Source organism: Rattus rattus, chromosome 2 (genome assembly GCF_011064425.1).
Source record: "Rattus rattus isolate New Zealand chromosome 2, Rrattus_CSIRO_v1, whole genome shotgun sequence".
Lineage (NCBI taxonomy): Eukaryota > Metazoa > Chordata > Mammalia > Rodentia > Muridae > Rattus > Rattus rattus.
In genome coordinates, this window is record NC_046155.1 from 1,683,196 (window position 1) to 1,752,176 (window position 68,981).

The window sequence follows — 68,981 nt, forward strand, 5'->3', positions numbered from 1 at the left end:
GTTTGTTCCCCTCCCTCCAAAAGGGACACCTGCCACCTTTTTGACTTGAGCCATCTTTTTTTTCTGTCCCTGGATTGTGTATGTATTTATTTGTTTTGGTTTTTTAAGACAGGGTTTCTCCGAGTAGCCCCTGAGTAGCTGTCCTGGAACTCTCTCTCTCTCTGTAGACCAGGCTGGCTTCAAATCCACAGAGACCAGTCTGCCTCTGCCTCAGAGTACTGGGATTAACTAAAGGCCTGTGCCACCACTGCCCTGCTCCAACCTTCTTTGAGCTGTTGCCCATTTCTCTTGTCCCCTCCAACCCTCCCTCATTTAACCTTCTTTGCTTGTACAACTCCGAGGCACCCCCAATAGAATGAAATCTAAACTGGCGGGGCTTAGTGGTAAATTCTGTAATCACAGCTGTTGAGAGGTGGAGGCGGGAGTATGGGAGCTGAAGGCCAGTCTCGGCTACACAGAGAGTTCAAAGCCAGCCTAGGCTACAGTGAGGCGTCATTTCAGGGAGGGAAAAGAGCTGGAGAGATGGCTTGGCAGTTGAGAAGAGCGCTTGCTGCTCTTCTAGCGGTGCAGGGTTCAGTCCGCAGCAGCAGCCCTGTCAGGCAGCTCTTGATTGCCTCTAACTCTAGCTCGTGGGGGTCTGAAACCCTCTTCTGCCCTCTTGTGGTTACTTGCATGCATGTGCACACATAAATAAATAAAATCTGAACCCCTGAATCCGCCCAACCCTACACTCTCCCCCCCACTGCCCCTCCCCCCGATTAAGCAACACCTGCTACACCTCAGTTCCCTACCTGCCAAGGCTTTTTTCAGGCACCACCCTACCCCTAGGCACGTGCATCTCCCCACCCCTGCCATAGTCCCTGTGTTTGGTCAGAGCTTTTACTGACACCTGCTTTAGATCAGGCTTCAGACAGGAAAAGTGTGTGGACCAACTCTTCTCCATTAACTGTGAAGGCAGAGGCGTCACCATTTTATGCCCAGCTGAGCACAAAGCCCAGGTGGGAAAGTCAGCTGCAGTCAGCTCTTAACTTTTGGAGTGTCGAGGTGCCTAGAATCTCAGGGAAGGTAGGCACCATCGCTTCATCTCTTGTCCATCTTATGTAGCCTGCATCGGCCATGCTGTGCCCTCCATACCTGTGCTGAGCCTTGGGACCGCCCCGATCCCTCTGCATCCTTGGCGCTCCAAGCTCTTGTTGTGCGCCCAGGGGAATCTGTAGGTCTCGGGTGGGCCTGCCCTGATGTTCAGGGCCTCTGCTGCCCTCTCCCGGGTCAGGTGATCCCCACAAGGGCGCTGATCCCAGGTGGGTAGACCAAGAACTTGAGAAAGAAGGTCAGAATGCTACACAAAATTGTCCCTCTTTTTCTTTTGCATGGTTGGGGAAATCAAGGCACGGATTTACCTAAGGCCATGCAGGGAATGCGCAAAGACCGCTAGGGCGGAGTGCTAGCTCTGCAGGCCTGCGCCCTAAGGTGAGGGGGTGGGGAGCTGGCTCAGTCCTACAGCCGGGATGCCGCAGGGACCGGCCGGGGTGGGGCTACCGTTTGTCTAGCGTCCGGCAGAAGTCCGTTCTCATCCAGCCAGGAGCGGCTTCAGCAAGCAGTTGGGGCAGCTAGAGGTAAACCCTGCTTCGCGCCGAGCGCCGGCTGGGCTGGAGGACAGCTGCGCCCCAGGAGGCACGCGGGGGCTCTGGAGGCGGGTCGAGGGCTGTGGTGGCGGCGTCATCGAGCCCGGATCGTCCCCAGTACCTTCCCGGAGGGCGACGTAGGGTGGGGCCCGCGGCTCTGCAACTCGATCTGCGGCCCTAGTTAAAAATACCCCTTGCCCTACCCTCTCTCTGGCCGGCGGTGCCCTTCTATCCCAGTCTAACCCTCCTCACCCGGACCGGCGACTGGCTCCCCAGGGAGACAACTCTGCCTTTTACCAATTTGTCCTCTCGCAGAGCTGGCTTAGAGCCTGCGGAGGAAGGGAGGAACTGAAAGACACTCTAAGTAAGAGATAGTAAAAAATGTTGCGGGGGAGATAAGGGAAAGCCTAGAGGGAGCCGGGTAAGAGCCTCAGGAGTAGGTGGAGGACTGGGGAGGGAGGGACCAGGGCCGAGGGGCGGTGGAGGAGGGCGGGGAGGAGGGCAGGGAGGAGCGCTCTTCCTGGTTGGGCCCTGCCCTGAGCTGCCACCAAGGAAGCCAGCCCCAGGGACCGCAGCAATCTTCCAAACTCCCCTTCCCCAGGTAAGAAGTTGGGTGTCCAAAACTGTCTGACTCAGGCCACTGCTTCTGCGGCTAGGGGGCTGTGGCTGATCGGCCCCTGTTTCAGGTCTTCTGCGTGCTTACATGAAGGGTAGGGGTTAGGAAGCAGCTCAGCCCAGGCGCACAGCTCAACCTGTCCGCCTGAAGCCGGGCCACTGTCCAGTGCTCTGATGTTCAGCTTGCGGGAGGACATCAATGCTGGGAGTTTTCAGTTCCTAAGCCGAGGAAAGGGGCAAATGAACTAGATACTTGGCAACTTTGTGAAGGGGGTTACAGGCAGGCAAACAGCGTCAGAGATCTTAAATGAAGCACCTTTGCTCTCCCGTGCTGTGGCTGGCCTCCACCCAACTGCCTGGATGAGTGACACCAAACTGTCAACTCTGGATAGTAGGGATAGGAGAAGGAGAGGTGGTGGCCAGGTATCTAAAGACTGGGCACCCTTTTCCAGATTCTGGGAGCCTAACAAGGTGGCTCAGAGTCCCAGGCTCTGTAAAGGGGGCAGTGAACTATGTCTGGGGAGAAATGAGTCCAGGAGGACTGCTAGCAGGCAGGCATTGTGTTTTATCCCGGGAAGGCCTGTATTTCTACCAGGCCCATGTGTCCCCCAGGATGGCAGAGGAGTTAATCACACCTGTGTACTGCACCGGGGTGTCAGCCCAAGTGCAGAAGCAACGGGACAAGGAGTTGGGCTTGGGCCGCCATGAAAATGCCATCAAGTACCTGGGCCAGGATTATGAAAATCTTCGGGCAAGATGCCTGCAGAACCGGGTCCTCTTCCAAGACGATGCCTTCCCTCCAGTTTCTCATAGCTTGGGCTTCAAGGAACTGGGTCCCAATTCCTCTAAAACCTATGGCATCAAATGGAAGCGTCCTACGGTAAGAGGGCCGCTCTGGCTGGAACTTGGCTCTGATGATGGGTGGGCAATGGGAGAAGGAGAGGTGGGGCCCCCATTATTAGTGGTGTCTGGGTGCCAGTTTCTAGAAGGGACTGGCCCAGGAACAGGATTGTGGGTCTTGTAGGAACTGCTGTCAAACCCCCAGTTCATCGTGGATGGAGCCACTCGAACGGACATCTGCCAGGGAGCACTGGGTAGGCCCCCAGGGGTGGGGTTCTGGGTGTTTTCCTCATTGTAGTCCCCGTTCCCGTTCCATTGGGCACTGCCCCAACTCCGCCCTCCTGCAGGTCCAGACAGGCTTTGGCTATCAGCATAGGTGCTGGTTCGCCCAGATTCCTGGGTCTTTTCTGTAAGCGGAGGGGAGATGAAGGGTCCCCCACTCAGGGAATCCCAGGTGGTCCCCAGTATTCCGCATACACAGAACCTCCCTCCCTTGGGCAGATCTGAAGAGCAAGCCTAACAAGTGTCTTTCCTATCCCAGGGGACTGTTGGCTCCTGGCTGCCATTGCCTCGCTCACTCTCAACGAGACTATCCTGCACCGCGTGGTTCCCTACGGCCAGAGCTTCCAGGAGGGCTATGCTGGCATTTTTCATTTCCAGGTGACGGTCCCTGCGCCCTCCCTGGGACAGAGGCATAGCTGGCATTAGGGAGATGAGAAAGGATGGCCCACAGCACTGTGGAGCTGAGATGGCCAGGGCCACACCCGTGTGGGTGGCCCTCCCTCTGGAAGGTATTTGGCCTCTCCGTGCCACCTCTGGTCAGCCATGTGTGAAGGGCAGGTATTTCAGCTTGCAGCTTTCCTAGGTAAGGCTGTGCTAGCAGAGGAAATGCAGAAGGAGTGCTTTGGCTTTTCTTCACCCCAGCCTCAGTTTCCCTAGCTTCCTGTGTCCGTTTTCCCTTTTCCCAGTGTTCCAGCTTTGGCAAGCCTGACAGAGCGAAGGAGAAAAGACAGACCCCACATTTAAGCCCCACTTTCGTGATGTTTCCAACATGACTCACCTTTCAAGTTACATTAGTGAATTCTCTGGGAGCTGGTACTGAGAGAGGCACACCCCAAAGTCTTGGTTGAGGCCTTCCTACCATGATGATCGCAGTCATGCCCGAAGGGGTCTCTGGGTTCCTTCCTTCCATCTAATTAGGCCCCACTAGCTCACTCTGCCCTGGCCGGGAAGAAATGGTGGCTATTACTCTACGCTGAGCACCCCACACCTAGCCAGCTCTGGTCAGCAAGGATATAGACTCTATCCTTTTCCCTCCCCTCTTCCCTCAAATCTCCAATCTACTCCTCTTCCAGCTTTAACTGTCCCATTCAGTACCTCTCTCCAAATCCTTCAGCGGGCCTCTTCTTACCTCATTACTCTGGGCTTCCCCCTGCAACAAATTTTTGGTGCTCTCAGAAGCTTCTGTCCCCAGATCACCTCCTGATGCCTCGGCCTGCATCCTGGGGTAAATCCAGTGCCTTGGGGAACCAGCCTGCCCATGTGTGGTTGGGGTCTGGGCACAGCATTTTCTTTCCACATCTCGACTTCAATACTCAGGCTTAACCTAGGGAGGCAGGGGCTGGAGACATGGCTCAGTAGCTAAGAGCACTGACTACTCTTCCAGAGGTCCTGCCAACCACACGGTACCTTGCAACCATCTGTAGTGGGATCTGATGCCCTCTTCTGTGGTGCAGACTTAACAGAAAGACAGAAAACTTTTGCACATTAAATAAAAAAAAAAAATAGGAAGGCAAGTAAGAGGGGGCAGGATCTAGGGTTGCTTTGAGGAAGAACACTGGCTGGAGGCCATCTTGCCCTCCCCCTCTCCCATATCTGAAGGCAAGCCTCATTCTGTACTTGTTCATCTAAAATTTTAATTCCATTTATTTATTTATAATTGTGTGTGTGTGTGTGTGTGTATGTATTAACAGTGTGTCTGGTAAAGGACAGAGGACAGCTTGCAGGGCCAGCTTTCTCATTCCATCCTGTGGATCCTAGAATTGAGCTCCAGCTCTCAGGCCTAAAGGCTGACACCTATACCTCCAGAACCATTTACAGAGTCCTGATCTGGTTTTGTGGGATTGCTTTGCTTTTGAGACATAGTCTTACTGCTATGTCGCACTGCTTGTCCTGGAACTTACTGTGTAGATCAGGTTACCCTTGAGCTCAGAGAGATCACCTCCTGAGTGCTGAGACACCTTTGGGTGTCTATGGTTGTGGGGCTGGAGAGGGCTGATTGACTGTATACTGTAGCAGACCCAAGGCATGCCTCTATGAATGTGTGTGTGTGATACATGTATGTGTTACACATGTACCCAGCTTACAGATCTAGACTCATGCATGCATTTAGTAAGCCTAACTAAAGCTAGAGCTGAGGCCTGGGGGACCCCAGAGCAGGTGCTCACTTTGTCCCTCCTTCCCCACAGCTGTGGCAGTTTGGGGAGTGGGTAGATGTGGTCGTGGATGATTTGCTACCCACCAAGGATGGAAAGCTGGTGTTCGTGCACTCTGCCCAGGGCAATGAGTTCTGGAGCGCTCTCCTGGAGAAAGCCTATGCAAAGTGAGTAGCATCCCGGGGGGCGTCAGCTTCCGGGGTGGAGGGGTTGCTCCTCCCTCTTACCTGGTCCTGCTTGATGCTACTAACTGACCTGGAGCTGCCCACAGAGTGAATGGCAGCTATGAGGCCCTTTCGGGAGGCTGCACCTCAGAGGCCTTCGAGGACTTTACCGGTGGGGTCACTGAGTGGTACGATCTGCAGAAGGCACCCAGCGACCTCTACCAGATCATTCTGAAGGCCCTGGAACGAGGCTCCTTGCTGGGCTGCTCCATTAATGTGAGTGATATCCAACTTCCTCTGGCAAACCCTAATCTCATCCTCAGCGCAGGTTCCGTCCAAGACACACCCCTTCCTCACCTCATTTCTGGCTGCAAATGAGCCCCACCCCTCACCTCCTCCTATGGGCTACCTCCATGCGCACTCCCTGTTCCCCGCTTCTTCCTTCAAACCTCTGCCTTCCTCCGTGCCCCAACTTGTTCCCCAGCTTCCTCCTGCTCCCTTCCCTTCTCATTCTTTTTTGTTTGTTTGTTTGTTTGGTTGGTTGGTTGTTTTATTTAACGTGCATTGGTATTTTTCCTGTATGTATGTCTGTGTGACATCCAGGTGCCAAGTCCCTGGAACTGGAGTTACAGACAGTTGTGAGCTGCCATGGGGGTGCTGGGAATTGAACCTGGGTCCTCCGGGAGAGCAGCCAGTGCTCTTAACACTGAACCATTTCTGCAGGCAGCACATATACTAAAACTGAAACAATATAGAGTAGATTAGCAAGGCCCTTCATTCTTACCACCTTCCCATGTTCGGAGGCTATCACAGCCCAGTGCTTCAGCCTCCTGAGGCAATCTCTTTCCAATTCTCCGACTTCACCCACGCCTGGCTCCTCCTCCTGTTCTCTCCTTGCTCACCGTTATCTGCCCCACGATTGCCACAGCCACTTCTAGACTTCCCTAGTCCTGGCCTGGATCATTCCACACCAGCATCATGGCCACACGCTGCTATGGAGCCCGACACAAAATCTTAGAATTTTACTTAACGCATTGAGATTTTTAAAATCTGTGAATTAAGTGAGCCATCCCCAAGGGTGAACTTTGTGAATGCCGTGTAACCGTGTCTTAGGGTTGGAGCGAGGGATGGCTCAGTGGCTAACAGTATGTACTGCTCTTGAAGGAGACCCAAGTTGGGTACCTGATGACTTGCCTGTGCCTCCCACTCCAGGAGGAGCTGACGCCTCTGGCCGCTAAGGGCATCTCACACGCACATACCAACCCAGAGTCACATACAGAGAAAGTTACAGTTAATTAGGAAAGAAACTTTTAAAATAACTTACTTATTTCTATTTTACGAGCATCGATTGGCATTTCACCTGCACACACGTCTGTGTGTGGGTGTCAGACCCCTTGGAACTGGGTTATAGATGGTTGTGAGCCACCATGTGGGTGCTGGGAATTGAACCCAGGTCCTCTGGAAGAGCAGCCAATGTTCTTAACTTAGCCACCTCTCCAGCCCCTAAACTAAGCTTTTTTTTTTAAAGGGCTATATGACTCTGTAAGGGCTATATGATTCCATCCCCTCGCTGCATCCCTCGGGGGTGCTCCTGATTATCAGAGTGTGTACGTGTGCACATTCACTACCTCGCCAGCCCTAGCCAGCGCTAGCATGGTGAGAGCATCGGTGAGGTATCTAGGCTCGACCCTGCTCCCCAGGAAGAACAGCATTTGTGTGTAACAGTGAGTGAACAGGCGAGGAGTCTCTAACAGTTTCTCCCATCAGCTTTTGTGGGGGTTGTGTGCAAGGGGGTAAGGGGTCCTGCCTGCGCCTCCCGAATCCTCCAAGCAGGAGTGGTACTCGATCTCCTGACCACAGCGCATGCTTCCTTCTGCAGATCTCCGATATCCGTGATTTGGAGGCTATTACTTTTAAGAACCTGGTGAGGGGCCATGCATACTCTGTGACGGATGCCAAGCAGGTATTTCCCTGGATGGGACCTGCCCCTGCAGCGCGGTTCTGACTTCCATGCGTCCCTGGCATCTGACCTGGGCTGTGGGAAGTGGTTTCTCTTTCTGACCTCCTGAGATAACCATCCTGGGGTATGCACTGATGCTTATGCCCAGTGACTCCGGTTCATTTGTTTAGCTGCCTCGCTGGGCTGGGAACTCCTAGAGGGCTGGCTTTAGGGTGTGGGGACTATGCTGTCCTGATGTTTGCTGAGTAGTAAGTGGGGTGAGGCTGTAAAGACAGAGGTCCCAGAAGGGACATCCAAGGGCATGACACTGATGCACAGTCTGGGGAACAGGTCACTTACCAGGGCCAGCGGGTGAACCTAATCCGGATGCGGAACCCCTGGGGTGAAGTGGAGTGGAAAGGACCCTGGAGTGACAAGTAAGCCACAGGGCCACAGGACAGCGGGCACTAGTTCGGGAGGTTTGAGGGAGCCTGGAGATATCCTTGATATTTCTGCCTGGGTCCCAGCAGGCTGGATGTGGACTCAGAGTTGGGTAAAGGGGTCACATCTTAGGAGTTTTCCCTGACAGAGCCCACCCAGGCTGTGGGCACTGGGACAGCCTGTGGATACACCCAGGGCCTCTGACTTAACCTTGATAAAACATAACCCTGGCTGGATGTGGGGTGGTTTCTACTTGTAATTCCAGTGTTCAGGAAGCTGAGGCAGGAGGATCGGTACAAATTTGGGGTCAGCCTGGGCTGCACAGTGAGTTCCAGCTCAATATAGGCTATGTACGTAGTCTTAAAGGGGGTCGGAATATGGTGGCATATACCTTTAATCTCAGCAGAGAAAGGCGGATCTCTGTGAGATTGAGATCACCCTGATCTATATACCCAGTTCCAGGTCAGCCAGGGCTATTATATAGCAGGGCCCTGTCTTAAAAAATGGAAAAAAAAAAAAAAAAAAAAAAAAAGAAAGAAAAAGAAAAACAAAAGGTGTGGTGGTGCCTGGAAAAAAAATGGTTCAGCAGTTAAGAGCTTGAACTGGTCTACAAGAATGACCTGAGTTTGGGTCCCAGTGCCCACGTTAGGAAGCTCATAACCCCATGTAACTACAGATATAGAGGATCTAGCACCCTCATGGCCTCCACACAAGCAAGCGCGCGCACACACACACACACACACACACACACACACACACACACACACAATTTAAAAAGTAAAAATTGGCCAGGCCTTTAATCCAAGCATGCAGGATGCATAGACAGGTGCATCTCTGTGAGTTCAAATCCAGCCAGGGCTACATAGTGACACTCTGCCCCCAAAAGAAGAGGGACTCTTAAATAGGAATCTATAAGGACCTCAAGAGGGTGGCACTAGAGAAATCCTGCTGATCTGGGCTCTAGAAACACACCAGGTTGGGCAGGACTCTGGGACAGAAGTTAGATAAGTCAGTGGTGTCTAAGCCTGGCAGCGCCTGCTTTTCACAGCTCCTATGAGTGGAACAAAGTGGACCCCTATGAACGTGAGCAGCTGAGGGTCAAGATGGAGGACGGGGAGTTCTGGTAAGCAACGCTTTTTCTCCACTTGCTCCCCTAAAACCCAGTTCATGATAGAGGACTGTGGTTCACCTCTGCCCTTGGGCCCTCAGGATGTCCTTCCGGGACTTCATACGTGAGTTCACCAAGCTGGAAATCTGCAACCTCACACCTGACGCCCTTAAGAGCAGAACCCTCCGGAACTGGAATACCACATTTTACGAGGGCACCTGGCGCCGGGGAAGCACTGCTGGAGGCTGCAGGAACTACCCAGGTGAGTGTTTGGGAGACAGAGTAGGGGTGTGAGCAGGGCCACCTGGCTGAGCCTGTTCTGTCCCTTGGGAAACAGACAGTTGTGATTGGATGTTCCTTAGATTATCTTTAAGGATGGCAATAAAGGGTCATGCTAGACTGTCTGGGGCCTGGGTAAGAAAACCTCATTGTTATCCAAACATCTACTGGTGACTCTTCATTTCCAGCACCTTCTTACCCACTGACCGCCTGTCCTCTTACCATCCCTTCTTATCCACTGACCGCCTGTTCTCTTATCATCCTTTCTCACGGTGGAATGGCCTCTCTATGTCCCCCACCCCTTTCTCACGGTCATGACTGTTGTGGGATGGCCTCTCTGTGTCCCCCACCCCAGCTCCCTGACATCAACCTTTTTCTCTACTCCTGCTCTACCCTGCCCCCACCAAAGAGCATTCTGGGCCTTGCAGTCACTACTCACTTCCCTGGGAATGGCCCCTGCCCGGGCCTCAGTCTCACGGAATTAACTGACCCTGCTGACTCCCGTTCTAATTACTCTCTCATTTTGCCCTCACTTTCTCCCTCTGTCTCTCCCTTTGTTTCTCCCTCTGTTTCTCTTGTTATCCCTTTTTTGGTTTGTTTTGATTTTTAAAAATTTTTTGGGGGCTGGGGATTTAGCTCAGTGATAGAGCGCTTACCTAGGAAGCGCAAGGCCCTGGGTTCAGTCCCCAGCTCCGAAAAAAAGAACCAAAAAAAAAAAAAAAATATTTTTTTTTTGAGTCAGGGTCTCCTGTAACCCAAGCTAATCTTGAACTTGATATGTAGAAAGGATGACTTTGATCTTCTGATCCTCCTGCCTCCACGTCCAGAATGTTGGTATTACAGGTGGACATTACAGCACCTGGTTTATGTGGTACTAGGGGTGGAACCCAGGGCTTTGCAGATGGTAGACAGGCTCTCTACCAGTTGAGCTACAGCCCCAGTCCCATTACCGAATCACCAATCATCATTTTTAACATTGGTAAAAGTCTTACATTTATATATTTACAGTGTGTGCGTGTGGAGGTCAGAGGGCAATTTTTAAGGCTAGTTCTCACCTTCCACCACGTAGGTCCTGGAGATCTAACTGAGGTCGTGAGACTTGCTGGCAAGTGCCTTTATCCACTGAGCCATCCTGCCGGCCCTCTCTGTTTTTATCTTGACCTTGCAAACATCTGCTTCCCTGGTTTCTCCCTCCGCCACCCAGCACAACCACAATCCCCACTGAACTCAGAACTGACTCAGAGCCACTAAATGTAGCTGGAGAGAAATCACACCACGGAGGCCGCTTTCCCTGTAAATTCACAGCCACAAACCTCTAATAAGCAGTTTGCGAGCCCCGCCATTATTCTAGGAACCCTCCTCTCTCCTCCACCTCTCTGTCTACTGTGGCTGCCATCTAGATACCTTGTACTTCATTGAAAAGAAGCTGGGCCTCCAGTCACAGCTCACGCCTGTCACTGAGGTGCTTGGGAGGTAGAGGGAGCATTGGGAGCTGGAAGCCAACTTCGGCTGGATAGCAAGTCTGAAGCCAGCCGGGCTGCTTCAGGTCCTGTCAGAGAAGAGGAAGAGAGAGGAGTGAAGCAGGGAAGAGAAGAGGGGAGAGAGGCATTGTTACGTAGGTCCCCACCTCTGCCTCCCCTGTCTGTCTCCGATGCACGTATGTCTGTACCTGTGTATGATGCACCTGTGTCTGCACCGGTTCCTCACCTGGGACAGTGGCAGAAGTGTCCATGCTTCTGGAGAGGCCTATCATTCCCAGATCCTGTGCTCTCTTCCCTGAAAGCATTTTGCTTCTTCAACTCTCCTCTCATCCTGTGTCTTTATGGAAAAATCCCATCTTAAAATATGTGGCCCTCTCTTGACCTCCCCTACCTCCCTTCTCTGCTCGGGGATTGATTACCAAGCTGCCCTTTCCTTCCTGGTGGCATTGGCTGGGCAGATTAACGGCCCTGCTGGGCTCCTGCCTGCATTCTCACCATTGTTTTTCCGGAAGCGTTCTTCTTCCCACTTCAACTTTTCTCCAAACCAGTTAGAACCAGTTTCCTGTACCACAACAGAGAGGCCTATGCTTCCCTCTGTGGCCTAGTCATGTGTGTGTGCAGTTCCTGTGTCTTTTGGGTATTTCCGGCCCTAGTCTAAGCTTCTATCAATTGCTCATTGATATAATTGTCATGGATATATTTATTTATTTGTTTGTGGTTTTCTTTTTTTTAAAAAGATTTATTTATTTATTATATGTAAGTACACTGTAGCTGTCTTCAGACACACCAGAAGAGGGCATCAGATGCTTGTGAGCCACCATGTGGTACTGGGAATTGAACTCAGGGCCTCTGGAAGAGCAGTCAACGCTCTTAACTGCTGAGCCATCTCTCCAGCCCCTTGTTTGTGGTTTTCAAGACAAGGTTTCCCTGTATAGTCTTGGCTGTCCTGGAACTCACTCTGTAGACCAGGCTGACCTTGAACTCACATATCCACCTGCTGCCTCTTGAGTGCTGGGATTAAAGGCTTATGCCACCACTGCCTGGCATTGTTATGGATTTGTAAGGAGTCATGTTATTAGACAAGGTGGATCCTTCTTCATGAGTGTCTTTGCAATTTTTTAAGATTTACTTCCACATTTGTTTGATTTTATATATATAGGTATTTAGCCTCCATATATGTCTGTACAGGACATGCACTCCTGAAGGTCAGGAAGGTAAAAGAGGGAATCAGATGCCCTAGAACAGGACTTTCAGACATTTGTGAGCCACCAAATAGGTGCTGGGAACCTAATCTCAGTTCTCTGTGAGAGCAGTGTGCACACAGTCTTCCTAGCCCCATGTAGCGCCGTCCCCAGAGGAGGGAAGGAGTCATGTAGCTCATTCTTCTAGGACTCAAATTTAACTAGAACTCAGTTTGCAGCCAAGGATGATGACCTTTTACTTCTATTGCCTGCTTGTTTTCTTCCTTCCTTCCTTCCTTTCTTTCTTTCTTTCTTTCTTTCTTTCTTTCTTTCTTTCTTTATTAGTTTTTCTGTTTTGATTCTTTTTTTTTTTTTTCTCGGAGCTGGGGACCGAACCCAGGGCCTTGCGCTTCCTAGGCAAGCGCTCTACCACTGAGCTAAATCCCCAACCCCTCTTTATTAGTTTTTCAAGACAGGGTTTTTCTGTGCAGCTCTGGCTATCCTGGAGCTCACTCTGTAGACCCGGCTGGCCTTGAACTCAGAGATCCACCTGCCTCTGCCTCCCAAGTGCTGGGATTAAAGGCATACACCACACTGTCTGGCTTTTTTGTTTTGTTTTGTTTATTTGTATTTTGAGACTGGGTTTCTCCATGTAGCTGTGCCTGCCCTGTAACTTACTCTGTAGACTAGGCTGACCTTGATTTTTTTTTGGTTCTTTTTTTTTTTTTTTTTTCAGAGCTGGGGACCCGAACCAGGGCCTTGCGCTTCCTAGGCAAGCGCTCTACCACTGAGCTAAATCCCAACCCCTCTTTATTAGTTTTTCAAGACAGGGTTTTTCTGTGCAGCTCTGGCTATCCTGGAGCTCACTCTGTAGACCCGGCTGGCCTTGAACTCAGAGATCCACCTGCCTCTGCCTCCCAAGTGCTGGGATTAAAGGCATACACCACACTGTCTGGCTTTTTTGTTTTGTTTTGTTTATTTGTATTTTGAGACTGGGTTTCTCCATGTAGCTGTGCCTGCCCTGTAACTTACTCTGTAGACTAGGCTGACCTTGATTTTTTTGGTTCTTTTTTTTTTTTTTTTTTTCAGAGCTGGGGACCGAACCCAGGGCCTTTCGCTTCCTAGGCAAGCGCTCTCCCCCTGAGCTAAATCCCCCACCCCTAGGCTGACCTTGAATTTAGAGATTTTCCTGCCTCTGCCTACTGAGTGCTGGGATTAAAAGCGTATGGCACTAATGCCCAGGCAACCTGTGGGTTTGCAGTGTGGGTTCTGGGAGTTGAACTCATGTCCTATGCTTTCAGGGCAAGCACTGTGCCAACTGAGCTGTCTTCCCAGCCCTTTACTCTGGCCTTTAATGTCTTTTTAAAGAATATAATGTTTAAAGGGTCACTATATCTTTTAGGATTTAGTGTTTGGCACACCATCCTTCTACTGTAAGCACAGACTGATTTACCAAAGTGCTTGTACCAGAAGTGGCTCAAGAGTTTAGATGATTTTGGATTTTGACATATTTGTATAGGTATATAGTAAGATATATATATATATATATATATATAGAGAGAGAGAGAGAGAGAGAGAGAAATATATATATATATATATAAAGATATCTTTTTTATTTTTATTTTATGTGCATGAGTGTTTTCCTGTATCTATTTCTGTGCACCAAATGCGTACTGCCCAGAAGAGGGCATTTGTTTTCCTGGGATTGGGATGTAAGGTGCTGGGAATTGAACCCAGATCTTCTGAAAGAACAGTCATCATTCTTAACCACTGAGCCAGTTCTCCAAGTCCAAAATATCTTTTAAAAATAACATTTATTTAATCAGTATATGTGTGCATATGGTGGGGTGTATATGCCATGGGCATACATGTAATAGGTCAGAGGACAATCTGCAGGAGTCCCTTCCTTCTATGTGAGTTCTGGGATCAAACTCAAGATGTGGGATTTGGTGGCAAACTCCTTTACCCACAGGGTTCAGCCCAGTGTTTCCTTTTTTTTTTTTTTTTTTTTTTGGAGCTGGGGCCTTAACCCAGGGCCTTGGGCTTGCTGGGCAAGGGCTGTACCACTGAGCTAAATCCCCAACCCCACCAGTGTTTCCTTTAAAATCTCATTTCTCCCCCTGTGTGGTGTTTACTCCTTTTTTTTTTTTTTTTTTTTTTTTTTTTCCCGGAGCTAGGGACCGAACCCAGGGCCTTGTGCTTGCTAGGCAAGCGCTCTACCACTGAGCTAAATCCCCAGCCCCGTGCTTACTCCTTTTATCCCAGCCCTTGGGAGGCGGAGACAGGTGGCCTCTGAGTTCCAAGTCAGCCTGAGCTACAGAGTAAGTTCGGCAACAGAAAGGATTCCCAGAGAAATCCTGTCAGGAAATCAAAACAAAACAAAACAAAAGGAACAAACACAGTTTCTTACCTCTTGGATGATACTTATGGTACAATAATGCACAGTTGCCCCTCCCCCCCTTTTTAAAGATTTATTTATTATATTTAAGCACACTGTATCGGTCTTTAGACACACCAGAAGAGGGCATCAGATCCCATTACAGATGGTTGTGAGCCTCTATGTGGTTGCTGAAATTGAACTCAGGACCTCTCTAAGAGAAGTCAGTGCTCTTAACCACTAAGCCATCTCTCCAGCCCAACACAGTTCCCCTTTTAAATGAATACATTGTATCCAAACTCATCTCTTCCTAGAATCTTTGTAGTTTGCTAATTGGCAATCAAATGATAATTCACTTGTTTCTTCCTGTCCCCTTCTTCTTCCAATTGTTGTTACTTTTGTTACTTTTTCCTTTGGACACTGGCTAGACCAGTAGAACAATTAGGAGCCTCCATTAAGAGAGTCCTGGTTCTCCTTGTCTTTTTGTTGCTTAATTTGTATAATATTTATTTACACAAGCCAGGGGCTCACACACAAGGTCATAGTACAATTCTAAGAGTTGGCTCTCTTCTTTTCCCCATGTGGAACTTGGGGATCGAACTCAGATCGTCATGCTTGATAGCATGCACCTGTGGACCATCTCTCCAGCCCCAGTAATAAATATTTGTTGTAGGCTTCATTATTGTATACTTTTGGGGAGTTGGGGAGTAAAGGGCAAGTGTGGTTCTGTTGTTCTGTGGTGACAGAGGTTGAATCCAGGGACTTATATGTGCTAAGCAAGTGATCTGCCACAGAGCCACATCCCTACCTCCCTATCACCCCTCCCCTGGGTTTTTGTTTGCTTAAAAAAACGTTTCTGAGGCCTGGGATTCATGGCTGTTCTTCCTTTGCCTTCCAAGAGCCAACTTATAGGTTGTGCGTTGCCATGCATGGTTTATCAGGTGTGGAGGGTGGGACCCAGCGCTTTGCGCAGTAGGTGTTCTAGGAGGCAAACACTTCACCAACTGAGCTACATCACCACCTTGATAAAAGTTTTCTTTTAGTTCTATATTTTGTGTATGTATGTAGGTGTTTGTGAACTAAATATATGACTGGTGCTCATGGAGGTCAAAATCGGGCAACAGATCCCCTGGAACTGGAGTTGCAGACAGGTGTTGAGTCACCATGTGGGTGCTGAGAATCAAACCTGTGTCCTCTGGAAGGGCAGCCAGTGCTCTTAACCCCTGAGCCTTCTCTGCAGCCCTTTGACTGAACTTTCATACAACAGTTTCCTTTTCTTTTTTTCTATTTTTCCTTGTTGTTGTTGTTGTTGTTGTTGTTGTTGTTGTTGGTGGTGGTGGTGGTGGTGGTGGTGGTGGTGGTGGTGGTGGTGGTGGTGGTGATGGTGGTGGTGGTGGTGGTGGTTTTGGGGTTTTTCCTTTGTATAGCCCTGGCTATCTTGGAACACTTTCTGTAGACCAGGCTGGCCTTGAACTCAGAGAGATTCACCTGCCTCTGCCCCCGAGTGCTGGCATTAAAGGCATGAGCCACCACCACCTGGCTCAGCAGTTTTCCTGAGTGAGCTTTGCCAGTTTGCTCTCTGTTCCCTCTGACCACACTGCTGTGGAGGTGTCTGTTCTATTAAAACAGCCCCTTTCCCTGTGCTTTCTTGGAGAATTTGCACAGGCAGAGGCGACTCATTGGTAGAATGTCTGGCTGCTGGACCTGTCTTCCCTCTTCTGTTTTCAGTCCTAGGGCCAACACCTAGGGCTTTGTGTGTACAGAACAAGCGCTGTCTGCTGAGATGTATCCGCAGCCGTCCCCTCTGTTTGTTTGTTTGATGTGTACGAGAGTTTTGCCTGCATATACATGCGTGCACCACACGCATGGCTGGTGCCTCAGAGGCTAGAATCGCACAACAGAGCCCTGGAGCTGCAGCCATTATAAGCTTTCATGTGGGTGCTGGGAACTGAACCCTGGTCCTCTGGAAGAGCCGCCATTGTTCTTAATTGCCAAGCCACTTATAATAATCTAGTTTGAATTTTTTCTTAAAAATGACATTTATTTTTCTTTGAAGTGATGGGGGTTCATGTGTCACTGAAGCACAGGGAGGTCAGAGGATGGCTTTAAGGGATCCTAGGACGTCAAAGCTCAGGGCATTGGGTGTGGCAGCAAACACCTTTATCTGCTGATCCACCTCACCAGCCTAAGATATTAATGTTTAATTCATTATTAATTGTTTCCTTCCCTTCCTTCCTTCCTTCCTTCCTTCCTTCCTTCCTTCCTTCCTTCCTTCCTTCCTTCCTTTTTTAATAGGGTCTTTTACTCTGTAATCCAGGTTAGCCTGAATTCATAACAATCCCTGTATCTAGTAAGTTTTCCTCACTGTGGATTTGATCATCTTAAGAACATGCTTGGGGTTGGGGATTTAGCTCAGTGGTAGAGCGCTTGCCCAGGAAGCGCAAGGCCCTGGGTTCGATCCCCAGGTCTGAAAAAAAAAAAAAAAAGAACAAAAAAAAAAAAAAAAAAAAAAAAAAAAGAACATGCTTAATGCGCTGTTTTGTTCTGTTTCATTGAGACACAGGGTCTCCTGTAGCCCAGGCCAGCTGAGAGCTGACCATGTAGCTGAGGTTGGCCTCAGCCTCCTCTTCCGGTCTCTACCTCTATGTGTTGGGATCACAGGCTCGAGCCACCAGCCTGACCTTACTTTTTTTGTGTGTTGTAGTTGTTAGCTTTTCAAGCCTTTACTCAAACCTAGGGACTCACACGTGTCACATAGGCTCTGCCATTGAGCCCCGGCCCGGTGTGCACGTGTTGTGCTTAGCTGATCTGAATGATGCAGGATGTTTGAGCGTCTCCCTCGGCTTGCCCTCCTCTTTATAAACAGTTTTTGCTTGCTGTAAGTTAAATGTTGTCGTCATCACGTGAGCTTGGGGTTTCTGCGGAGTAGTGATGGTTGTCACATTCTCAGACCCGTCATCCGGCCTCACATTCTCTACTTAAAATGTCTTTTTAAGAAGGTTTTGTTGGGCCGGAGAGATGGCTCATTGGTCAAGAAAGCACACTGCTCTTCTGGGAGACTCCAGTTTAGAGCCCATACTTGGGTCAGTGTCTCGGAGCTGCCTGTACCTCCAGCTCCAGGCGATCTCACACTCTCTTCTGTCCTCTGTGCCCATACCACCCCCCACAGGCATCATTAAAAACAAAGGTGTGTGTGCACGTGTGTGTGTGTGTGTGTGTGTGTGTGTGTGTGTGTGTGTGTGCAAATGTGTTCACATGAGCCATCACGACCAGCCTGGATGACTGACTGGTCTAAGGCACCAGACTTAAAGTTTCTTGTAAAGGAACTGAGAGAACCAGGCACTGGCTACTCTGCTAAGGCTCAGCTTGCTGTTACGATCCCAGGCCAACCAGCTTGCTTCTTTTTAGAACCCAGGGCCTTGAGCACCCCGGTGCTCACTGAGTTATCAGAAACCTGCACCTCTTGCAGCTTACTTTTCTTTGTGGGGATCCTGATAGTTCATCTACTTCCCCTTCTGGAAGAGGTTCTTGTCCATTTGTTTCCCGGTATTCTGCCACTCGGGGTGTACATAACCACCCCGAGTTTCTTATTGAGTAGAAGCGAGGTATGTGGGAGAGGGTTGAGGAACCCTGCCCTGCTTGCCTCTGATCCTCCTCTCCTCTCCTGCAGCTACCTTCTGGGTAAACCCCCAGTTCAAGATCCGGCTGGAGGAGGTGGATGACGCAGACGACTATGACAGTCGAGAGTCCGGCTGCAGCTTCTTGTTGGCCCTCATGCAGAAGCATCGCCGCAGGGAGCGTCGCTTTGGCCGGGACATGGAGACCATTGGTTTTGCAGTGTACCAGGTTAGCCAGGGGTGGACCCACCTCTCCCCACTGCAGCGGGCATCCACCAGGGAACGTTGGAGGCACATTCTGAGGGAGCCCCGAAAGGCTGACAGCTGAGGCTGTGGTGTGGGGAGGAGCCCCTGAATTAGCTGCTTCCTCCTCCTCTTCCTTCTTCCTCCTCTTCCTCCTCCTCCCCTCCTCTTCCTCCTCCTTCTTTGTGTTTGTTTTTTGAGATTGGGCTGAGCCACATCCTAGATGTCCTAGAACTCACTTTGCAGACTAAGCCGGCCTTGAACTCAGAGATCTGCCTGCCTCTGCCTCCCAAGTGCTGAGATTAAAGGCTCCACAGCCCAACCCCCCCTGCTTCTTATTCTTTGGTTCAAGATGGAGATGGAAGTTTCTCAACCTTTCTTGACGGAGTAGAGGAGGCCATAGCCTGGGCCTACACCCAGAGCCCCCTGGCAGCAGATGAAATGGAGTCTCTGGTGTCCCTGGGCTTTATCACACTGTGATTGGCCCGGTGGTAGCTGTGTAAGCAGCTCTGATTCAGAGGAAGGCCCAGGTCACAGTGTCCCTGTTCTTCCACAGGCGTCATAGGTCTGTGTCATCACTGTCCCATTCTCTGTCCTCTGGGTTTCCTCCACTAAGAACTCTAGACCTCTCTGTGTATTTGTCCTGGCCACCAGGGCAAACGCATTATTCTCTGTCTCTCTTGCAGGTCCCTCGGGAGGTAGGTGTGGCCCTCACCACTTTCTTGATTCATCAGCCCCTGAACTTAGCAGCCCGATGGGAGGAGAATGGCCGAAGTCAGCGCTACCACGCATGAAGAAAGTATCAGGAAATGTCACCCTTTCACTGCCTTGAAAATGTTTCTCCCAGTTCTTCATCAGTAGGACAATCACTTCATGCCTGAGGCAGGAGCAGGAGCAAAGATCAGATTTGAACCCCTAGCCTCAGATCCCCTTCAGCCTGAACACAGGCCGGTTCTGTCTTGCAGTTCACTCGGAGAAAGTGCTGTTCAGGTGTAGGGGTGGAGTTAGAAGCAGGAGTCATGGGCTGAGAGGTCTGTACTTTTTTTTCCCCCTCGGAGCTGAGGACTGAACCCAGGGCCTTGTGCTTGCTAGGCAAGCGCTCTACCACTGAGCTAAATCCCCAACCCCAGGTCTGTACTCTTGAATAGTTGCTTCAGCCTTGAGTCTTGGGGTTTGTATTAAGATATGGTACTTCCCAGATGTGCATGGTGGCTCATGCCTCGCATTCCAGCACTTGGGAGGGAATGGCAGGAAGATGAGGTTATCTTTGGCTATAAAGAGGGGTCGGGGCCAGCCAAGGCTACATGAGACTCTGTTTTAGTGGAGGGAAAGAATAACATTTCCGCTGGGGCCATCAAGATGGTTAGCAAAGTACCACCAGTCAGCTTCATGCAAGGCATGGTGACCCAGTGTGGTGCATGTGTGTGTGTGTGTACACTCATGTATCTGTGTATGTGTGTCTGTGTGTGAGCATATGTGTGTATGTGTGCTTGTGTGAGCATGTGTATGTGTGTGTCTGTGTGAGCATGTGCATGTGTGTGTGTGCGTGTGTGCCTGTATGAGAATCTGTATGTGTGTGTCTGTGTGAGCATGTACATGTTCCTGTGTTGCATTTGTGTGTTTGTGTGTGTATGTGTCTGTGTGAGCATGTGTGTGTGGGTGTCGGTGTGGGAGTGTGCACGTGTGTCTGTGTGTCTGTGAGTATGTGAGTAAGACACACATGCCACATTATGAGTGTAGAGATAAGAGGATGACTTTGTGGATTGGGTCTCTCTATCCTCCTTTATGTGGCTTCCAAGGATGGAACTCAGGTCACAGGCTTGTGTCACAAGCGTGCTCACTTGAGTGTCTGAACAATTCTGCATCACAGTGTTTGGAGCCCCTTATCTGCAGTCCGGTTTTCTTTTCTTTTGTTTTATTTAATTTCTTATTCATTTCTTTTTGGGGGAGGGTTTTATGTAGCACAGGCTGGCCTTAAACTCACTGTATGACTGAGGGTGACTTTGAATTCCCGATCCTCTGCCTCTACTTCCTGAGTGAGGGGCTGCAGGCATAGCCCATCATACCTGGTTTAGTGCAGTGCTGGCATCAAGACCAGGGCCTGGGGCTGGTGAAATGTCTGGGTAGATAAAGGCTCTTGTCTCCAAGCTCGATGAGCTGAGTTTGATCCCTAGAACCCACATAGTAAGAGGAGAGGACAGACTCCTACAAGGTTTCCTCTGACCTCCACTCACACCTTAGCACTCAGTCCCCTCCCCCAACCATAAAAATAAATAAATGAATGAATGAACTGTGGTGGGAAGTAGCAGTGTTCTGTCCCTGTCTACCTTTAGATGTCAGTCCAGGCACTCACCTACAGGTGAGTGACTTATAGGATCTCACAGGCTGTGGGCATTACCTAGCAGGCCAGGACTTACAGCCTGGGCTCTGGGCCTGGGCCAGCATCTAAAAGTAGCGGGAGTGAATACTGCAGTACCCCCTTGCTTCTTTCCTCCTGCCAGTTGGCGGGTCAGCCTGTGCACTTGAAGCGTGACTTCTTCCTGGCCAATGCTTCTCGGGCACAATCAGAGCACTTTATCAACCTTCGAGAGGTCAGTAACCGCATCCGCCTGCCGCCCGGGGAGTATATAGTGGTGCCCTCCACCTTCGAGCCCAACAAAGAGGGTGACTTTCTGCTGCGCTTCTTTTCAGAGAAGAAGGCTGGGACCCAGTGAGTAGCTGACTCCCCCCATGCTCCCACCTCCCCTACCCCCCCAGGCCCCTCTGACTGACCCTCTTCTCCACTCTGCAGGGAACTAGATGACCAGATCCAGGCCAACCTCCCCGATGAGGTACGTGGTCCCTTCATCTCCCCTGGGTATTCAGTGTGAGGTGGGATGCAGCTGGCAGGGCAGGCTCCCTCCAGATAGGAGTCCTTAAGAACAATACTAGTCCTTTGTTTGCCCAGCACTTTACAGTTCACAAAGGGCCTGTGGTGATGATGGTAGGCAGTTACTAGCCTCCTTCTGTGTGTCTTGCTTCTTCTCCATCATTACCTCATCTAGGTCCTTCATGATATCACCCTCTGGGGAAACGTGAGTGCAGGGAGGCTGATGAGTTTGCCTCAGTTCACACAGAGTTAACCCAAACTTTTCAATGCCTAACTGACTTGTACTCATCACTTAAGCCACAAGAGTTCTAGGCAGAGAGAAGATCCCATTTTACAGGTTAGAAGAGTGAGGCTCAACCGTGTCGCTCGCACACACCCCCCCGGGCTATTCTTTCTGGAAAGAGCCCTGGGCCACAGTGCCCTTAACCTAGTCTCTCTGTTTTGTGTGCAGAAAGTGCTCTCTGAAGAGGAGATCGATGACAACTTCAAAGCCCTGTTCAGCAAGTTGGCAGGGGATGTGCGTCAGGGACTGGCAGGGATGGTAAGATGGGGAACCCCTGTGTGAAGTGGGGAAACCCCAGCTGCCATCCTTCTCTTCCCTAGGACATGGAGATCAGCGTCAAGGAGTTACAGACCATCTTGAACAGAATCATTAGCAAACGTGAGGATCCTCCCACCCCCGCACCCGTCTTGTTCCCAAATCACTCCGATTGCCTTGCTCTTGCTCCCACATGGAACTGAACCCCACACCCTGTTGAGGTGGCTGGCAAGGCTTCCATTGCCTGACCCAGTTCCCCAGACTCCTCACTAACCCCACTCCCCTCCAGTCTACTCACCTGAGCTCTGTGGCCTTAGGGAGAACAGACAGCCCATAGCAGAGCCAGCCCCAGGTGCTCAACACCAGTGAGAAGACAAGGACCTCCAGGCCAGGCTGCCTTGGGAAGCAGAATAAGATGAATTCCCAGGCCCTCTCCTGACTTTCCTTTCCCTCCTGGCTTCGGCTGCCGCATGTGGACATCCGCCTGCTCTCGTTGCCTGTGGTTTGTTATGCCTGACCTCTTGGTGCACACCTCTCAGCCCAGGACCTCTCCCTGGCCCTCTCCAGCCTGCAGCCAGCACCTGCTGGTTCCTCTCCCACCTAAGCTCTCGTGTGTCTGCTCAGTACTTCCTTCCTTTCATTCTGGGCCAGTTGGTGGATACAGACCTGCTTCTGAGACTCAGACATGCTCTGCTATTTCTCACCATAACAGCATTCCCCCAACACGTTGCTGGCCTCAGCATCATGGCAGGACTCCCTGGCACCAGTCAGTCCAGGGCTCCCAGCATGATGGGTTCTAAAGACTCCTGGAACTTGTTCCTTCTACATCTCGGTCATCTCTCTCTTGGCAGATGAGGACGACAACAGATGCCCTGCTCTGTCACCCTCTGCTCTATACCCTGAGTCAGGCTTTCTCAGCCAGCAAGGCCCAGCAATCCTCCTGCCTCTGCCCCCAACATCACTGCAGTTACAGATCGTTTGAGTGTATAAGTGTGTGTGTGTGTGTATGTGTGTGTGTGTGTGTAAGTGTGTGAGTGTGTGTGGTATGTGTGTATGAGAGTGTGTGTGCACTCGTGCATGTGGGAGGGTATGGGTGTGAGAGATTGTGTGTATAAGTGTATCTGTGAGTATATGTGCGTGTTTGTGTATGTGAGAGACTACCCACACCTTTTCATGTGGATGCTGTAGATTTTTAAATTTTTATTATATGTGTATTTTATATGTATAAATTTTTTGCATGCATGCATGTAAACATACCAAATGCATGGATCACATCCCTTGAATCTGGAGTTTGGAGCCACTATCATTTGCATGCTGGGAATTAAACCCAGGTCTTCTGCAAGAGCAGCCAGTGCTCTTAACTGCTGAGCCATCTCTCCAACCCTCCCCTTCTTTCTTTCTTCCTTTCTTTTCATTTTTAGACAGGGTCTGTATAGCTGAGGCTGGCCTCGAACTCCTCATCCTCCTTCCTTCTCCCAACTGCCATGGTTACAGGCATGCACTTCCACGATTCGTTAATGCAGTGATGGGGATCAAACCCAGGGCTTCATGTATGCCAGACAAGCATTCAATCAATTGAGTGATATCCTCAGCCCCCAGAACCGTTTGTTTGTTGTTTGTTTCAGACAAAGACCTGCGCACTAACGGCTTCAGCCTGGAGTCGTGCCGCAGCATGGTGAACCTCATGGATGTATCCTTCCACCTGCCTTCCATGTCTCTTGTGGAGTTTGGGGTTGAAGTAGATGCTGTCCACTTATCCTAAGAGCAGCTGAAAGCTTAGATAGAGCCAGCAGAGCGTGGATGTGGTCAGACCTCATGTTTGAACACCTTCCTGGATATCTTCCAGTTGGCCAGAAAAGGAAACTTCGAGTCAGAGGTCTTGTGGGAAGCAGAACAAGACCTCGGTCCCTTTTTGGCCCTAAGGCTGGTACTGTGTCTGCACCTCTCCCCACGTCACTGCATCTGGCACATTGGACAAGGCTGGCTATGACTGCAGGGAGCTGCAGGGAGCTGCTGTCCCTCCCGTCCACAGCCAGGCTCCCTTCCTCCCAGCTGCCCCTTACATGTCTACTCTAAGCTGTGTAGTTTCCTTAACATCCGCCAAGCGAGACGGTAATGGGAAACTGGGCCTGGTGGAGTTCAACATCCTGTGGAACCGCATCCGAAATTACCTGGTAGGTTGTAGGAGGTCCCCTGACTGGGTTCTCCTGCCCACTGTGGCCTCAGTCGGGCATGGCAAGCCCAGCCCAGTCGCAGAGCCCAGGCTTGCTGTATAGCCAGGCTTTCCCACAGAACTTCCTTTCCGCATGTGACTCCTTTCCCATCCAAGCCCACAGGTCTCTCCAAACGACCCCCTTCCTGGCCATTCCCCTCCTCCCTCACTCTGCCTAGGGGCAAGAGGCCTTGGTGAGGAGCTGCTGACTCACTTCCCCACCCTTTACCCTTCACACAGACCATCTTCCGCAAGTTTGACCTGGACAAGTCTGGCAGCATGAGTGCTTATGAGATGAGGATGGCCATCGAGGCTGCAGGTGAGGCCTGAGGCTGATGACCCCACTGCTCCTGAGCCCCAGGCCGCCTCCCTGAGAGTGGCTGGCCCTTGTCGCTGGGGGATGGTGGTGATGCTACACAGGTGCTGTGGTGGCTCAGCTAAGGACTTTTATCTGGGCTCCTCCCTTCCCTCTCCTGTGGCTTACCAAGAACAAGGGCCTTTTCATTCATTTTTGCATGTGTGTGTGTGTGTGGTATGCGTGTATGTACTTATGTTTATATGAGTGTTGACATATGTAAAAGCCAGAGGTTGGCATCAGCTGTCCTCTGCTGAGGCAGGGCCTCTCACTGAACCTGGATCTCAGATTAGTTAAGCTGTCCAGCTTCCCCAGGGGATCCCATCTGCCTCCCCAGTAAGGGCTGGGATTACTGGTGGACTTCCGAACTTCCCTGGCTTTCATGTGGGTATCCAAACTACTCCTCAAGCTTTCCTGAGTCTGGGACACGTGACCAGGGCAGGGGTGGGTACAGTGAGGCAGGTATGAGACTGCTCCACACTGGCCCGTGTAAAAACAAGTCCAGGCTATTTTGAGCAAATGTGACCAGATGCCTAGGTCCTCTGCAGCCAACTTGGCGATTTCCTGGGGTGTTTTGGGTAGGATGTCCCTGGTCGTTACTTACCCACCTACTCCTAGCTTTTTTTTTTTTAAAGGTTTATTTTATGTAATCCCATTAAGACAGTTGTGAGTCACCATGTTTGCTGGGGATTAAACTCAGGTCCTCTGGAAGAGCAGTCAGTGCTCTTAACGCTGAGTCATCTCTCCAGTTGCTCTCCCTGCCCCCTCGTCCATCCCCAAGAGGTCTTTCAGCACTTCCCTGCCCCCGCCGCTCCAGCCCTCACTTGCCCTTCCTCTCTCTGCCCAGGCTTCAAGCTTAACAAGAAGCTGCATGAGCTCATCATCACCCGCTACTCAGAGCCCGACCTGGCTGTGGACTTTGACAACTTTGTGTGCTGCCTTGTGCGCCTGGAGACCATGTTCCGTGAGTGTCCCACTTCGCCACAGTGCACACAGTATTCCTCGAGAGACATGGGGGTGAATGGGGTGGACGCTGAAGGACACCGAGGACTCTTACATAGGTGCATGAAGTGTGGGCAGAGGAGGGCCTAAGGAGGCCTCTCTGGGCAGGAAGCTTCGTGACTTTGAGGGACAGGGATACATGAGAGGTGGGAGGCAGTCTTGGCTGAATATCAACTGTCTGGCTGCTATACCGGATTTAACTCATCTTGTCTTGAACACAGGGTTTTTCAAAATTCTGGACACAGACCTGGATGGCGTTGTGACCTTTGATCTATTTAAGGTAAGATGGACAGGGGTCCACGGCCTTGGAACAAGCTTTCAAATCTAGGGCCTAATCTTGGAAGCCTTCGGACAGGGCTTCGGGAGCTCCGGGGTGGGGGATGAAAAAGGGGAGACCAGGCTTCTAGAAGCTGGTGGCAACCAGCAGCCTGGTGTCCTGGAGTCCAGAAGTAAGATAACTGCTGTTGGGTGTGTGGTGGAGACGCATGTCTTTAATCCCAGCCAGAGGGAGGCAGAAGCAGGTGGATTTCTGTGAGTTTGAGGCCAGCCTGGTTTATAGAGTGAGTTCCAGGACAGCCAGGAATTGTCCTTGGAGCGCCGGGGGGAGGGGGGGGGAAGAGGAGGAGAGAGAGCGCACCCCTGTCACCAGAAGGTCCCTCAAGGAGGGCATAAGCATGGCTGGTAATGGTTGACTTTGGGATGGGTGACAATGGGTTAAGGAGACTGACGAGGCCACATGTCCTGCTGCTGCTCCCAGTAACCTTTCCCTCTCTGCAGTGGTTACAGCTGACTATGTTTGCATGAAGCGGGATGGCTCCGCTGTCTGTGTTCTTCCTTTCTTCCTCTGCCAAGCCACGCCTCCCCGCCATGCCGTACCAGACCATGCCAGCTGCCAGTGCCTTCCCTCAAAAAAGGAGGGCACCCTTGTCCTCCTGTCCCCTTGTCCTCCTGTCCCCTTGTCCTCCTGTCCTTTCACCTCCCCACTACCTCTGTTCAATTGCTCTAGGCAGAGTCACAGGGCCCTTCCTGCCCCTGTAGCTAAGGCAACCCTGACCCCTGCTCATGGCTAAGAGCAAGAAGGCAGCTCCCTGCTTACTCCTGCCTCCGGGGCAGGAGCAGGTATCCCTGCCCCTCCCACTCCCTGCTACTGTCCAGATGTGTGTCTCACCTAATCTGTGGAGGCTCTAGCCCCTGTCATCCCCTAGACCTGCAGACTTCGTAACCACTAGCAAGCTCCTTGTCTGCACCTGGGTGTTGAAGGCCTCACCTCACTATGGGAGCCCCACAGCCAGATCACCTTCCTGTGCCTTCATGTGCAGCAGCCAAGATCCCTCTGCAAACCAAACTACACCTCTCCTGCCCGTGTGCCCACCAGGAACTTCCTGGCTGGGAGGGCACTCAGGCCCTCCCTATCCCCACCCCCCTTCCTCTATTTTTTAATATTTTTCAAGGAAATGCTTGAGGGACTAGTGTACTGGTTATGGAGGACCAGGACCTGGGGGGTGGGTTGGGGAGGTCCCATGTTTCAGTGCAGTGGGAAAATAAAATGAAAGGCCAGACATGTGTCTCCGTGTGTTATTCTCCCAAACTGTTCCCTTGATTGTACCAGCATGCCTTGTCCGACAACAGCTCAGGCTGTCTCATGCTGATGCCCACCCTTGTGGAAAACTGGGCATCTGGCCATGGCCACTTCTGCTCCTGAGCTGTTAAGAAGGCCTGAGCCCAGAGACATGGATCGTACAGCTCCACTGAAGGCCAATCCAGGTGGCTTTTCTCGTTTTTGCATGCGCTCTTTGAGGGCTGAGCCTGACTTCCTCCTCTGCAGACATCAGTAAGGAAACACAAAACCTCTACTTAGCACAAATCTGACCCCCCCCAGGGAGCTCCCTAAGGCACAGAGCCCCCACCTGACACCAGGCCACAATGGGACACCCTGTAATCCAGCAGTTTATATTAATGTTCTGCCTCTGTGGCTCTTAGCAGAGATAAGAGTAGGTGAGAATGAAAATGAGTCTCCCCTAGGAGAAGACTGCAGGCAGCCAGTGGGGACTGAAGGAGCCAGGCTGACCAGGTTTGGTTGGTAGACAGCTTGTCTAGATGGAGGCACAGCACCACCAGGCGGAGGTGGCTCATACCTTTAGTTCCAGAATTCAGGAGGCAGAGGCAGCTAGATCTCTGAGTTCCGGGCCAGCCTGGTCTACAGAGAAAGTTCTAGGATAGCCAGGGTTACACAGAGAAACTCTTGTCTCAGAAAAAAAAAAAAAAAAAAAAAAAAAACAAGGAAGGGGCTGGAGAGATGGCTCAGTGGTTAAGAGCACTGACTGCTCTTCCAGAGGTCCTGAGTTCAAGTCCCAGCAACCACATGGTGGCTCTCAACCATCTGTAATGAGATCTGATTCTAGGCCAGCCTGGGCTGGATTACCCCCTATCTAGGGAAGAAAAGAAAAGAAGAAAAGAAAAATTGAAGGACCAGGAGATGGGGACTGCCCGCAAGGTTGCAGTGAGATGGAACTGAGACAGTTCTGATAAGGAAAGAGACGATGTCCTGAGCTTACGGTTTGCCAGGAACTACATACTGGTAGCCCCGAACCTCCTCACTGGATCAGGTCCTGGAAGGAGGCAGGATGTGTGCTGTCCTGGAGTCCTCTCTCCTCTCAGCCATCAGCCCCTCTCTAGAGTGGCTTTCATGTGCTGTGGTAATTGGCCAATGGGGATATTCTGAATATACCCCAACCCCAAACTGAGGCTGCTTCTCAACTGCCCTACTTGGACCTCTTTGATTTTGTTTCTTTATTGTTTGTTGTGTTTCGTTATGTTTGATTTATTTTTTTTATTTAAAAAAAATTAAATTTGAGAGTCAGGTGCACACCCTTAGGGAGGCAGAAACAGGCAGATCTCTGTGAGTCTGAGGCCAGCCTGGTCTACACAGGAATTTCCAGGACAGCAAGGGCTGTGCAGTGAGAGAGATCCTGTCTCAAAAAGAACAAAAACAAAATTAATTTTATGTATTTGTGTGTGTATACTCATGTGCACACACAGAAGTATGTGTGCATACATGTGTGCACGCACAGAGGCATGTGTGCACACACAAGTGCCATGGCACTTTGCAGAAGTCAGAGGTCAACCTCCGATGTCATTCCTGAGGAGCCATCCTTGACTTTTGGAGACAGGGTCTGTCCCTGGGAGCTGAGACTCACTGGTTAGGCATGGCTGTCTGTTCAGCAAGCCCCATGAATCTCTCTCTCTTCATGGGATTACAAGATCCTGCCACCATGGCCTTCGTTTTAAGTGAGTGCAGTTTTAATGCACACAAGGTACTGGAGCTGCTAACCCAGCTATCCTCTAGTGCCAACGCTCGGCTTTTCTAACTCAAGAGGAGATGGAGAGAGACTGGAGAAAGAGCCTGGGGAGTGGTACCCTGCAGGTGTAGGGGACACTTAGGCCTCCTGTGGGGTGTAACTGGATCCCTCTGAGCTGCAGTTTAGAGAAGGCCTGTGTGGTCTTGACCCCTGGCCTGATCCTCCACCTCCAGGTCCCCTCCCCTGCCTTTTTACATAAGGCCTGGGCAGGCTCCACCTAGGGTAGGGCCTTTGGCCATGGCCTTCACAGACCTGCTGGATGCCCTGGGCGGTGTGGGTCGCTTCCAGCTTGTCTATACAGCCTTGCTGCTGCTGCCCTGTGGGCTGCTGGCCTGCCACACCTTCCTACAGAACTTCACGGCTGCTGCGCCCCCTCACCACTGCCAGCATCCTGCCAACTACACAGAAGCTACCACCAATGACTCAGGAGCCTGGCTGAGGGCCACCATACCCCTGAACCAACATGGGGTCCCTGAGCCATGCCAGCGCTACACAGAGCCTCAGTGGGCCCTTCTGGAACCCAACACCTCCTCCCATGGAGTGGCCACAGAGGGCTGCAAGGATGGTTGGGTCTATGACCGAAGCATTTTCCCATCTACTATTGTGATGGAGGTCAGAGGTGGGTGGGTGGCTTGGGGGGGCTCGGAGGAGGCTACTGCCTAAGGACAAGGCTTAGCACTCCTCTCTCCCCAATAGTGGGACCTGGTGTGTGAGGCCCGCACCCTTCGTGACCTGGCTCAGTCCGTCTACATGTCTGGGGTGCTGGTGGGAGCTGCCTTGTTTGGTAGCCTTGCAGACAGGTGAGCCTTTGTGGAGGTCCTAGTCTGCCAGGGAACGCCCTTGAGTTCACCTATACTCTGTCTTTTCCTTATTCCTTCTGTTATTTGGGAATTTGGTTTTTTGTTTTGTTTTTTTTCTTTTTTTGTTGTTTTGGGGTTTTTTTTTGTTTTTGTTTTTGTTTTGTTTTGTTTTTCCAAGACAGGGCTTCTCTTAGTAGTCCTGACTGTCCTAGAACTCACTCTGTAGACCAGGCTGTCCTCGAACACACAGAGATCACTTGCCTCTGCCTTCCAAGTGCTGGAATTAAAGGCATACACCACCTGGCTATTCCTTCTTTTCTTTCCCTCCTCTTTTTGTGTGCATGTGTCTGTATGTGTCTAAATGCAATAGGGGTTTGGATGCGTGTGTGTGTGTGTGTGTGTGTGTGTGTGTGTGTGTGTGTGTGTGTGTGTGTGTGAGAGAGAGAGAGAGAGAGAGAGAGAGAGAGAGAGAATTTTTCTTTTAATTTTTTTTTTTTTTAACTTCTGATTCATCTGCCTCCACTTCCCAAATGCTAGGATTATAGGCATGGACCTCTTTTCAAACTCTCCTCCTTTCCCCAACAAAGACTAAGTCTCTCAGCCTCTGATACTCCACACATGTCCCTCTATCCCTATCAGCCTTGGCCAGCCATACTGGGGTCCAGGCAGTTGCATGTGGTATTTTGAGGGGTGGCTTCTACTGGGCATCTCATCTTCCCCTTGATTGCTTGGGTGTCCCCACCAAGGCACAAGTGTCAGACACGGGCTTTGCTTCCTTGGTGATGTCTAGCTGCCTTGGGATTCCCTAGCCCCTCACTCTTTGGGTTCAGGTTGGGTCGCAAGGCCCCGCTGGTCTGGTCGTACCTGCAACTGGCAGTTTCAGGGGCTGTCACAGCCTATGTGGGCTCCTTCAGTGCCTACTGCATCTTCCGGTTCCTGATGGGCATGACCTTCTCTGGCATCATCCTCAACTCCCTCTCCCTGGGTGAGTCCAGTCCAGGTGGGACCCAGAGGGGCTGGGGTCATGCAACAAGGGAATTACAACATCACAGGACAGCTTTTTGAATTTTGCTTTATTGTAATTCTCACCCAGAAACAGCAACTCAAAACCTCCTACCCAGAGGTCTGGATTTGGCAGACTGTGACCCTGGCAGCAGCAGGCAGTGGTGGCCTTTCTCGGGTCTGGGTTTCAGTTGACTAATCTGTGAGCTGAAAGGGCAGATTGATTTCATGAGAGTTACTCAACAGTACCTACTAATCATCTATGAGGTGCCAGGCTTACGTGGGGTCACGTAGGTGACTGGGACACAGGGATTAAGATAGGATGATGTCCAAGGGAGCCAGCTGTGTGGCTCACACCTGCAATCCCAGCTCTTGGGAAGTGGAAGCAAGAGGACCAGGAGTTCAAGACCATCCTCAGCTGGGTAGCAAGTTGGAGCTTGCGTAAGCCACATGAGTCTGTAAATAAAGGGTGGTGGGGAGTTCATACAATCAAATAACTCCAATCTGACAATCCGAACTCCTGAACCTTAGGGCAGGGTGCCGTAGTGCATTAATATAATCCCAGCACTCAGGAGGCAGAGGCAGGAGGATCACACATTTGAGGCCAGCCTGATCACCATAGAGAGTTTGAACTCCCGGGTGCTAACCAGATAGGAATGTCACCCTTCAGTGATAAGTGATAAGCTGGAGCCTGTAGGTGACCCTGGTGGAAGGCATTATGAAGCAATAGAGCCCACTCTGAACACAGGGCTCCCGCCTGCCTGTGCTGCTTTAAACGACTTAGTTTGCTTCTGAAGACGTCGCCAAGCTCAGACACTTCAGTTCTCCATAGGCAGGTGGGCCTTTGATTTCAAGATGGGAAAGGTGTTGGGTCCAGGGAACCAGGTGTACAGACCAGTACCCTTTCCCTGCCTTATCCAGCATTTGGACATCGGAAGGTGCTAAGCATATACTGGGACCTCAGATATCCAGTTCCAGCAGCCACCTTCTGGAAGGGTAGATGTCCCACCATAGCTTACAGCAAATGCCTGAGATTCATCAGCCTAGTTCATACCAAAATGGCCTCCATACGACACAAACGCGTATGCTCTTGTGTGCACACGCATTCACAGAAGGAGGGGGCATGCCACACTCTCAGGAAATTCAACCTTACAATGAAGACTTTTTGTTTGGTTGGTTTGGTTTGGTTTATTTGAGACAGGACAGCTCTGGATGTCCTGGAACTCACTTTGTAGACCAAGGCTGGCCTTGAACTCACAGAGATCTGCCTGCCTCTGTCTTCCAAGTGCTGGGATTAAAGGCTTGCACCAGCACCACCCGGCTACAATGAAGCCTTTTCAGAGTCTGGTGTCCTACAGCGAGTGCCCTGCCGTAGGCCACATAAGAATGTTGTCTGGGTAGATCTTGGTGTGGCCACAGCCATGAGGAAAGGGCGGGAGAATGAGGTAGCTGTGTGGTAGATGGCTGCCTTTCTTTCACAGTTGTAGAATGGATGCCGACCAGGGGCCGGACGGTGGCAGGCATCTTGCTGGGTTTCTCCTTCACCTTGGGTCAGCTCATCCTGGCTGGCGTGGCATACCTGATCCGCCCCTGGCGATGGCTGCAGTTTGCTGTGTCTGCTCCTTTCCTGGTCTTTTTCCTCTACTCTTGGTACGTGCAGCAGAGCGGGCTGGGCTGGGGCATGCGTCTGATAGGTGGAGGTGGCTCCTTGATAGGTGGAATGTAGAGTGTCTGCAATGAGCTGAACACAGAGAACAGGGGCATCATGAGGGCCACTGGTCCCAGGTGAATAGTTTAAGGAATCTTTGACCAGCCTCTTTCCGCGGCATGGGGCGATTTTGCCTGTATTAATTCCACTCTACTTCACAAAAACCCTTTGCATTTGTAAAGGGGGAACTGAAGTACAGCCCAGAGAGGGGCCATGATTTTTCAAGGCCATGCAGCTAGGGTAATGCAGATGCAATTCAATACCAAGTGTGTCTTTGTTTTAAGGACTCTTCAGTGATTCTCTGTATATGCTACAAAAGAAAAAAGAAAGAAAAAAAAGAAGGAAGGAAGGAAAGAAAGAAAGAGAAAAAAGAACAAAGAAAGAAAGAGAGAAAGGAAATGGGCAGGCAAGATGGCTCAGCCAGTAAAAGCATTTGACTTCAAGTTTAACAATTAGAATTCAATTTCTGGAACCCACATATATATATGGAAAACCTGTCTCAAAACAAAACAAATAACAACAAAGGGATGTGACTGGACCGCTGCCACCTGTCCTTAGGGTCTGGCAGAATGAAGGTGCGTTGGGATTGCAGGTGGAAATGATCCTTCTGTACCCCAGGTGGCTTCCAGAGTCGTCCCGATGGCTCCTCCTTCATGGCAAGGCCCAGCAAGCTGTGCAGAACCTACGGAAGGTGGCCATGATGAATGGCAGGAAGGTGGAAGGGGAAAGGCTGACTATAGAGGTGAGCGGATGTGAGGATGAAAGTCCGGGGTAGATTTTTGTGGGATGGACAGGGGGAGACAGGTGTGGTAGAGGTTTACCCCGAGATGAAGATAGAGATAGGTGGCCCCAGGGACTCGCTTGCCGGCCAGCCTAGCTGGAATGAGAAGTTCCAGGTTCAGTGACAAAACCTTGAACTTCAAAAAAAATTCTAAAAGAAATACACACATCATGGGGTATGGTGCTACAAGCCTTTAGTCCCAGCAATCAGGAGGCAGAGGAAGGTGGATCTCTGAGTTTAAAGCCAGCCTGGTCTACAAAGGGAGTTCCAGGACAGCCAGGGTTATACAGAGAAACCCTGCCTCAGAAAAAAGGAACACATACACAGAAAGCACAGAGGAGTGATTGTTAGCATTTGCCTCTGCACTCCTCCCGCATGTGAGTGCACCCATAAACATGAGGACACCCACACCATAGGAGGAGGAGGAGGAGGAAAAAGAAACAAAGGATTGGGGCCAGCGAGATGGCTCAGTGGGCTAAGCATGTGCTGCCCAGCCCGATGACCCAATCCTCAGTACCCACGCCATGGAAGGAGGGAACTGACTCCTAAAAGTTGTCCTCTGCCCTTCACATACATGCACACACATGTGCTCGCACACAAAGTAAATAAATGTAGCACAAAACTATAAAAAAGAGAGACATGGAGGTTTGGAGAGGTCTGGGACGTGGTGGGGCTGTGTTGGAGATGGAAGCCAGGCCATGCCCGTGCTATGCTAGCCCAGCGCTCTAACCTTCACTCCAGCCCAGCTTCCTTTAACCACTGTCTGATGCTGTGGTGAAGTTACTGGGAATTGAAGGAGAGCATCTGTGATGCCACAGAACCACAGGACTGTCGAGGGGTGTGTTGCAGCCCCCACTGCATCACAAAATCATGTAACAGTCTTTGGGGGCCTTAGTGAAGAGGCGGGTATGGCCAGATGTCATGGCAACAAACACGACGAAGCACTGATGCCCTGATCACACATTTCCTCTCCCAGGTGGTGAGCTCCTATATCCAGAATGAGTTTGCAAGTGTCCGCACCTCCAACTCCATCTTGGATCTCTTCAGAACGCCTGGCATCAGAAAGGTCACGTGCTGTCTCATGATGGTCTGGTAGGTGATGGCTCATACCGTTGACTTGAGGGGGGCACGTCCTTTCCGCTCTCATTAACAAACGTTGTCCTGATATCATCCTAACGTACATGGATTCAATCTTGTGTCATTTCCTTTCGGCACCTGGCCCTTAGGGCTGGGGAAACCGCTCAGTGGCTCAGAGCGCTTGCTCTGCGAGCATGAGGGCCTGACCTCAGATCACAGCCCCTGTGTAAAGAAGCGGAGCCTGGCCTGCTGTGCCTGTAACTCTAGGTCAAATGGACCTTAGGTTCAGCTAAAGGGAATAAAAGGCATCGAAGATAAAGATGCCCGATGCCCTCCTCACATGGAAAAGCACATCAGCACAGACGGATGCATACATAAGCAAAGGAGGTGTGCGCATACACATGTACACACACATACACCCACACATGCACACACACTCACACACATACACTCACATACCACACACACATACACACATACACACACTCACACACATTCACACACATACGCACTCATGCACACATGCACACATGCACACATACACACATACACACATACACACTCACACACATACCACACACATACACCACACACACACACACACACAGATACACACATTCACACATACACACACACATACACACACACATACACATACACACATACACACACACACACACCACACACACACCCACACCACACACACACCATACACACCCCACCACCCACACACACCCCACACCACCAAACACCACACACACACACCACCCATACCCACACACCACCCACACACACACCCACACCACACACACCACACACACACACCCACACAGCCACACACACCCTCGCATACACACACACCACACACACACACACACCACACACATGCACATACATACCACACACCCACACACCACACACACACCCACACCCACACCACACACCCCACACACCCCCCACACCCACCCCCCCACACACCCCACACCCCCCACACCCCCCACACACACCCACATACCACACACGCACATGCACATACACACTCACACACCACACACACACACACACACTCACACACACACACACACACACACACCACACACATACACACACACTCACACACATGCACATACACACTCACACACCACACACACTCACACATTCACATATACACACACAATTAAAAAGGTCGCCCCCAAGCTGGGTATGTTGGTGCACACCTTTAGTCCTAGCACTTGAGAGGCAGAGGTAGGGGAAGGGGGGACCTCTGAATTCCAAGGACAGCCTGGTCTACAAGGAGAAGCCTGAAAACAAAACAACAAAAAACAAAAGAAAACAAAACATAAAGGTCACCTCCCAGGGGCTGGAGAGATGGCCCAGGAGTTTAGAGCACTTACTGCTCTCACAGACGAGCCTGGCTCGACTGCTAGCACCTTCGTGCTGGCTCCAACGAATCTGACATCCACTTTCAGAGGAATCTAATGCCCTCTTCTGGCTTCTGAGGTTATCAGACACCCATGTGCTGTTCATGCATACATGGGGGCAAAACACTCATACATAATAATGTTGGTTGTTTTTTAGATCAAGGTTACAGCTGGCAGGGGGTGGGGTGGGGGGGGTAGTGCACCACTTTGATTCCAGTACTTAGGCAAGTGGATCTCTGTGAGTTCGAGGCCAGCTTGGTCTACAAAGCAAATTCCAGGACAGCCAGAGATATGCAGAGAAGCCCTGTCTCAAGACAACAACAACAAAACTAAGGTTACACCAGCCCCTGGTACTCTGTGGTGAATCAACATTGTAGATGAGACATGATGTTGATCTCAAGTGTTTACATTTGAGCAGAAGGTCTTACCTGTGCACGTGTGAGGCACATAAACTCACACAGATATACACATACATGCACGAACAAATAAAAACAAGTAAGCAGGGCTGGAGAAATGGCTCAGTGGTTAAGAGCTCTGGCTGCTCTTCCAGAGGTCCTGAGTTCAAAGAAATTTTTAAAAAATAACCAAGTAAACAAAACTTTTTTTTTAAAAAAATTTATTTATTTATTTATTTATTTATTTTATGCATATGAGTACACTGTAGCTGTCTTTAGACACCACAAAAGGCCATCAGATCCCGTTACAGATGGTTGTGAGCCACCATGTGGTTGCTGAGATTTGAACTCAGGGCCTCTGGAAAGCAGCCAGTGCTCTTAACCACTGAGCCATCTCTCCAATCCAAAAACACTAAAAAAAATAAACTAAAATAATAAACTAAGATAATAAATAATCACTTTAACAAATAAGTAATAAAAATTTATTACTAATGAGTAAATTGTTTATAATTTAACACATAAATAGAAAAAAGGGCCTGAAATTTAGCCCAGTGGTAGGGCACTGGCCCAGCATATACAAAGTGCTGGGGCCAATCCCTGAATGAAACAAAACAGAAAATCAGTCTCATTTATTACATAGACTGGGAGGGGCAGGTAGAAAACAGATGAGCATCCTTGGCCTGTCCTCTGCATTGCCTGGACATTAAATATTCAAAGCTGATACTTATGAGGCAGGAAGTCAGGCAGTGGTTACTGCAGGATGGGCCCGGTGAGGGTCCAAGTAAAGACACGGAGACGGGTTTCCATTTTTTTAGTGGCCGGACATTATGTTACCTGATTTGGGGACGTGTTCCCTGGGCTCTGAGAATAAAGTTTCCTGAGCTCTTGGAGATCCCAAGACCTCAAGGACGGACTTGTGTTGTAAGCCCAACCTGCGCGCGCCCCACCTCCACCTCTGCCACCTCGCCCCCATTCTTGGTGGAGCCTTCCCTCTGGCCCGCCCTCCTGCAGCGCCCTCTGGTGTCCTGCCACTTCCTCACTGTCCTACTTCTTGGAGAAACAAACCACCAACTCCAAACTGAGGTTGAAAGATCTCTTTTGGATCCTTCCAGAAAGAATTAGCGAAGACTTATTTTTGTTACGAGGCAGCAATCCACAGCTTAGGCAGAGGTGGTGCCGTGGGCCTTCGGAAAGGATTCTCCAAGCGTCCTGACCCCCTGAAGCCTCCTGACTTGTGTAATTTTGTTTTATACAGAAAATCTTGACCGTTTTCAGGGCTCCCTTGAAGCCCTGGGCCTCACCAGGCCCCATCTGGATCCAATTGTACCATTTCTGTGGTGTAGAGAGAGGCTCTCTAGGCTGGGCTGGGGTGGGAACAGGGACTTTTGGGGCCCCAGGAGGGCTAGGAGGATGAAAAGGGGGGAAGAGAGCTTGTCATTTTGCACAAATGTCTCCAAGCCCTGTTGTTTCCTTTTATGGTTAATTTCCAAGTTACAAAAACAATGCATACTCAATGTACAAAGGAGAAAGAAAGGGAGTAAGGGAGGGAGGGAGGGAGGGAGGGAGGGAAGGAAGGAAGGAAGGAAGGAAGGAAGGAAGGAAGGAAGGAAGGAAGGAAGGAAGGAAGAAAAGTAAAAGAAAGAAAGTTAGTTCCAGTGCTGGAGAGATGGCTATACAGCAAGTTCAAAGCCAAGTCTGGGCTACATGAGACCCTGCCTTAAAACAGGCAAGACTCTGAGGAGCTGTGGCTTGAGTTCTCAGCACCAGCATTTACTGATGGATCTCGAATCTGTTAGTGTCTCTAAACCTGTTTCCCATCAGTCATGTGACTTTTATAATACTAGCCATCACTCAGTTCTGTCATGAAGATAAGAGTGAATTACACAGAGGAGTTCCTGGGATGAAAGTGAACTTTCTCGGCTGGGTGTGGTTGAGTTTGCCTTTGATCCCAGTGCTACAATTAGACAATTAGAGGCAGGTGGATCTCTGAGATTTCAAGGTTAGCCTGGGCTACTCAGGGAGTGCTAGGCAAGTCAGGCTATGTAGTAGAACCCTATCTTAAAAGGAGGCAGGTGTGAGTGTGTGTGTGTGTGTGTGTGTGTGTGTGTGTGTGTGTGTGTGTGTGTAGATGGCTCAGTGGTTAAGAGTACTGGCTGTTCTTCCAAAGGACCTGGGTTCGTGGTAGCTCACAACTGTCTGTAATTCCAGTTCCAGGGGATCTGACAACCTCACCCACACACAGACATGCAGGTAAAACATCAATGCACATAAAAAACTAAAAACTAAAAATTTAAAAAGTTGTGTGCCAGAGAGAGAGAGAGAGAGAGAGAGAGAGAGAGAGAGAGAGAGAGAGAGAGAGAGAGAGAATATGAGCTCACTCTTGTTCTTCCCTGAAGATTGACCCCAGGGATGATAACACACATTGTGTGTTCCTTTCAAAACAGGTTAATACTCTGCTCTGCTACTTTTTCTTAAATTGACTTAATTATAGCTGAAATTCCAAAATTAAGTAAAGCCATAGCATATGGCAGATTTACAGTAAACATTTGATAAGTCAGTGAATAATGAGAAAATAAGGGAAGGAAGGTGAGAATTTTGTCAGGTACAGAAATGTCAGACAGAAAGGAATCATGGAGAATATTGTTTAGTCAATTCTCCCTGTGTTGGGATACAGCTTGACATGACTGCAGCCATCTTGGATGTGACACCCACCCCCTGTTTGCTAACCTCACACGTCCCCCAGCATGCATCAAACCTCGGTAGGCTAAGCAAACTTGACTGGGTAGTTGACCAAGTATTTAGTGCCAAGAACTGATAAAAAGGACTGTTTCTTAACTGACATTTGATCTGTAAATGTTTTTGAGACTATCCAAGTACATTCCAATTGGTCCCCATCCACCTTGGCATAGCTTACTGTATAAACCCTTTTCTCCTGCCCCTTGGCACCAAGACATGCGTCCATCTGCAGGTCCGTAGAAACTCGAAGCTTGCCAATCCTAGACTAGTCTGTCTCTTGGCATCTTCTGTCTTTGGTAGGTAGCCAATTCTTGCTCTCGCTCTCTCTCTCTCTCTCTCTCTCTCTCTCTCTCTCTCTGCCTCCCTCCCTCCCTCCCTTCCTCCCTCCCTCCCTCCCTCCCTCCCTCCAACCCCCTTTTGAGACATGGTCTTTCTGTATAGCCTTGGCTGTCCTGGAACTTGGTTGCCAATTCTCATACACCAGATTTTTTCCAGAACATTTCTAGTCCTGGTCCCACCTGATTGTCACTCCAGGTTGGTCATGGTCCAGTCTCTCTGGAAGGACCACTTCAGAAACAAAGCCATTTCTCACTCTCCCCTGGCAGTTGTACCAACAACATGCCCTCAGGGGTAGGGATGTACACCGGGTGGCTTTTTTTTTTTTGTGGTGTGTGTGTGTGTGTGTGTGTGTGTGTGTGTGTGTGTGTGTGTGACTGGGTGGCTTTTGTCTAGCTGTTCTTCAACTTTCTCAAAGGCCACACTTGCTATGATCTGGTTTTCCTGACTTACAGCATCATCTACCAAGCATCGATACCATGATGTCAGCCCAGGTCCTGATGTCAGCCTGGGTCCTGATGTCAGCCCAGGTCCTGATGTCAGCCCGGGTCCTGATGTCAGCCCGGGTCCCTGCACAGTGCTTATTCAAGGCTGAGCAGAAGGAATCTGTGTAGCTCAGCTCCTTGGCAGAGCCTTTGGGGAAAACGTCACTTGACAGAGCTCAGCTCTCTGCGGCTGTAGGGTGGATGTCTCTCTCCATGGCCCACTCTCAGCTCCGAGACCACCTACATCCTGGCCAGGTAGCAATCTCCATTTTAGTGGAGACCTCACTTCAGGTTGTTCTCTGTCTGGGAGAAGCAGCACACACCTGCAGCTTCAGCGATGGGGAAGTAGAGGCAGAAGAGTCAGAGGTTCGAGGCTAGCCTCTTAAAAATGACAAGCTGGAACCCAGCCTGGGCTCCATGAGACCCTGTCTCGTAAAACTGAAAAGACAATAAACTGTCTTAGGCTCTGAGTCTCCTCGTCCTTGACCTGTAGGCCCAGGCTTAAAGACCTGATGCGATTACAGCTTCTCTTACCCCACCCCCATTTATCTTCAAGCCCACTGACAGAAACCCTTCCTTACACACGCAGAATCCTTTCAAAACAACACCTAAGGTTGGTGTGCGGATACTAGGAGAGGGTTTGGGTAAACCCAGGACAGAAATGAGGAGGTCTGTGCTACACTTATACCCGTCCACTCCCATCTGTGTCTTCTTCGTTATTTCAGTTGATCGGGTTTTGTTTGTTTTTAGAGGTGGGATGGAGTTGAGACTGGGTTTCTCTGTGTAGCCCTGGCTGTCCTGGAACTCCATTTGTAGACCAAACTGGCCTCCAACTAGAGATCTGCCTGCATCTGCGTCCTAAATGCTGAGATTAAGGGCGTGCACCACCACCTGGCTTGGTTGGTTGGGTAAGACAGGATCCATCTGTAGCCCAGGCTGGCGTTGGACTGTGCTGCCTTGGGCTCTCCAGGGCTGGCATTGAACGCACATTGAAAGCACCTGCACCTACCAAAAGTACATGGTGCAGCTCGACAACCTTTCATGTCTGATCCAGAAAGAGAACACAACTAGGTCTTTGGCTCTTGCCTATAACCCCAGAATCTGGGAGGCTGAAGCAGGAGGATTGCTGTGAGATTTGAGCCAGCCTGGGCTACAGTGAGTTTCAGGCCAGCTTGAGCTATGATGCAAGAGACTGTCACAGAGAGAGAATGGGGAGAGGAGATCAAATGCAAATATCCTGTCTCAGAAAAATGAGGCAGTACTGAAAGATGGCCCTCAGTTAAATCTCTCAGCACTCTACCTCTACAACCTGCCAAGTTCCATCCCTGGGACCCAAGGTAGGAGGGAAACCCACTCCCCAAAAGCCATCCTCTGACCTCCACATGTGGTACAAGTGCACAGACAATAATAATTAATTTAAAAGAGAAAACAAGATGGAGAGCGATTGCGAGACAGCTGCTGTCAGTGTCTCCCTTCCATGCACATGTGCACACAGGTGAGTGCACACACATGCAGGAGTAGAGAGACACGTACACCACACAGTCAGTACGAAAATAGTAAGCAAAGACATAAATGAAGGTAAGGCTCTGAGACAAGATCTCACTATGTAACCCAGGCTGGTCTCAGTCTTGGGATCCTCCTGCCCCAGTCTTCCAAGTGCTGGGACCACAGGCACAGACTGGCATGAACTATATGGCTCCTGTGTTCTTTAACCTCTGTCTGTCCTCTTCTGTTTTGTCTGTTAGCACTGCTTTAATTCCAGCACTGAAGGTGTATTGACCGTGAAAACCAAAGGTCACCCTGAGCTCGGAGCCTGCTCAGGGGAGCGGGCGGTGAGACCAGGATGTAGTGCTCCAAAGTCTGGGACATGGGGGGCCAGAAGGTGCTGCCAAAGGGATTTAGACTCCCCGAGGGGAGAATCCCCACGCCACACATCCTGTATCCCTTGCCTCGAGCTCCAGACAGTGAGTTGTGGGGTGAAACGGGGCTATTCTGCTGCCTTTCCCAGGTTCTCTAACTCCGTGGCTTACTACGGCCTGGCCATGGACCTGCAGAAGTTCGGCCTCAGCATCTACCTGGTACAGGCTCTGTTTGGGATCATCGACATCCCAGCCATGCTGGTTGCCACCACCACTATGATTTATGTGGGACGACGGGCCACGGTGTCCTCCTTCCTCATGTTAGCTGGGCTCATGGTCATTGCCAACATGTTCGTGCCCGAGGGTGAGTTGCACTGCCCCCCCCCCGTAGTAGCCACATAGACACTAGACACAGGGTCCCAGACGTAGTGGGTGGCCCTCTGGAAGTGACCAGCAACACACTTATTATCCTAGCCCTTGGAAGGCTGAGGCAGGAGAAGCATCAGTTCTTGGCCAGCCTGGACTACAGACAAAGACCCTGTCTCAAAAGGGATAAAAGGAAACTTAAGCTGCCATGCCAGTGAGGAACTGGTATAACTGGTGCAGAGCTGCTCAGGTGTGGGTGTTTTGGGAAATCTCCTCAGCTGATACATTTCCAGCCAACACCAATGCAAAGCAGGCACCGTAATTTGTTTGACCACCTCGTGTGGGACATGTGAGTCAGGCGGGGTTCGCAGTCTATGAACAGCAGCAGGACAGACGTGTTAATGACACAGTAGCAGGAAGTTCTGACTGAGCACCAAACACTTGGTGGGTGACCTGTGTCCGCCTTATGAACTGGCGTGCAAAGCCGTGCTAGGATTTCCCTCACCGACAGGACCGAAGGGCTCAGAAATAGGATGTCACTTACCTTAGTCACCTACCTGGGTCACAGCTAAGGTCTGAATCTAAGCCTGACCCCTATTCCTGTCCTGTCTGCTCAGCAGGCTGTGGTGACAGAGGCAAATGAACGAGCAAGCAGTCAGATGGAGACAGGGCCTTACTGTGTAGCCCTGGCTGGCCCGGGACTCTGCTTATAGACCAGGCTGACCCCGTCTTCCATACCCCTGCTCCAGCCTCTGTGCCTCACAGCTCCGCCTCCCTCTTTGGCCTCTTTAGATCTGCAGACCCTGCGGACAGTGCAGGCAGCACTGGGCAAAGGCTGCCTGGCCAGCTCCTTCATCTGTGTGTATCTGTTCACAGGAGAACTCTATCCCACAGAGATCAGGTGGGTATGAGGAGTGGCGCCCACGCGGGGGTCCACTCTCCTCTCTGACTCTTCGGGGACACAGACCCAGCTGCTGATAGGTCTTCACTCCTCACAGGCAGATGGGCATGGGCTTTGCCTCTGTCAACGCCCGCCTCGGAGGCTTGGCGGCGCCCCTGATCACCACACTTGGCGAAATCAGTCCAGTTCTGCCGCCTGTATCCTTTGGTGCCACTTCAGTCTTGGCTGGAATGGCTGTCATCTGCTTCCTGACTGAGACCCGCAATGTGCCACTGGTGGAAACTATTGCTGCTATGGAGAGCAGGTGAGTGTCCTCTGGCACCATGGAGTGCGGCCCAAATCCACTACGGGCAACCAGAAATGCCTGGAAGTCATAGTAGTCTTCAATGCTATGCGTAAAAACTCACTTTCTGGGGGCTGGAGAAATAGTTCAACTGTAAGAGTACTGGCGGCTACTCTTCCAGAGGTCCTGAGTTCAATTCCCAGCAACCACATGGTAACTCACAACCAACTGTAATGGGATCTGATGCCCTCTTCTGGTGTGTCTGGAGACAGCTACATTGTATTTATATAAGATAGATAAATAAATCTTAAAAGAAAAAGAGGGAAAAAAACAACAACGATCCTCTATGCTGGCAATCAGAGCAGGTTCAACATGAAGAAAAAGCACAAGAATAAAGCTAGACCAGGAGACATAGGGAGGTTGGAGGGACTCAGGAGGCAACACAGTGGTAGAGCACCTGCTGAGAACACAGCAAACCCCGGCACCACGTAAACTTGCTATGGCAGTGCATGCTAAACAAGGATTTGTAAGGCAGAGGCAGGCGGACCTCTGTCAGTTCAAGGCCAGCCTGACCTACATAGTGAATTCCAAGCCAACCACAGATATCGAATGAGACAAACAAATGTTACAAACACAAACACAAACTGGAAAATGAATATTGAGCTTTTTCTAAAAATAAAACCTGTTAAGACTAGGCAGGTAGGGGTTGGGGATTTAGCTCAGTGGTAGAGCGCTTGCCCAGGAAGCGCAAGGCCCTGGGTTCGGTCCCCAGCTCCGAAAAAAAAAAGAACCAGGAAAAAAAAAAAAAGAACCAAGACTAGGCAGGTAAGTGGGCGGGTCAGGAAATGACTAAAACAAGAAGATATCTTAAGTTTCAAGAAGATAACCGAAGTTTCTATTTACCTTTGAGCAGAGTCAAAGAAGGCCGTTCCAAAAGAGACATGGAACAGAAGAATGAAGAAATTTCTCTTCAGCAGCTGGGGGCTTCTCCCCTCAAAGAAACCATTTAAGTTGCCAACCCTGACACCCAGCAGGCTGCAGCTCAGCCTGTGCTAGGAGCAAGCATCCAAGTCCTGCTAGGAGATCCTGGTGCAGAACTCCATGCAAAGCCAGAGGACAGCATGGACTTTGCTAAGGAGCCATACCTGAGCCCAAGCAGAATGTTCTGGAAGGGGAAGTGACCTACAGGGACCCAAGGAGGTCATGCTGTCCACTGCAATAAAAGCACCACTGTCCAGGGCCATCAGAGATGCTGGGTCTTTGCAAGGTCACAGTGACATCTGCATTCCCTGGTTTCCCTGGCCAATTTTCATGACCACCACCCCCACCCCTGAATTCCAGAATTCACTCTGCTCATTCCTTTAGAAAGCATGACCATTCCTTCACACATTATGGGAGAAAAGCTCATTTTTCCTGGGGTGTGGTGGAGGGATGGACAGTGTGTCTCCACAGGGGTGACACAGGTAGGGCGTCTTGTCTACAGTGGGCCTTGCAGTTGGTGTAACTGTTCATGAGCCAACAGTGAGACTACAGTTAGGAATGGCCTTACCCTGTTGTTTATAGTCAAAGCACTAACACTGTGCAGAAGTGGGATCCAGCCCAGTTTCCCAAAAGTCATAAAAGAGGCACGTCCCTGCCACTCACAGCTTTCCTCTGCGCTCAGGTCAGCATACAGTCCAGACTTTGGACACATTCCTATATCCTTGACCTGGAATTTGCTTTGTAGACCAGGCTGGCCTTGAACTCACAGAGATCTGCCTGCCTCTGCCTTCCAAATGCTGGGATTAAAGGTGTGTGTGGCACCTTGCCTGGCTGTGTTTTAATCTTTCTTGTGTTCCTAAAGACTCTGAATCTCTGAAAGTATGGCAGCCATCCAGACATGGAGGACATGAGTTCAAGACACTGTCTGGCCCAGGGGAATCTCAAAAACTCTGACCTGAGTGCACAGAACAAATCCCTTCAGGGTAGCAGGTTAGACCACTGAGCATGATCCCCTCCCAGGTTCTATGAGTCAGGAAGGCATAGGACCTTGGTGGCACATTTCTGGTTCAGGGACTTTACTGAGCCTGCTTTACATTGCCTGGATCTGCTTTACAACTGCCTCACTCCTGCTCCAGGGGCTCTGGTGCCCTCTTCTGGCCTCTTTAAACACTGCACTCACACACACACACACACACACACACACACACTCACACACACACACACACACACCACACAAACACACACTCACACACACACACTCACACCACACACACACACACTCACACCACACACACACACACTCACACCACACACACACACACACATACCCCACACATACACACACATACTCACATACACATACTCACACACTCACACACACACACTCACACTCACACTACATTCACACACATAATTAAAATTTTAAAATCACCCATGGTCATTTGCACCATAAAATGAGTTATTAAGACTTGTTCCTGGTAAGAGGAAGGAAGAGGACCCTATATTTCAAAGAGGGGGGTTTCAAAGAATCATATTTTTAAGCCATTATGACAGAAATATATAATTAATTCTTTGAAAGCTGCTGTAGCGGCACACATCCATAATCCCAGCACTCAGGAGGTAGAGGAAGGAGGATCAGGAGCTCACAGTTCCATAGAGAGTTCCAGCCCAGCCTAGGCTATAAGAGACCCTGTCTCAAAACTAAGAAAAGAGACAATGTGGAAACCAGGCACAGAGCACATGCTTGAGGGCCCAGCTGTTTGAGCACAGCTGTAATCCCAGCATTTGGGAGGCCTGAGGTAGGAGAGTTACAGGTTTGAGGCCAGGGTGGGCTACATGGTGAGTCCCTGTGTGAGACACAAAGATCGAAACAGAACTTACCTAAAGGGCAGGGAAAGTCACCTCGTCAGTGTGCTGGAAAGACCTACGCTTCATTTCTTCAACACTTCCAACACATTCAGAAAACCATCATTTTGAACATGTCACTAGTGCAAACTTTTTTTTTTTGAGACAGAAACTTACTGTATAGGTCCTGGATGGCCTGGACTTTGCTAAGTAGAAGCTGCCCTTGAACACTGATGAAGGTCTAGGAGGTTCTCGAGAGCGGAGACCAGCACTCACAGTGCCGGAAGTTCAAAGTCATTGTGAGCCACGCAAACACACAGTCTCCAGTTCTCTTGCCAAAGGGTATCATATCAACACAGAAGCTAGAGAGGCCATGTCTTGTCAGCGTGGCAGTGGGATCGCAGAGACCATTCCCAGCGTTCAAATTTTTGTATCATTTCATTGGGCAGCAGGTAGCTTTGTGTTATCAGGGCGCACAGCTTAGGGCTGGTTCACTAGTGTATCAACACCACCTTGGAGTTAGTTCATCAGTTATCAAGGCCTGTGCTGGGCTAGGCTCCTACCTGAGCCTGCCAGGGCCTTGCTTCTGAGGCCTAGCTCTTATCTGCACTACCTGCTGGCAAGCTCAGGCATCATGTGATTTCAATTCCCGTAAAGTGGTCTTTAAGTTCTGTTCCTCAGGGGCTGGGGATTTAGCTCAGCGGTAGAGCGCCTACCTAGGAAGCGCAAGGCCCTGGGTTCGGTCCCCAGCTCCGGAAAAAAAAAAAGAACCAAAAAAAAAAAAAAAAAAGTTCTGTTCCTCACAGATGAACATCACCGTGCCTGGCTCAGCATTTCACATCCTCTCGTCATTGTTCTCCTAGTGCGCTCACCGTGTAGCTCGGGTTTTATTTTAACTGGTTTGGATGAAGAGGGTGGCACAAGGGATCTTTTTTGTTAATTGGTTATTTTATTTACATTTCAAATATTGTCCCCCTTCCCACTTTCCCCTTTGCAAACCCTCCTTCCCCTTCCCCCTCCACCATGCCTCTAAGATGATGCTCCACCACCCATCTACCCACTCCCTCCTCACCACCCTAGCATCCCCCTATGCTGGGGCATCAAGCCTCCACAGAACCAAGGGCCTCCTCTCCTACTAATGCCAGATAAGGCAACCCTCTGCTACATATGCAGAAGGATCTCGTAGCTCATTGGTTCATTTCATTTTTGTGTGCACTCTGGGGTCTGCCAGCAGACCCCACCCTCAGTTTCATGAAGTGCAAGGTCCGATGACCTGTCCAGGGTCACAAAGGACTCAAATCCAATGTGAGTACAGGGGATGCGAACCTGTGCCCAGGCTGGGGAGGCTCTCCACTGGCTAGGGAAAGCCAGTTCCCCTGACCCTGGGTTTCCTCAATCGATATGCATCTGCTGAGAGCCTGCCAGGAGCCAGGCGCCAGGTCAGAGCAGGGAGTGTTCTGATGGAAAAGTACCCGTCCAAACATGAACTGTGTGCAATTCCAGCAGGGACAGGGTGAAGAAGAGGCCCCGGAGACCATGCAGGATGACACTGGCGGAATACTGCAGAGATGAGGCAAGAAAAGAGTTAGCTCCAGGAGCAGGGAACATTCCAGTCGGGTTCAGAACAGCTCGGCAGCCATGTGACACACCCAGGGTTGATAGGAGGAACTGGAGAGGAGCCACTGGAAGGGGTTGGAACTGGTGGGCTCATATATAAGTTTGTAATAACTCACAATGGCTTTGTCAGGGACTGAGCACACAGAGGCTGGGGGTGTGGCTTGGCAGTACAGTGCACCCTCAGGGAGTAAAGATGACTGGGCCAGACACCCAACTGAGTGCATGCTTGGTGATCTCAGCTGCCCTACCACTCCCTCGGAGTTACTATCCCTCCCTACCTCTGGCCACAGTGCCTCAGAGATAGCTCCATAAACTGTAGTTTTTTTCCTCCTCCCTCCCTCCTCCTCCCTCCCTCCTCCCTCCCTCCTTCCCTTTATTCTTCTCTTCCTTTGGTTTTGGCCTGGCCTTTAAGGGTTACCTTAAGAAACACTACTTTGACTAGATGTATGTGGCAGTGCACACTTTTAACCCCAGCACTCAGGAGGCAGAGGCAGGTGGATCTCTGAGTTTGAGGCCAGCTTGGTCTATAGAGCGAGTTCTAGGACAGCTAGGGCTACAGAGAGAAGTCCTGCCTCAAACAAAACAAACACAACAGCAGCAGCAACAACAGCAATACTCCTTTGGGAGCTGCAGAGATGGTCTGACATTTCAGAGACTTACCGCTCTTGCAAAGGACCTGGGTTCAATTCCTAGCACTCACATGGTGGCTAACAACTGTCTGTAACTCCAGTTCAAGGGATCTGACGCTCTCTTCTGGCCTCCTCAGTATCAGGCATGAACATATTACACAGACATACATGAAGTCAAAACATTCATATGCACACAAATTAATAAAATAATCAAAAGAAACAAACATGACTTTGCTATATTTATTATAAATAAATATTTATCCATTCAGCCATCCATTCATTCGAGACAGGGTCTCCTGCAGCAGGCTGGCCTTGAACTTCTCATGTAGCTAAGGATAACTTCTGATCCTTCTGTCTTCATTCCCAAGTACTGGGATCACAAATGTGCCAACAGCTCCATACATCAGATCCTGGGGTCAAACTCAAGGCTATATAAATGCCAGGCAAGCACTCTACCATGTGCCACACCCCTAATCCTAGAAACAGGTGTTAATTGGTTCAAGGTTTGTGACTTTGTATTTAAATCGTACCTCTCATTATCAGAAAGGCCATAAACCTCAGATCTTCCTGGTGGGAAGCTGCACTAAGGACTAAACCACGGTGTTGTGTGACCTTGCTGCCACCTGGTGGCTAAATTCCTGCAGCTCAGCCTAGTGCTTCCTGCTAACTAGTGTGAAAATCAGTAAGGTGTTTTTTTGTTTTGTTTTTCTGTTGGCGGGACTTATGTGGGCCAGGTTGACTGCAGCCTTGTGTCAATAGTCCACCTCAGCCTCTCAAATAATGACATTGAAGCTATGAGCTACGATGCCCAGTTCAATCAGACTTTAAACACACACACACACACACACACACACACACACACACACACACACACACACACACACACTTTGTTTTTGTTTTCAGATAGGGTTTCTCAGTGTGTCCCTGTTATTCTGGATTTCATTCTGTAGACCAGGCTAGTCTCAAACTCGGAGATCTGCCTGCCTCTGCCTCCCTAGTGCTGGGCTAAAGTCATGTTTTTTAATGGGTGTTATGAGTACCTGAGTGTAGTGTACCATGACCACATAGGAGCCCATGGAGGCCAGAAGGTGTCAGGTCCCCTGAAACTGGAGTAATAGGCAGCTCCGAGCCACCCCATGAGTCCTAGAACCAAACCCAAGTTCTTTGTGAGACTAGTAAGCGTAACTGCTAGGCCATCTCTTCTGTCCTACTTGGGGTTTCTTGTTTGTTTATCGAGACGCGGTCTCTCTGTATAGCCTTGGCTAGAGCTTGCAGAGAGACCTGCTTCAGCCTCCAAGTGCTGAAATTACAGGTGTGTGCTACCAGGACTAGTTTCAAACTGTTTTTCTTAAAGGCTCTGTCAGTCCTTCGTTCCATTTTTTTTTTTTTCTTTTCTTTTTTTCGGAGCTGGGGACCGAACCCAGGGCCTTGCGCTACCACTGAGCTAAATCCCCAACCCCGGAAATCCTTATCATCTTTTTACCCTAGATCCACCAAAACGTCACAGGCTCAAGAAAGCAGGGCTATCCCCGTGACTGACAATCATAACAGCTATAATAGCCACATTGCCTAGGGAAGCCTTGGATCAGGACAAACCAAGGTACAGCAGGATGGAGATCCTGAGGTGTAGGAGGAAGGAGCTAAGTACCCCTCGGGGGCCATGCCGGGCACAAGTTTCAGTCACTACAAGATACAGACGAACAGCGCCTCCTGGCCAGGAAAAAAAAGGGGGGGAGGGGGGCCAACAGGCATCGCGGATCTTAGCAAAACAGGCGACTCCAGGAGCAGCTACAGTACGAGATCCGGACGCCAGCCACAGTACGAGATCCGGACACTTACTTGCCCACTGACGCGCACCGGGCGCGTCCTGCGCAGCCGCAATGGGAGGACCCGCGCGTGCGCGAGGAGGGCGGGGTTGAGCCGGACCTCGCGCAAGCGCGCGCTAGGCAAAGCGTTTGGCGGGTTTTTCCTGGCTGTAGCATTCGGGAGCAAGTTTTCTCTCCGGATTGAGACCTCTCGAGGGTTGTTGAAGTATTTCTCTGTGACCTGGTGGTTGGGGTCGTCTGAGGGCTTAGGCCAGGTGGTCTTGTGACCGGTCCCTGTCACCTTCCCGCAAAGTGAAAGAATAAGCCTCTGCAGGGCAGATTTGAGCTGAGGTCGGAGCCCGGCAGCAGGCTACCGGCATGGCCCTGTCCACCCAGCAGCTGGCGGAGGAGCTACAGATCTTCGGCCTGGACTGCGAGGACTCCCTGCTGGAGAAATGTGAGTCCCGACCCGAGGGGATCGCTTCCAAGTTACATATGCTCGTGGGGTACCACTTGGGTCCTGACGAAACAACAGGTGACATTGCCAATAGGAGGCACTGGAACCGTTTGCAGCTCACACCTAGTCATCTGTCGCCCAATGACTTTCTCATGAGAGTTTTTTTTTTTTTTTTTTTTAAAGACAGAGTTTCTCTGTAACCCCAGAACTCATTATGTAGACTACTGTGCTGGCCTTGAACTCACAGAGATTGCCTGCCTCTGCTTCCTGAGTTGCTGGGATTAAAGATGTGCACCACCATGTCCGGTTCATCAGAGTTTTTAGTGGACTGTGCAAGTAGGGATCCCTTTAGGTGGACACCCTCACACAGACATACATGCAGGAAAAACACTAATGCACACAAAGTAATAACGAATAAATTATTTTTTAAAAAAGAAATTGAAATATTTTGAAGACTGTCCCTTGGTGCTGGAGAGATGGTCCCCGTGGTTAAGAGCACAGAGGACCAACATTCACTTCCTTGCTCCCAAGGGATCTGCAACTCCCATTCCAGAGGATCCTGTGCCCTCTTCTGGCCACCTCAGGCACTGCATGCATGTTGTGCACTTAAATACAAGCAAAATACCCATGCATATAAAATAAAGTTTCGGTGTCTTTAGTCCCTATGAGGCTATGAAGTGTGTTCCTGATTTTTGTTGTTGCTGCTGTTGACAGCCGAAGGCAGGTCCACCGCAACTGGCAGGGGTATGTCTTTTGCTTAAAGTGCTTTGTTGATCCCACACCTGAATTCTCCCCTTCCTGATTACAGCAGGCCTCTTCAGAAGGGTACTTGATATCTTAAGTTTTCTTTCTTAAGTCCTTTCTGTAGCTTTTTTGTCCTCCCAAATTTAGCAACCTGCTGTTACTGGGATAACTGATGGCCTTTGTCTTGCCAAAGCCGGGGCTAAATCCTAGTTCTTATTTTGAATCTGCCACAGTTCGTCGTCTTCTCTAAGATAAAACCTGTTCTTTTAAAGTAGGTTTACGTATGTGAATGACTGTTCGTCTGGAATATACAAGTGCACCATGCAAAGGCAGAGCCCTCCAAAGCCAGAGGAGGGAGTAGGATCCTCTGCAACTAGCGACTGCGGCTCCTGTGCTGTCAGGAGATTCGCTGCCACCACTCCTGGGTTTCCTTGGGGTGGGTTTGCACCCACTGTTTCTCAGCCTTTGACAGCCATTTTCATGTTCATGTGAGTGGCCAGGACTCAGAATAGATACACTCACTGTGGTATCACACTCAGTCTTCCCGGTCACGCCTTCACTTATATATCAAGGCTGGGTCTCTTGCAGCACCCAGTCACTGTTATTGCTCCAGGCATCCCCCGTCTCCGCCTTCCACACATTGGGCCTCACAAACACACCACCATGCCCACGGCACGCCTGTCTTCACACTCGTGTGGCAAGCACTTACCTCCTGGAGCCTCTGGTGGCCTCTGCCCACCCCCACCTCATTTTTCTGTATGGCGCCCTTGAGTGTCTAAGGTACTGTATCCTTCCTTGATCTCTCCCCCGATAGTGTGAGCGTCCCGTGAGTGAGCGTTTCTCTTGGCTTCATTGACTGCCGTGTTCCCAGGGCCTGTGGGTGCTGGATAGCAGAGGGCTGCTCGGCCTCTCAAGATGAGAGCTGTGAGAAATGAATGAGGTTCTTACTCGTCCGCTCCCTCTCCCTGCAGTGGCAGAGCTGTGTACTCTGTACCGACAGACTGAGGAGAGAATGGTGAGCGAGCTGATCGCCTTCTGCACCAGCGCAGGGAAATCGTGCCTCACTGGAGAGATCCTCAGCTCCTTTGAGCACGAGGTAAGAGCCACTGTGAGTTTCCTGAAGTCATCCTGCTGCGTGGAGGTGTCCGCTGATGAGAAGATGGAAGCTTTGGGGTCCCAGTGTGAGCGAGGCCTGCTCCTTCCTTTCTTTCGCTTCTTTCTATCATAATGTCTTTTGTTTTTTTTAACCTTTATTTAGTTAGTGTGTGTGTGTGTGTGTGTTTATGTGTGTGTGCATGTGTATACACACCTGTGCTATAGGGGTGAGAGGACGACCATAAAAACAAAAAAATGGTTCTAAGGGGCTGGAGAGATGGCTCAGAGGTTAAGAGCACTGACTGCTCTTCCAGAGGTCCTGAGTTCAACTCCCAGCAACCACATGGTGGCTCACAACCATCTGTAATGAGATCTGGTGCCCTCTTCTGGCCTGCAGGCATACAGGCAGGCAGAAAACTTTATGATGTATACATAATAAATAAGTATTTCTTTAAAATGGTTCTTGCTGGGTGGTGGTGGCAGCACACACCTTTAACCCCAGCACTTGGGAGCAGAGGCAGGGGATCTCTGTGAGTTTGAGGCCAGCTTGGTCTACAGAGCGACTTCTAGGACGGCTGGGGCTACATATTGAGACTTTATCTTAAGAAAGAAACGTGGTCTCTCCTTTCACCAAGTGGGTTATGGAGTTCAAACTCAGGCCGGTAGGCTTAGCAGAAAGTGTCTTTCCCCACTGAGCTGTATCACTGGACCCCCTACTTACTATTTCTGAGCCTTGGTTTTTTTCCTTCTGTTACATTCTAATAACCTTTGTTTATAATGATTGTTATAAAAGTCAAATGAGGGGGGTTGGGGATTTAGCTCAGTGGTAGAGCGCTTGCCTAGGAAGCGCAAGGCCCTGGGTTCGGTCCCCAGCTCCGAAAAAAAAAGAAAAAAGAAAAAAAAAAAAGTCAAATGAGGGGAGCTAGAGAGGTGGCTCAGTGGTTAAGAGCACTGGCTGCTCTTCCAGAGGTCCTGAGTTCAATTCCCAGCAACCACATGGTGGCTCTCAACCATCTCTAATGAGATCTGATGTCCTCTTTTGGTGTGTCTGAAGACAGCAACAGTGTACTAATATACTTAAATAAATAAATAAATCTTTTTTAAAAATTTAAATGAAAAAATTTACATGAGGGTGTATGTGAAGCACTTAAAACTGCCTGGTATATGGTTGGTTGAGAATTAGTATTATGTGTTGTTGGTAGACGGTTATGAAGATTTTTAGTATTTATTTTTTTTTTTTTTTTTTTTCGGAGCTGGGGGCCGAACCCAGGGCCTTGCGCTTCCTAGGCAAGCGCTCTACCACTGAGCTAAATCCCCAACCCCTTATTTTCAAATAATATCTATTTCTATTATTCTAATTATGTATATGTGTGCGTGAGTGCAGATACCTGCAGAAGCCAGAGGTGTCAGATCCCCTGGAGTGGAGTTACAGGTAGTGTGAGCTGGCTGGGAATTGAACTCAGGACCTCTGAAGAGCACTGTGTCGTCTTAACCACTGAGCCATCTCTCTAGCTCTTATGGCAGAAGCTTTTTTTTTTTTTTTTTTTTTTTTTTAAAGATTTATTTATTTATTTAATGTATACGAGTACACTGTAGCTGTCTTCAGACACACCCAACCCCATTACAGATGGTTGTGAGCCACCATGTGGTTGCTGGGAATTGAACTCAGGACCTCGGGAAGAGCAGTCGGTGCTCTTAACCGCTGAGCCATCTCTCCAGCCCCCATGGCAGAAGCTTTTAGTGTGTGTGTGTGTGTGTGTGTGTGTGTGTGTGTGACAGACAGACAGACAGACAGACTCTGAGACTGACTTAGAGACTTAGTCTCACTGTGTAGATCAGGCTGTCCTTGAACTCAGATCCACCTGCTTCTGCTTTGCAGAGCTGGGATTAAAGGTGGGAGTGGGATGATGCTGGGATTGAACCCAGGGCCTTGCATGCCTGGCAAGTGCTTTACCAACTATCCTTTGCTGACATCCTGAATGCTGTGATTATTTCAAATGGGAAATGCTCCCTCCTCTTCCCCTCTCCCGACCCCCACCAGACCACGGAATAACTTATTCACCATCTTCTATTTTACTCCTCAGGTTCTGAACAAAAAGCTCTCCAAAGCCTGTCACAGTGCCTCCAAAGACAACAGGCACGCAGGAACCAGAGACATTGTCTCCATACAAGAGCTGTATCCTTGTCTGCTCAAGGACTTTGGACTAAGCCACATGTGTCACAGAATGCTGCATATACACTTTAAGAACAAATTTTGAAAACTATCTAACATTCAGTTTTTCATTGAATCTCACGTAGTTGCTCTCCTTGACCAGCCTTTTCAGAATTGAAGCAGAGGAGGAAGAGGAGACCCTTCTGAGCGCTTACACCACACCCTCTAAGGTGAACACACGGCATCTGGGAATTGCACCTGACAAATAACATTTTTTTTTTTTAGATTTATTTATTTATTATATATAAGTACACTGTAGCTGTCCTCAGACACACCAGAAGAGGGCATCGGATCTCATTACAGATGGTTGTGAACCACCATGTGGTTGCTGGGAATTGAACTCAGGACCTCTGGAAGAGCAGTCAGTGCTCTTAACCACTGAGCCATCTCTCCAGCCCGACAAATAACATTCTTAAAAACATATCCCAGAGCTGTGCAGGGCGGCACACGCCTTTAGTCCAGCACTTGGGAAGCAGTGGCTGGTGGATCTCTGTGAGTTCCGGGACAGCCTGGTCTCGACAAACATGAGGTCATGTTGTGAACTAGCATGTGTGAGGAGAAGGTGTTTCTGAACTGCTCCTACCTGGGCTTTGTCTCTCTACTCCTCCACACTTGTTATCTTGCTTGGTGTCAGGCATACCAAACGTACGCTCACCCCAAGGCCGCCATATCAGACGTACACTCACCTGGTGGCCTCTGGTCAGGAGAGCCAGCCTGTCTGAAGTAGCAGCCTCCTGCCTCTTCCTCTTCTCTGTGTATTTTCTGCCTTATCTTTCACCATGGATCTCGTTCCTTTCTCTGTTACAGACGCTCTCAGAGTGTGGGTGCTGCTTCCTTTGCTCGTCTTTCCCTAGGGCCAAGCCTATGGAGAAGTCTTTTTGAAAACTAGCTGGAGGGACCCTAAATCATGTTGTAATCTTTCTTCCTGGTGAGAGGTTTCCTGAGATCTAGGAGTGTAGCCCAGTGGGTACATGTTTAGTGTCTGCAAAGACCCACAGTCTTTTCCCGACCGCCTCCTAAAAAACGTCTGAGAAAATGACACAGGTCACACACTGATGCCTGACCATGGCTGTAACAACTATTTATAATGACAAAAATTAGAAGTGGCATATTCTAGCAGTAGACAAGGAGGCATGGAGATTATGAGCTCAGTCAGATAACGTGGGGATTAAGGATCAAGATTGTGCCAGTGTAGGAAAATGCATCCAGAGTTTAAAGATCAGTGTGTAAAATAAAAAGCCGTGGGGTTTTTTTTGTTTTTTGTTTTTTTTTTTTTTCTTTTTTTCGGAGCTGGGGACCGAACCCAGGGCCTTGTGCTTGCTAGGCAAGTGCTCTACCACTGAGCTGAATCCCCAACCCCCAAAGCCGTGGGTTTTAAGTTTAAATTCGGATAACTATTTTAGTATATATTTAGTCAAAAGATATTAAGGTACAATTAAGAAATACTCAAGAATGGTTATTTTAGCCAGGTGTGGTGACACATCCCTTTAATCTCAGGACTTGGGAGGCAGAGGTAAGAAGATCTCTGAATTCAAGGATAGCCTTGTCTACATAGTTCCAGGACAGCCAGGATTACACAGAGAGACTCTGGTTGAGAAGGAGCATCAGTGTACAGGTCGATCATTTTAGAGGACCTGCCTTCCGTCCCCAGGACCTATGTAAAGTGGATGGGGAGAACCAACTCCATAGCATGGTCCTCTGACTCCACACTTGCACTGGGGCACCCGTGCCCACACATATCATGCACACATTCAAATAACAAGTAAACATAGAAAAATTTAAAATCTAGTTTGTCAGCCAGGTGCAGTAGAGGCACATCAGGAGTTGGGGGCCAGCCTCAGCTACATAGGGGGTCTAAGGCTGGTGTGGGCTTTAATACCTGAGACTGTCTCAAACAAAAACCAGCACAGGCTGGAAAGCTAGCTCTTCAGTTACAAGATCTTGCTGCTCTTGCAGAGGACCTGAGTTCAGTTCTGAGCACACACATCAGACAGTTCAGAGCTGCATGGAACTCCAGCACCAGGGGTCCCAACGCCTCTTCCGACCTCCTGAGGCAACTTCACCACAGGCACCACCGCAGGCACACGCTCAACACTAGTACATACGAAAAAAATAAAATCTTAAATAAAACCACAAATTTCCAGTGCAACTTCTTCATTTGTTTTTTTGAGTCAGGGTCTCAGAGTTGGGTAGCCTTTGCACTGCAGCTACCAGAAGCTGGGATTTCAAGTATGAGAGCCGTCATGTCTTTCTTAGTAATCGGTCTGAGTCTGTTCTCACCTTGGGTCCCACAGTCTCTACCAGTTGAAAGCCTGGCGGCCTTTCCTTAAGTGCACCAACAGGGGGAGCCCTTGAGTCAGAAAAGCTTGTGTATCCTGATCTTGGGCAAAAGATCTTTCCTGTTCGGCTCCCGTTAGCCTAGGCTTTTGGGAATGTTAGGTCCTGTGATCGGGTTTCTCCCTTAATTCTGGACTTATCTGGCTTCGTGTTGATAAGCAAAGGAGAAGAAAAGAAAAAGTAAAACAAAACAACAAAAAACCCTAACCAGACGTGACCATTAGTGAGGTGTTTGCTGACTACTCTCTCCAAGTATGAGCTCAACCACCTTATCTGCCTGGAGCTACTCCAGGGTTTAATTGGGAAAATGTGTGGTAGACTTGGCCAAAAGAAGTGCAACGTGGTCCCATCCCTTCTCGGGAGAATGTGTGTGCACAGGTCAAAGTTATGCATTGCCAAACTCTGGTGTTCCTAAATGCAGAAAGTGGGGTTAGGGAGGGATGGGGGCGAAGATCATGAGCACGTTGGCAGGTCAGGTGGCTGGGGAATAGGAATGTTTGCATTCTTGTCATGACAGCCGTCGGAGGGCAGAGAGTGTCCCGGTGGGTGTTGGGTTTCTGTTGAAGGTGTGTGAACACAGCTGGAGATGGTTCGAGGCTCCCCTGCCATGTCCCTTACTGTGCCACTTTGTCCTTTCTAAGGAACTACAGTGCTCTACACTTAATTAGCACCTTGAAGCCAGAGTGAGTGGAATTTCACTTTTTGTCTTGTTTCTAGGGTCCTCAAAAGCGAGTTAGCAGCACCCCAGAAACCCCCCTAACCAAAAGGAGTGTCTCTACTCGCAGCCCACACCAGCTTCTCTCCCCATCGAGTTTCTCCCCAAGGTACGTATCATAATTGATCCAGGCACCTAGAAAGCCACGCCTCTTTCTCTGCTGACAAGTTGAACAGCTAGTGACTTATTAACCACCATGGGAGTGGGCCATCTACTTGGAGCTGGCTGGAAAGCCCAAGGTTCTCTGCCTTGTGGAAAGTTACCGTTTTGTAACTTTGTAATCAAGGAGCCTTGCCTTCCTCCCACTTCTGAGGCTTGTTCCTAGATAGGGAGCCGATATCTCCCGTTGAAAACAGCCTGGCTATTCAGAAAGCCCAGGCGTCTGGCGGGTCTGGCCAGTCAAGGCAGATAGGCCCTCACCTGTTTCTACTCGCTTGGCATTTACTTGGATTTCTTTTTGTAATCTGAAGGTTTTTTGTTTTGTTTTTTAAAGGAAAAGCATGTGTCTTTGTTTGCAGCATTGCACAACCTGTTCACCCGGTGCCCAGGTGACAACTGGTTTCTGAGCATTTTCTTCTCCTCACTGCATCTACTTTCAGAAGCTTAACTGATACTTCCTCATGGCTGCAGCCACTGTGCATAAGTCTGCAGGAATCCACAAGTGATGGGTCTCCATTAGAGAGACCCACAGATAAGTGCTTGGCTGAGGAGACATCTGTAGGTCTGACCCATCGGGATGAGGCTCAAACAGCAGTCCGACTGTTTAGGGAAATACCGACATCTGGATCCCTTCTAAACCAAGCAGAGTAAAGGTTTCTCAGTTCTGCCTGAGAGAGAGGCTGTGACGGGGGCTACAGCGCTTGCTGCTCTTACACAGCACACAAGTTTGGTTCTCAGCCTCCACTCTGTGTCTCCACAACCATTCCTAAGTCGGTTCCATGGGAGCCGTGAGCTCTCCTGGCCTCTGCAAACACCAGGCACACAAGTGGTGCACACACAGATACACAGGCAGAATACTCAGTGCACACGAGATACAGATCTCAAAAGGCGGAGAGGCAAGACAGAAGCTCTGCAGCATTGGCCATCAGGGGTCACTGAGTCATGAAGGGGCCGCTTGGTTCCACTGCAGTCCGCCTGGTTTGGAGAGATCTCAAAACTGCCCTCAGAATGAACTTTCTCGATTGGAAAGGGTGTCTCCGAAACCTATGAGAGTTCAAATAGTTGTGCAGAGCCATTGTGGGAGCTATGCCCTCAAAGCGCGAGGCCCTTTAAATCTCTTTCTATGGCCATGCTTACAGCTGTCCCCTGGGAGCGTCCGATGACAGTAGAGGGCTGTGACACATGTCCCTTCACGGGTCGAGCTTGGAGAAGCTGGTGACTTCCCTGCCTGGTCCCTTTTTTAAATGTACAGTAAGAATGACATCAGAGACTCACTCTGTAACTTAGGAAAGTAGCCTGTAAATTATTTAGGTTGAGGCAACCCGGGAGATAAACATAATTGAGCTCATTTTCTGTAGCTTATCTGGAAAGAAGGGATGTTGGCAACAGTTCGGACCATGCCCTTTGTGAAGTGAGTTCCTACAGAGTTTTAGTGCACTGAGCATGGTTGCCTCTAGACCTCCCCATAAGCAGTGTTCACAGCGGGAGGGAGGGTTAGAAGTTTCCAAATGGACCTGCAGCACTTAAGTGTCCTTGGAGGTGTGATTTACAATCAGAATGGACACAGAATTCATCAGTTGGGGGTTGGGGTTGAGGGCAGTTTGCTCCTTGTTAGCCGTTCCTTCATTTCGTCCCCCTCTTGGAGACAAGGGAAAGTGTCTTTAGCTTTGTTGAACTTTTATTTTAGTGTTGTTTGTGCTCTGAACTGTGAGGTTTTTTGTTTCTGTTTTGAGGTTGGGTCTTTTGTAGTCTAGAATGTCCTCAAATTTGGCTGAGGATGGCCTTGAGGCCCTGTCCTGCCTTTGCCCTCAGAGTGCTGGGATTGCAGGCCTTGCCACCGGGCCTGGTTTCAGCTGTATTGTAGGCTTCGCTCCGCAGTCTCTGACCCAGTCACTGTTTCAGGATCACATGGCAGAGAGTGACTCACAGAGGAAGGGAAGCACTTTAAACTCCTGCTCAGTCAAGTCTGAGTGTGTTTTGTCTTCCTTCATTTAGTTTTGATGGAGGAAAACGTTTTTATGTTTCTGTCCTTAAACTTGTAAGCTTTTGTCTTCTGGTGTTCCTCGGTACCTCATTCCCGAGATTCCTGAAGGAAGGGTCAGAGTACTCCAGCCCCTCCATGTTGATTAGCTCTACAAGACAGCTTGCTTTTTCTCCAAGCCTCCCCTCTCAGGTAGCCAGGCAGGCACGGTAATTCTAATCTGTTCTGCTTCCCCTCAGTGCTAACCCTTCCCAGAAATACAGCTCCAGAACCAACCGGGGAGAAGTGGTCACCACCTTTGGCTCGGCACAGGGCGTGTCTTGGTCGGGGAGAGGAGGCTCTGGAAGCATCAGTCTGAAGGTCATGGGGTACCCAGAACCACTCACCAGCAGCTATAAAACTATGTTTCAGCAGCTCCCGGATATTCGGGAAGGTAATTGGTTTTCTCTTGGGCAGTGTCGTGGGCTTACAGCCCTGTGGAAGAGCTGAGAGAAGTGAGGTAACAAAGCCTGGCTCAGCTGGCGGCCTTTGGTCGAGAAGTTGGTAGATGGCCTCATGGGTGCTCTGAGGGTGAAGGGGAAGGACACTGGGCGAGGCTGTAATTTCCCAAGTCCTACCAGCTACCCTAGTCATGGAACACGAGCTGCGAAAGAGCTCAGCTCTTGAATTATGAACACACAAACGCTCCAGGTTATCCTTGAGTCTCCTGCAGTCTAGCGAGGATGAGGTTCCCAGTGATCCTCTGGGACTGCGCCATGCTGGCCTCCCAAAAACCAGATGAGTAATTGCGTCAGAGAACAGGCTAAGGCCTGGGGTTCAAACGAGACAGATGTCCGTGCTTCTCGGTCCTGTAGCAGGACTGTGACGTTTGGCAGTGGGTTGTTCTTGCTGAGGGGAGTGTGTTAATGGCAGCATCCTGTCCCCTCTGCGTTGCAGTTCTGACCTGTAAGATAGAGGAGCTTGGCAGCGAGCTGAAGGAACATTACAAGATCGAGGCATTTACCCCTCTGCTGGTCCCAGCACAGGTAAGAGTCATGGTCTCGTCCTCCATATTTAGTGATATAGGGCTGGAGAAATGGCTCAGCTGTTAAAGGCTAGGCTCACAACCAAAAACATAATTAGTGATACCCTTCATTCCCGAGGTAGCCAAGGAACCAGCCAGCCGCTGCCTCCCAAGGGCTGGGATTGAAAGTGTGTGCCATTGTGCCCAGCTAAGTCATTGCTACTCTCCGACGTCAGTGGAGAAGCCTTTCTTCCGGCCAGTGCTTCAGTATTAGTCTTGGTTGGCTCCAGGCAAGCGCTCCCTGGCTGGCTCACCAGACTTCTTCCCTCTCTCTTGGACTTGGTCTTACACATAAGCAAGGGTTGAAACCTTGTTTTCTCAGTGCTGGGGCAGATTGCCTGTGGAGAGCCCCCACGGGTAGAAGTGTCCAGGTTTGCAAGGTGAGAGCAGCAGGCTAGAGAGTACTCTCACTGCCTGGGTGGTGATTGCTCTGGGCTGAGGACTGTCGAAGGCCAGTGGCCAGCTCTGGCATCTAGATTACACCGTGCTTCCGTTCCGGTGGGTACTGGAGCATTGCTGACCTACCAGGTGTGTCCTATACCATCCTTGAATGACCTCTGTCCTATGTTTGTTTCCAGGGAGGAGGGGCCATAAATAAACTTTGTCCTGTAGGAAGTTCTAGAGAAATTGAGGAGGAAGTGTGGGGGAAGGGCCTCACATGAGGGGAAGATTAGACTTAACTCAGTTTGCTCCCAAGAGTGGAAGCCCTACCCAGGAAGCCACTAGGAGAGATTTCAGTTCCGTCTATGAATAACTTCCTCTGGAAGTGGCAGTATGATATCCTGTGTGGTATCCGGGCACTTGGAAACCCATGGCAGGAGGACTGAAAGTTCAAGGCCTGCCTGGGTTATGTAAGAATCTCTGGAGAGAGGCAAGAGCATGAGAGCACCAAGAGGTGCTGTGCATTTGGCTCTGGAGCCAAACTTTTGACCTTCGGGTCCAGCTTCCCCTATTGTTTGACTGTAGTGAAATTATCCTGTTGTTGCCGGGCGTTGCCGTATCTTCCTCACAGGGGTTGTGAAGGTCGAATGAGTTAATGCAGGCCAGCTGAGAACAGTGTGCGGCAGGCTCTGTGAATGATCTATTAATAGCTGTGGTTTTCCAGAAGTGCTGTGGGCTGCAGTGCTGGGGGGGAATTGCCCTGGTTGGGAATGCTCACACAGAGAGCCTCTCAGCCCACCTGGTAGGCAGGCGGTGGCCTAGACGCCCTTGAAGGGTCCTTCCACTTTTTTTTTTTTTCTTTTTTCTTTTTTTTTCCGGAGCTGGGGACCGAACCCAGGGCCTTGCGCTTGCTAGGCAAGTGCTCTACCACTGAGCTAAATCCCCAACCCCCGTCCTTCCACTTTCGATGCTGTGATCACCTCCCAAAACATATGGCATTTGGGGTTTCACTGTGCCCATTCTTGCATGGCGTCCTTCCTTTGGTAGGAACCTGTCATCCTGCTGGGTCAGATTGGCTGTGACAGCAACGGGAGGCTAAACAGCAAGTCAGTGATCCTCGAGGGAGACCGGGAGCACTCCTCTGGCGCTCAGATTCCGGTGGACGTGTCCGAACTCAAAGACTACTCTCTGTTTCCTGGGCAGGTGAGGCCGTAGCCTTCTGGGATGCAGACCCAGCCGTCGGCAGCGGTGGGCAGCGGTGGGCAGCTGTGGGCAGCTGCTTCTTGTCTTCCATGTCTGTTGCCCAGAGATCGGGCCATTCGGACCCGCTATTTTAGGGGTGTTTTTTCTCTCCTTAGCTCTGGGTCCAGCTTGTATCACGGCTCCACCTCATGAGGTGTGCGGCTATGGACAAGGTACCTGGCCTTCAAAGCCAAGGCGTCTTCATCCATAAAATAAAATAAAAATTCTTACCTCATGGGATTGTCTCGGGAATTAGGTCATTTGCGTAGAACATAATTATAACTGATACGTTACAGATGAAGGGTACCGTTCATTTGTTTTCTGGAAAATGCCCTGCGTTTATAATTAACCAAAGTGATTATCTCACTTACCTCTCCTACTTAGCCGCCTTGTGTTTCTTGTCTTTCAGGTTGTAATTATGGAAGGATTCAACACCACTGGCAGGAGACTTACTGCCACCAAACTCTATGAGGTACAGGGTGGCCCCCTCCCCCACTCCACCTTTGCTTCGGGCTCAGTATGCTCAGTTCTGGTGCAAGAAACTGGTCCCTTTCGGTCTCTGGACGCTTGTTAGTCGTCTCTGTTTCTAGGCTGAAACCCACCTCCAAGCTGTACGTTAGTAAACTGTCTCCTCCAGAGAGCCAAGGAGCAGGTGTTTTAGGCTGTAAGACCTCACACCAGTCTGTATCACTATACTGGCAAACACATGACTGTGCGATGACCCATTCAAACTTCATTTATAAAAAACGGCTACAGCCAAATTTGGCTTCATCCCTGCTCTCCACACAGTCCTCCAGGGAGTTCCCCAGGATGCCAGGGACGGTAGCTGGGCTCCCTTCTCTCCCATCCTGGCCTACATGCCGGTGGTTTAGGCACCTGCCTTGCATGGGGTGGCCAGGTGTTTTTTGAGTCTATCAGTGACTTCCTGTTGCCTGATCTGTGTAGTCACAGTGAGCTATTTAGAAAAATGGCCAATTCTGTGGGCTCCGGGTTATAACCCCCACGAGCAAGGCAGAGACACATCCTCTGGTCCTTCTCCCAGTCCTCCCACTGCATACCTACAAGCACACAGAGCCACCCCTTACCCAAGGACGGCAGGAGCGGGACCTCAGCTGCGCTCTTCTGTTTCAGGGTGTGCCACTTCCGTTCTATCAGCCCACTGAAGAGGAGGGAGGTGAGTTCTGGTTCAAAATTTCTCTTGCCAACAACGGAGGTGATGAACAGAGTCCCAGACTGTAGCTGCCCAGGCTCAGGAAGCCACAAAAGCTGTGGGAGTGGCATCCGAGCGGTAAGGTCACACTGGCGGTTGGGCACACAGGCCCTCTTCACGAGCCACTGGTGTGTCTGACCCTCGAGCACAGGTAGTCTCGTTATCTGGGCTCTGATGACACAGTGAGAACAGTGACAGCACTGGACTGCTGCTTAACATGCATGCGAAGGGAAAGGATGCACACGCTATGACACAAATCCCGTGTCTAAGACCGGAGGAGAAACGGACACCAGTGGGAAATCCTAGATTAGTTGACGGTGACACCAGAGGTAATTCCAGCAAATGTCTCTGGAGGAAAATGTTAATATCCGAGAGCTCTGGGAAAAGGCACAGGGAAGCCTGTGTGTTCTCTCTCTCTCTCTCTCTCTCTCTCTCTCTCTCGCTCTCGCTCTCTCTCTCTCTCTCTCTCTCTCTCTCTCTCTGCAAGTTTATGGCCAGGCATGGTGGCACATGCCTTTAACCCTGTCACCCAAGAGGCAGAAGCATGTGGTCTACATTCAAGTCTAGTCTGGTCTACATAGGGAGTTCCAGGCCAGCCAGGGCTATGCAGTCAGACTCTAGCCAAGGGAGTGGTGATGCACGGCTTTAATCCCAGCACTCAGGAGGCAGAGGCAGGCAGATCTGACTTTGGGGAAAGCCTGGTCTACAGAGTAAGTTCCATGATAGCCAAAGCTATATAGAAACCCTGTCTCAAAAAACAAAAAAAGACTCTGTCTTTTTTTAAAAAAAAAAAAAAAGGGTTGGGGATTTAGCTCAGGGGTAGAGCGCTTGCTAAGCAAAAATGCGCAAGGCCCTGGGTTCGGTCCCCAAAAAAAAAAAAAAAAAAAAAGGAAAAAAAAATCAAGTAATTTGGATAGAAAACGTAAGACAATAAGAATAATAAATTTTAAGTTAACAAACTGTTAAACAATATCCGTAAACTGGGCTTGGGTGCTGCTCAGTGGACAGCACTTGTGAAGCATATGTGAGGCTGTGTTCGATCCCCCGCTGCCACAAGAAGGGAAGGCATTTCTAAACCGTTCTGTAAGCAAAGTGGAACAAACACCAGTAAAGATTTTCAATGAATGCCAACGCTGGCGTGTGGCCAGTACCCCAGACACATGATGTGCGTGCAGGCATCTGGGAGATGACCTGGAATCAGGAATGAAAGCCAGGTGTCTGTGACATTGTACACAGTATCACAGACTATCTGTGTGGGGGAGAGAGAGAGGCAGGCTCTTCCCAGTCTCAGTTCATGGTGGTACTCGTGTGGTAGACTGAATAACACTTCCAGGATCTTGCAAACCTGTACGCACACCACTGTATATGGTCAAGGGCTTTGCTCAAGGCTGAGTGCTAAGATGGGGCTGGGTAGTGTGGTAGCATGCGCCTTTAGTCTTGGCACTTAGGAGGCAGATCTTTGTCAAGTCAAACCTGGTCTGCATAATGCTAGATTAGCCTGCTCTATACAGCCAGAGAGATGGCTCAGTGGTTAAGAGCACGGGCTGCTCTTCCAGAGGTCCTGAGTTCAAATCCCAGCTCTCATATAGCAAGCATCTCACAACCATGAAACTCCTATTCCAGGGATCTGACACCCTCATACAGACGTACATAAGCAGGCAAAACACCAATGTACAGAAAGTTAAAATAAATAAATTGTATTTTAAATAGATAAATAGATCATCTTTGGGGTGGGATTATCCAGTGCTGTCACATCGGTCCTTATGAAAATGGATGGCAGAGAGATCAGGTCAGGAAACAGACTTTAGGCTGCCGGCTTTAAAGGGGGAACACAAGTGACCTCTAGAAGTATGGCAGCCCGCTGACCACTTTACTAATGGACTTAGAGTGTCCAGAGCTGTAAGATAGTAAATTGCTTTAAAGCCATCAAGTTTGGGGTCATTCATTCATTTTTAAGATTTATTCGATTTCGTTTGTTTGCTTGCTTGCTTATATACGTGCCGTGTGTGGGTATGTGCACTTCTGAGTGCAGGTACCTGTGGAGGCCAGAAGGTGGTGTTAAGTCCCTGGGGCAGCAGTCATAGGCAGTTGTGAGCTGCCTGTGTGGGTACTGGGAACCAAACTTGGGTCCCCAGGAGCAGCAATTGTAAAGTAATACTACATGTTAGAAAACATGGGCAAGTGGAGGATTTATTGTATCAGCCACAGGGGCTCGATCAGACTTCAGCTTAAAATACTTCACTAAGAACTGGACAGGGCTTAGAAACCTGAGTTTGAGGTGGGGACACAAGCCTGGCAGCTGTGATGTCCGGGTAGCAGGAATCCCCGGCAGGGTCGCTTGGCGTCTACGCCTCAGTTGCCCACACTGTCCCACGCACTGAGCCCACAGAGGATCCCTTGCTTCTCCACAGTGTGAGCACATGTCTACTCGGTTCTGCCTCCCTGTCTGCTCACATCACCCAGGTACACTGCTGGGAATGTGCCAGCTGTGCCTCAGGGTCCTCCCCGCCTGTGCTGCTGGCTCGGTGTTCTTGGGGGGGGGGGGAGGCTCCTCACCTTGGATTCCCCAGACTTGCCCTCATGGGACTTAATGATGCAAATCCTGTGGCATTTTCCCTCGGTGGTCCTGCCTGTGGACACCCAATGCCTGTTCTCTTTCTCCTCGTGACCTTGCAATGCCTTCTGTCTCAGATTTTGAGCAGACTATGGTGTTAGTTGCCTGTGGGCCTTATACCACCTCCGACAGCATCACATACGACCCCCTGCTTGATCTGATCAGCACCATCAACCATGACCGGCCAGATGTCTGCATCCTGGTAGGTCCCCTGTGTTCAGGAGGGCAGTGAGGGTGGGAACGAGGTGGGCCTTAGAAAGGAAGCATTTGGGTTGGGGATTTGGCTCAGTGGAAGAGCGCTTGCCTAGTAAGCGCAAGGCCCTGGGTTCGGTCCCCAGCTCCGAAAAAAAAGAAAAGAAAAAAAAAAAAGAAAGGAAGCATCTGGGGGTTGGGGATTTAGCTCAGTGGTAGAGAGCCTGCCTAGCAAGCGCAAGGCCCTGGGTTCAGTCCCCAGCTCTGAAAAAAAATAAAAGAAAGGAAGCATCTGTTTATCCCTTTACAAAGTTTGTTTTCTTACTTTTTGTTTTTGAGACAGTGTCTCACTACATAGACCAGGTTGGCCTTGAACTCTACCTCCCAAGTGCTGGGATTTTGTAAAATCTGCTCCTGTGAAGTTATATACCTACTCCATAGCTGCAAGTCCTGAGGCCCAGCACCACTGCCATCCTCCGGTTTTGCAAGATTCTTGCTCTGTCTTGCTACCCTGATCTCAAACTAATCTCTTTTTTATGCTAAAATACTACTGGGAACATAGCGGTCTGTTGTTCTTGCTAGGTGTAGAAAACTGGAAAGAGCCCGCTGTCATTTGGGGCAACTACAGGGGATAGAGGGCCCTGGGAAGCCCCCTGAGGGAACAGGACTCAAATGCTCCTTGGCCCATCTGCTAACTCCCCAGGTTCTCCAAGGGACAGGTGGAGCTGGGCAGGGAACTGCTCTTAGACACTTTGTCTAAAGGCCCCTGCAGCCGTGGACGATTCTGATTTGTTCTTTGGGTGCTTTCTCCCCACCTCTGTCATTCACAGTTTGGCCCTTTCCTGGATGCTAAGCATGAACAGGTGGAGGTGAGTGCCTGGGGGAGGGGCTGGGTACTTACACTCACCCTAGACTCTTAGTTTCCTCTCTGGGAGTCTGTAACTGCGGCAGCCTTCCATCAGCCCAGTAGCTAATGAGGAAAACATTGTCACTGGCCATGTTTAATAAATGTCTTGAATTTGAAGACTCCATCCCACTAGTACATCAGACTGTCTGGAGGGAATACCACTTAATACCACTAAACTGCCCAGGCGCAAAAACAGTAACAAATGCAGGTGGATCTGGGCTTTGACAGTCCCCTGAGAGACTGGCACGCTACCTACTGCGCTAAAGAGGCAGAGACCGAAGCTCTGTTCTGTGGCTACTGCTCTAAACTGGTAGGTCACGTGTTAGGGTCCTCTGATTCATAAAGTACAGATGGTCCTTCCTGGGAACTTGGTCAAGGGCCCGGGCCTCCTAGCCTTTGTTGCCAGGTGTTTCTCCTCCACAGAAAAGATTTCAAGGCATTCTTCATCCCAGACTCTCAGCTTGTGTGCAGGAGGATTAATTCTTCCCTTATCTAGACTCCACTCCTTGCAGATGGGCAGCTGTACTCCATCCCCCGCTTTTCTTTGTTTGAGAGACTAGAGCCAGGCTGGCTCAGAATTCGGTCAGTATCGTAGGCCAGTCTGGAGCTCACAGCAATCCTGCTTCACCCTCCTGAGTGCTGGGTTTGCAAAGCTCCAGGCTCTGTTCCTGGCTCTCATCTTTCTCATCGTTACCCTGTGTCCACTCAGCCCTTCAGGGTCGTCCCACAAGCTTTAGCCCTGAGTCCCCGAGTGCACCTCCTTTCCTTTCTTGCAGAACTGTAAGTTGACAAGCCCATTCGAAGACGTTTTCAAGCAGTGCCTGCGAACAGTTATCGAAGGAACGAGAAGGTTAGCATCCCAGATGCTGGACAGAACCTGGAGCTTTCTAGGTTCTTTCAGGGAATACCAGTAGGAAACTGAAACTACTTTAAAGTTGCACTTGTCCCTGTCCCACCAGTGGGAAACTGAACTGCTTTAAAGTCACAGTCGTCCCTGTCCTTCCTGCCCTTTTGAACTCAGGGATCAGATAGAGCCCTTGAGCTTCGGACGCTGGGACAGAGGGTAAAAGGGCATCTTTGGAAGTCAGATAAACAAATGTGAGAGGACGAGCTTCACACGCTCCCTCTTCCTTGGCTCTCCTCACTTCCCCTTCTCACTTCCCCTTGTATAAGCAGTGACTCCATGGGAATATTCCCAGGGTGGGGGAGGCATTTGATTGACAGTGAAGTCCTGAGAGGCCATAAGCCTCTCCTTGCACGAAGGGAATGTTTTGGGGTAAACCCAAGTTCCTTTCCTGAGTCAGTGCTCCCCATGGTGGTGGATGGCTGCCAGGGGCTAGAGCCATGGGTGGGAGACTTGAGGAAGGGTGGATCTTGAATCCTCGGCATAGCTGGAAAGACAGGACTGAGAGGCCCCAGCCCTGACATCAGCGCTGTGGTTCTAGTGTGGGCCTCACAGCTCCAGGAAGAGTTTAAAGCCAGAGGCAGAGTCACTGGAAGCTGACACCCCCAGTTCCTGTCCTTTTCGTTTGGCTGGGTCAGAAAGAAAATGGAGTGATGGGCGGGCTCCTGGGACTTGTTTTCTCTTGATGATGAACTCATAGTAAACAAACATCCCTGAGGCTGAGCCTTAAAAGCAAACCTGTACCAAAGGTGGTTTTTAAAGGTCTTCCTTCCGCCCTCTGTCCTGAGAACAGATCCAGGTTGATTCGTTGTAATACAACCGCGTGCTGGTGTCAGACCTGGAGCCAGGAGACCTGAGCCCTTGGGTGCATCCATCCTTCTCCCTTCTCAAATGGAGGGTTACATATCCTCCCCTCTGCTCCGAGGGCTGCTAGGGCCCAGCTGGGAATGCAGAAAGGAAGTCCTCAGAAGATAACCCCCACCCCCTCCCCCGAAAAAGCAGGAGAGGCCCTGGAGCAGCACCCAGCGCTGGCTGGTGCGTCCGACATGAGGTGGATTCTG

General features: G+C 50.0%; 3 protein-coding genes across 5 annotated transcripts in view; all 3 read left to right on the forward strand.

Annotated features, from left to right (window-relative positions):
• Positions 1-1,509: 1,509 nt before the first annotated feature.
• Capn1 (calpain 1) lies at positions 1,510-26,880 on the forward strand. Of its 3 annotated transcripts, none has more exons than XM_032891097.1 (22): positions 1,510-1,616; positions 2,853-3,120; positions 3,265-3,334; positions 3,622-3,740; positions 5,549-5,682; positions 5,787-5,955; positions 7,559-7,642; positions 7,970-8,055; positions 9,108-9,182; positions 9,269-9,429; positions 18,156-18,331; positions 19,032-19,043; positions 20,847-21,055; positions 21,137-21,176; positions 21,666-21,731; positions 21,818-21,875; positions 23,378-23,442; positions 23,858-23,926; positions 24,205-24,283; positions 25,167-25,283; positions 25,543-25,601; positions 26,099-26,880. In XM_032891097.1, the coding sequence occupies exons 2-22, from the start codon at positions 2,854-2,856 to the stop codon at positions 26,123-26,125; spliced, it is 2,142 nt and encodes a 713-aa protein (XP_032746988.1). In that variant the 5' UTR covers positions 1,510-1,616; position 2,853; the 3' UTR covers positions 26,126-26,880. The 3 variants fall into 3 exon arrangements, with proteins under 3 accessions (XP_032746988.1, XP_032746987.1, XP_032746989.1); XM_032891096.1 differs by lacking the exon at positions 1,510-1,616 and adding an exon at positions 2,132-2,226; XM_032891098.1 differs by lacking the exons at positions 1,510-1,616; positions 23,378-23,442; positions 23,858-23,926; ... (2 more) ...; positions 25,543-25,601; positions 26,099-26,880 and adding exons at positions 2,132-2,226; positions 22,070-22,135.
• A 2,037-nt stretch (positions 26,881-28,917) lies between these two features.
• Positions 28,918-43,840, forward strand: LOC116890686 (solute carrier family 22 member 20). The gene is made up of 10 exons (XM_032891100.1): positions 28,918-29,292; positions 29,377-29,480; positions 30,311-30,465; positions 31,964-32,132; positions 32,809-32,932; positions 33,948-34,063; positions 41,430-41,644; positions 42,439-42,547; positions 42,645-42,851; positions 43,744-43,840. Exons 1-10 carry the CDS (start codon positions 28,918-28,920, stop codon positions 43,838-43,840), a joined length of 1,671 nt encoding a protein of 556 aa, XP_032746991.1.
• Positions 43,841-49,828: 5,988 nt separating this feature from the next.
• Positions 49,829-68,981, forward strand: part of Pola2 (DNA polymerase alpha 2, accessory subunit) — a 24,211-nt gene continuing 5,058 nt past the window's right edge. Inside the window, exons 1-13 of the mRNA XM_032891101.1 lie at positions 49,829-50,164; positions 51,880-52,004; positions 54,088-54,179; positions 54,328-54,385; positions 57,270-57,376; positions 59,647-59,840; positions 60,344-60,432; positions 61,899-62,054; positions 62,503-62,565; positions 63,225-63,267; positions 65,995-66,119; positions 66,940-66,978; positions 67,793-67,866. Coding sequence (XP_032746992.1) covers positions 50,086-50,164; positions 51,880-52,004; positions 54,088-54,179; positions 54,328-54,385; positions 57,270-57,376; positions 59,647-59,840; positions 60,344-60,432; positions 61,899-62,054; positions 62,503-62,565; positions 63,225-63,267; positions 65,995-66,119; positions 66,940-66,978; positions 67,793-67,866 — 1,244 coding nt within the window. The 5' untranslated portion in view covers positions 49,829-50,085. The remainder of the gene's footprint in view (positions 50,165-51,879; positions 52,005-54,087; positions 54,180-54,327; positions 54,386-57,269; positions 57,377-59,646; positions 59,841-60,343; positions 60,433-61,898; positions 62,055-62,502; positions 62,566-63,224; positions 63,268-65,994; positions 66,120-66,939; positions 66,979-67,792; positions 67,867-68,981) is intronic.

What these genes read in the sequence shown, in the direction of transcription:
- Capn1 (XM_032891097.1), top strand. Translation starts at nt 2,854, where the DNA reads ATGGCAGAGGAGTTAATCACACCTGTGTACTGCACCGGGGTGTCAGCC. An exon ending in GAGAAGAAGGCTGGGACCCA is followed by an intron (nt 21,056 to 21,136) that starts GTGAGTAGCTGA and finishes TCCACTCTGCAG; the next exon opens with GGAACTAGATGACCAGATCC. An exon ending in GCATGGTGAACCTCATGGAT is followed by an intron (nt 23,443 to 23,857) that starts GTATCCTTCCAC and finishes ACATCCGCCAAG; the next exon opens with CGAGACGGTAATGGGAAACT.
- LOC116890686 (XM_032891100.1), top strand. Translation starts at nt 28,918, where the DNA reads ATGGCCTTCACAGACCTGCTGGATGCCCTGGGCGGTGTGGGTCGCTTC. An exon ending in GTCTTTTTCCTCTACTCTTG is followed by an intron (nt 32,133 to 32,808) that starts GTACGTGCAGCA and finishes TCTGTACCCCAG; the next exon opens with GTGGCTTCCAGAGTCGTCCC. An exon ending in CAACATGTTCGTGCCCGAGG is followed by an intron (nt 41,645 to 42,438) that starts GTGAGTTGCACT and finishes TGGCCTCTTTAG; the next exon opens with ATCTGCAGACCCTGCGGACA.